Source organism: Phodopus roborovskii, unplaced genomic scaffold, assembly GCF_943737965.1.
Source record: "Phodopus roborovskii unplaced genomic scaffold, PHOROB, whole genome shotgun sequence".
Lineage (NCBI taxonomy): Eukaryota > Metazoa > Chordata > Mammalia > Rodentia > Cricetidae > Phodopus > Phodopus roborovskii.
The window spans coordinates 10,232,276-10,285,433 of NW_026126434.1; the positions used below are offsets into that span (position 1 = coordinate 10,232,276).

Genomic DNA, 53,158 nt, shown 5'->3' on the forward strand with positions numbered 1-53,158 from the left:
AAATCCATCCATCTCCTCTGCGTCTCTAAAGAATGTCTTCCTGAGGTTGGGGATGCAACTCCAACAGTAGACCACTTGCCTAGCATGCCCAAAGTCCTGGGGTTCAATCACAAGCATAGCATGAACTTGATGCACTGGCTGATTACCTAGAATCCTGGCACATGGGGGTGGGAGATAAAAGGATCAGATCCTCAACTACATGGCAAGTTTGAGGCCAGCTAAATAAGATCCTGTCCCAACAAACAAAGAGACAAGAAGCTATGTAGTGTGAAAAAAGTGTCCCCTGGAACACTGCTCTCCATCCACTGGATGCCATCTGTGGAATCTAGGACATCAGACCATCCAGCTCTTGGGGCACTTTGCTGCATGGTGAAAACATGTGACTTACAGTATGCTGTTGCAATGATCTCTGTGCACACTTCCCCCAGCCTCATACCGGAAAGAGGAAGTGAAAGCTAACAGTACAGGTCAAAAGGAGACTTGGAGGGAGACTGCAAGTCTCTGTTGGCAGGATGCCACCACAGAGCATGGCTGCTCAGTGAATACAGAATGACAGTCACAGCTTGCAATGCAATGTGCATGACTTTTTTTAGATGTTTTAAATTTAGACATTTATTTTATGTAGGTGAACATTTTACCTGCATTGCATGTATGTGCACCACCTGCAAACCTGGTGCAAAACAACAACAAATGTGAGTGTGTGTGTGTGTCCAGAACCTTGTACATCCTTGGCAAGCACTCGACCATTGAGCTGTATTCCAGACACATATTACATTTTTAAATTATTTTGTTTTGTCTTTGAGACAAGGTCTCTCTATGTAGCCCTAGTTGCTCTGGAACTTGATCTGTAGACCAGGCTGGCCTTGAGCTCAGAGGGATCACCTGACTATCTCATGGGTGCTCAGATTAAAGGTGTGTGCCACCATACCCTGAAATCTTAATAGTAAATTTCAATTGCAAGTCAATTTATATTTTAATGTATCAATGAAAATTATTAATTAGACATTTTTATTATCCTCCTTTTTTTAAAGGTAGTGTCTCATGTAGGCCAGGTTGGCCTTGAACTTGCTCACAGTGGAGGATGACCTTGAACTCCTGATGCTCTTGCCTTAACCCAAAACACCATCATATAGCCATTTTTTATGGCTCTATTTTGTTTTTGTAGAGATAAAAATCTTGCTGTGTGGCCCAGGCTGGCCCCCAACTTGTGGTAGTCCTTCGGCTTCTGTCTCCCAGTGTTGGGATGCTAGGTGTATACCTCAATCTCAACTTTTCCTTTTTCTTTAACATTGGGGTTAAACCCAGGGTCATGCATCGAGCCACTCCCCCAGTTACACTGCTTTTACCCTAAACCTTCAAAGCCACTTTGTGCTCACAGCACCTCTCAGTGTGGCATTTCAAGTAGTCAAGGGCTTCTCATAGCTACAGCTCCACACTGGGTGATTCAGAAATAGGGGCTTCCAGAAGGCCTAGCAGGGGGTTACCGAAAGCCCGAGGGCCTCCAGGGCTTCCTGACAGAGCTGTGGAAATTCCCATGAATTTCTCTGAAATCGTTGACCAAAACTAGGGACACTTGCTTTTTTGAGGCAAGGGTGGACAGTTTCATAAAATTCTCAAAGATATGTGGGGCTTCCAAAATGCCAGAGAAGGCACACAGTGGCTACAGGTTGACAGACTTTTTACTTTTGCTAGACAGGCCTTTGAGGAGAAAACCACTAACTGAGAAAACTGCCTCCATAACACTGGGTTGTAAGCAAGCCTGTAGAGCATTTTCTCAATTGGTGATTGATGGGGGAAGAGCCCAGCCTGTTGTGGGTGGTGACATCCCTAGGCTGGTGGTCCTGGTTTCCATGAGAAAGCAGGCTGAGCAAGCCAATAAGCAGGACCCTCCATGGCCTCTACATCAACTCCTGCCTCTAGGCCCCTGCCCTGTTTGAGCTCCTGCCCTGACTTCCTTCAGTGAGGGACTATGAATTTGGAAGCCAAATAAACTGCTTTCTTCCCCAAGTTGGCTAGGTCATAGTGTTTCATCAGAGCAATAGAAGCCCTAACTAGGACAGGCGCCTAGCTAGGGGAGGGACCACTGTCCCCTTGTGACACTGCACTGGAAGCCATGCTTCAGGTCCACTCTGCTCTGCTTGCTCCTGCTCCCCAGTTCCCAGGACCAGGAAGGCTGTGGTTCTCAGCATGACATCAGCAGCTGGAGGGACTGGAAGACACTGAGGTCAGCATGGTGTAGTCGTCACAACCCCCTCATTGACCAGTGATACATCCCAAACCCAACAGTTCTCACAGAAGTTTCCACAGAAAGATGGTGGCTTCCTCTTTTCTTCAGGCTGTTCACAAAGGCCTCCATTGCCTGGTGTGAGCTTGCCCCTAATACTCAGCGGGAGACAGGCTCACAGTACAAACCACCCTCCTCACCCCAGGAAGGACCTTGAGGAAAGTTCTTTCCCCCCATACCTGCCTGGTCACAGAATCAGCTCTCTTCCTGCCTCTGCTGTAGGGCCTTCCATTTGTAGTTACTATGGGGAGAGGCCCCTGGCTAAAGAAAGCGGGGCTTTGCTATCCCTTCAGCGGTGAAGCCAGTTAACTGCCGCTTTTCTAGCACTGTGACCTTGGGAGGATTTCCTTTACCCTTTTGAATCTACTTCCTTTCACAGAGACTGGATATGTGAATTAAATTATTCAAAGCTGCAAGAGGAGATAGGCGTGGTTCTCACAGATCCTAGTCACCAGGACCTCCTCCCTCTCCTTTACCCTTCGACCTCAGCCTCCCCATGTGACAGGGGAGTGTTCTAGTGGTTTGAAGGATAACCAGATGTGTCAAACAGTGTCAAACACCAGCACTTGTGGGGCTTACCTTTCACTGAGACAAAATTCACAAGAGAGAATAATGTAACACAAAAAGTGTTTTGATTGACAGTGTCAGGTTTTGGACCACAGGTGCTTGGCCAGTTTGCTTGCTTTGGGACTGTGTGTTGACAGCACATCTCTGCGGAAGTGTGGGAGCACTAGAAACTGCTTGCCTTCTGGAATAGTGGTTCTCAACCTGTGGGTTGTAACCCCTAGAGATATCTGTAAACCACAGATATTTATGATATGATTCATTAGCAAAATGATAGGAAGCAGCAATGAAAATAGCTTTATGGTTGGGGATCTCCACAACATGAGGAACTGTATTAAAGGGTTGAAGCATTAGGAAGGGTGAGAGCCCCTGCCCTAGAAGCTCAGAGATAAGGGAATGTCCCTTAAGGCCCATTCAGCTATAACCCCATAAAAGGATGAATTTACATAAAAAGTTGGATCCATATGGATCTAGTCAGCTCCCATAGGCTCACTTTAAACACTGCTATACTAGGTACCAAACCTCCAACACATAAGCTTGTGGGGGACATTTGAGAGCTAAACCATAACACACATTTCCAAGATGCCAAGGTTCAGAGAACCACAGCTGGAATTTGGAAGCCAAGTTTCATGGTCCAGTCCTACCCACAACATAGAACTGAACGCTGGCCCTTCAGGCCTCCCGCAAAGCCAGAGGCTGGGCTTCTGTGATTTCCCCTGCCCAGCAATAGGCATGTGACTCTCTGCCATCATCTCTGAGAGATGATCCTTCCTATCTCTGTTGAGATACAATCTCTCTATGTAGCCCAGGCTAACCTCAAACAGGTGACCATACTGTCTCAGCCTCCTGAGTACTGGCTGGGGCCATGAGTACATCCCTCCTTACCCAGAGATTTCCTTTCCTTTCTTTTCTTTTTTTTTTTTTTTTTTTTTTTTTTGAGACATGTAGCCTAGGCTGACCTCAAACTTACCATCTAACCTAGGATGACCCTGAATGCCTAATCTTCCTGCCTCTGCCTCCTGAGTGCTGAGATTACTGTAATATACCACCAAGTTTATCCCATCCTGGTGCTTAAAACCCAGGACTTCCAGCATGTACGGAGATGAGACCAAATGACCTACATCACCAGCTTGTTGACATGTTTTTCAAAAAGCCATGAAGTTCCCAGGACAAATGTGAACCAAGGACTGTGACAGACATGGATGGAAAAGCTGCAATAAAACCCAGTTTTATTTATGTTAATAAATTGTTTTTAAGTACATAAATTCAGCAGGTGGCCCCACCTTTGGTCCTAGAATCGGAGGAGGCAGAGGTAAATGGACCTCTGTGAGTTTGAGGCTAGCCCCTGGACTACAAGGTGAGTTCCAGGACAGTGACACACTGCTTCAGAAAGCTCTAATAGCATAACTCTTAGAGATTTCTTGAATGCAGGGTGTCAGGAATATGGCTGAAAGTCCCTGTACCAAGTATCCCTCCAAAAGATGCTGAAATCCACTCGGCGTTCTCCCTGAGGACCTCCCCTTCAAGCCGGGCAAGCACCTCCTGGTATCTGAACCCGGCTAGATCTCATTGTACTCCACCTCTCCTGCTCCGATCTCTTCCGATCCAGAAATTTCCTTCTCCCCTGAAATTTCCATTCTGCTCCAGTCCGAGAGTTGGCAAGCTTCCTCTGGATTCCCAGAGGTTGGGGGCATGAGTTCCCAGTTGGGGGCTCAGTATGGGAGCCTTGCACGACAGACACCCAGAAAAACTGTGCTGAGTGCTGGACTGGATAAACAGCAGGCATGGAGAAGCCAAAGTGGGAGTTGATGCTGCCTGAAGGCCCAGATAGAAGCTGGGACAGGCTGCATGCTGGGTCAAGAGAGGAAATTGAGCCTAAGAGGAAACAAGTGTGGCTACAAGCAGTCTAACCGCAGTGTGTCCTGTTCTGTTTATTCTCTGCCCGAGACGACATTTAGTTTCAGAAACTAAGTTTTAGTCTTGTTTCGGGATTAGGTCTCTTGTCAGAAGCCTTCTCTATTGGCTCAGCTGGAGACAGGGAGGTGCCCCTTAAGAGGACTGGCCTGCCCTCCATCAGACTCAGGAACACTTTCATTTTGCAGGAATCACACCATCGAGAAGGAAGCAAGTGTAGGGGGCACAAGGGCCTGCCCAGTTAGGTTTTTTCTGCAGCCTAGCTGTCTTTATGTCACTGACAACAGTGTAGCTGTCCAGTTTCCCTTCTCAGCAGTTATAAGAAGCTTTGAACCAGCCCTGCTACCTGAGGGTGTCCATTTCTGTACTCCTCCTTTCTCTGGGGGGGAGGGCGGCTTCAAGACAGGGTTTCTCTGTGTAGCCCTGCCCATCCTGGAACTTGCTCTGTAGACCAGGCTGGCTTCTTACTCATGGAGATCCACCTCCCTCTGCCTCCCAAGTGCTGGGATTAAAGGCAGGCACCACAGCCTGGCTAGAAGTTTTTTGTCTGTTTTGTTTTTTTAATTGATCTTCCCTCCTCTCAGATGACTTTAGCTTGTGTCAAGTTAACATAAACTAGCCAGCACAGAGGCCAAGAGAGAGCAAAAGGTCACTGTTGTTGACCGCAATGGCTGAGATACAGGCTCAGGTCTTGGTGATAAATTTGAGCTTCTAGTACCATACCCACACAGCCATGAATGGAAACAGAGAGGGAAACTATCAAAGAGTGGGTTTGAAGGCCAGAGAGTTGGGAGGCGCCTTCTTCCTTCATACCTGCTCAAAAATAACACTGGTGGTTTGTTTGTTCCTGACATGGGTCTCCCTGTGTTGGCCCAGGCTGGTCTCTGACCATCCTCCTGCCTCAGATACCCAAGGTCTGGAATCATAGGTGTGCAACATTCCAGTTTACATTAACATTTTTAACACAAATGGAGAATATTGCCAGGCTTATAATTTGTCAATTATAAATAGTTAAGACTGACAAGCACACTCTCCTATGATTCAGTTCCCCTCAAACTCAAGAGATGATTGCTTTGAACTCCCTTGAACTTCCCATCCTACCTTCACCTCCAAAGGGAGGGACTACAAGTGTATGCTACCTGCATTTCTATCTTTAACGACAGACAGCTTAATTATTTGAGGGAAATGGCCATGCCATGGTGGGGCCTGACGAGCCTGAAGCCTGCAGAGCAGCTAGAGAAGGACAGAAATTCTAGCAAAAGCTGCTAAGTCCTGAGAATTCTTCCTCTTCCAGGGAACCTTAAGGCTATCTAATTGGACAAGGGCCACCACATTTTTAGAAGGGAATCTGGGCATTTATTTATTTATTGTTATTGTTGTGCTTATTTGAAACTCAAATGTAGTTGAACTTCTGCTGGGATTACAGGCATGTACCACAAGGAATTCTGTTTTACTCAAAGTCCACTGATTAAAAATTAATCCCACCTCCCAAATGCTTCACAGAAACATAAACAATGCTTGGGTTTTGTTTTGAGGAGTCAGGGTAATTCTCAGTGCTTTGGGCATTCGAATCTAGTTGTCAATAAATTACAGACTGAGCTCAGAACAATACTTGCTTCAACAACTGGTGCCAGAGCCTAGCCAGGCTGACACATGAGCTTTGCTTGGGTCTTGACTAAGACATGTGCTTCATAGTGGTTTGAAGGGCTCACGTACAGGGTGCTCAGGAGTACTTGGTGCAATCTCGGCAGGTCTTGGGACAGCCTGATAACTGTCTCAGTGGCTCCATTCTTGCAGAGTAGCCTGGTGCCCCATCCTCTGGGTGTTCCCTGCTGCTCAGATGTGGTCACCCTTGGGCTCTATCCTGAGGATGATGATGGTACTGCATTTGCCAAAAGGCATCCATCCTACTCTATGGGCAGTTCCTCCAAGTCAGAACATAGCCCTTTTTTAGTTAGGAAATGGGTGATCTGAGATTATCTGCTCTACTTCAAACATGTCAAGTTCCTAAGAGAGTCTGGCTTGTTTGCAGTCAATAGTTAGCACCACTCCTAGGGCAATCACTTGCATTTTCCATTCCAGTCCTCAAGACTTGTGAGCTGGGGGTGGTTGTGGTGATTTGCTGTTGTTTTGTTTTTAAGATTTATTTATTATGTATATAGTGTTCTGCCTGCATGTGTGACTGCAGGTCAGAAGAGGGCACCGGATCTAATTATAGATGGCTGTGAGCCATCTATATGGCTCACATGAGAATTGAACTCAGGACCTCTGGAAGAGCTCTTAATCTCTGAGCCATCTCTCCAGCCCCTGAGCTGTTTCTACATAACTCACTTTCCCTTTTGGGGCCTCCCTTGAGGCAATCTAGGCTATTCTCCAGGAGCCTAGGGAGTGTCTACTTGTCACCTAGGAATCCTTCCCTGGGGAGCTGAGACCCAGTACTGTGACACAACCTGCAGAATCCTCTCAGGACAGCCGCAGCTGCTAGGGTACAGGAGGCTGCTGGGAATGCTTGCTCTGTCCCTCTGTCTCCAGGTTAGGGTCCCCTTGGGAACCAAAAGCACAGACGTAGTTTCTGGTCCCAGATCCCTGTCTATAAAAGCTCTAGCTAATTCCAGAACTCAGGAGGCAGAGGCAGAGGCAGGTGGATCTCTGAGGCTGCAGAGTGAGTTCCAGGAAAGCTGGGGCTACAGAGGAACCATCCCAACAAACAAAAAAGCTCCACCTTCCTTCTCAACTCCAAGAGCAGGGGCTCTGGGCTGTGACCTCTCCTGGACCCAGCCCAAGTTTCTCATCAAATTTGGAGCCTGGAAATGTTCATTTGTGTGTGTGTGTGTGTGTGTGTGTGTGCCTAGCTGCCATCACCTCAAAATCTTCCTGCCTCAGTTTCCCAAGTGTTGGGATTTAACATGTGTACCACCATGCCTGGCCAGAAATCTCATATATATATATATATATTTTTTTTCCCACATATTTTGACCATGTTTTATCCCTCCCCCAAATCTTCCCAGATCTTCCCCACTTCATGTTCTTTCCTCTTCAAGAAGCAAAATAAAATATAAAAAACAAAACAAACAAAAACAAATCAAAATGAAACAAAAGTTCACCAAAAAAAAAAATAAATAAATAAAAGCAGTCCTTTTTTGTGTTCAATTACTCCTGGGCATAGTGCCTGCCCTGGAAAGTGGCTGATATACACAGTGACATTCCAGTGAGGAAAAGTGATTTTTCCTTTTCCAGCAGGAGTCAATGCAAACAGCTTCGTGATTGTGGTGGGGCTTTATGTTCCCTTCCCCTTCTTGGTACTATCATGTTGTCTGGTTTGAATCTGAGCAGGTCTTACATGATGCCATAATCTCTGAGAGGTCAAATGTGCATCACTCCTGTTGTGTCTGGAAGATTCTATTTCCTTGGAGTCATCTACCGCCTTGGGCTCTTACAATCTTCCTGCTGCTTCTGCATAATTCACTGAGCCCTGAGGGAGGGGTTTGATGGACACATCTCATTCAGGATTGGGTACTAAAAAGTCTCCCACACGGTCCATTTTCATTCTTCCACAGGAAGCCATCCAGTTTGAACAGCACTATTTGCTGAAGATGCTTTTTATCCGTTATGTATTTTTGGTTTGTTAAAAATCAGGTGTGTGCACTCCTTTAATCCCAGCACTCAGGAGGTAGAGGTAGGTGGATCACTATGAGTTTGAGGCCAGCCTGACTCACATAGTGTGTTTCAGGACAGCCAGGTAGCCAGGTTGTTACACAGAGAAACCTTGTCTCACAATTAAAAAAAAAAAATATTTGTCTTGAAATGTTTTCACTATTTCATTAAACTGTTAGGTTGTGGGGTTTTTTGTTTTTTTTTTTTTTTGAGACAGTGTCTTGGTAGCCTTGGCTGTTCCAGAGCCTCAAACTCATAGGCTACATTGTGAGTCCCTGTGTCAAAAACAGAATAGAAAGAGCTCTGTTTTCTCTACAAGCATAAAGTAACTAATATAGCCAGTAGAGAAATGAGACAGATGAGAAGGGAGATAGCTCTGAGCTGACATGACCTTGTGGGTGGCTGCTATGGAGCATGCCAATTTTTACTTATTTATATTTATTTTATCAAGACAGATTTCCCTGGGTAGCCCTGGCCACCCTGGAACTTGCTCTGTAGGTCAGGCTGGCCTTGAACTGTCTATGAAGCTGTGGATGACCTCAAGCTTCAGCATTTCCTGTCTTCAGTTTCCAAGTGCTGGGATACAGGGGTGTACCTTCACAATGTGACATGGTAGTGCATGCTAGGCAAGTCCTCTGCCAACTGAACTATAGTCCCAGCTTCAGAAGTCTCTCACACCTTATCATCAGATGCTCTGGTGGGTATCTGCCTATAGTTAACAGGCAGGTGGGTCTCTATGAGTTCAAGGCCAGTCCTTGTCTATAGGGCTAGTTCCAAGACAACCAGAGCTACACAAAGAAATCCTGTCTCAAAAAATAAAAACAAACGAACAAAACAAAAAAAGTGACTTTTTAAAACACAAGTAAGCAAATTTCAAGTCAGAGCATCTGAACGTATCTTTAGATTTGGTAAACATACCTTGTTGAATTTACATGCCAAATCTATTGCTTTTATATATAGAGATATCATAATGAAACCCATTATGTTGTCAGCTTAAAAAATGTAAAAAAAAAAAATGTTATTTTTATATTTATTTATCAGGAAGGGGTGTGTGTAGAAGTCAGAGGCCAACTTGCAGGAGTTGTCCCAGGACTGAATTCTGGTCATCCAGTTTTACCCACTGAGCCATCATGCCAGCCTAAGACATTATGTTTTAACTAAGAAGACAAAGAGCAGGCCTTAGAATTATTTAATTTTTTACAACTTGGGGCTCTGATATATCTTCAATGAGTAAAATTTAGGCTATTTTCTGACAAGCTGGGAGTTATTTCTCCTTATGTGTAAGTGGGGAGGGAGTTAGATTTTATGAGCACCATATTAAAAAAATGAATAATAAATTGCATAGATGCAAGCTTGACACCTCTTTAGTTACCATATAGAAGGATGGCAGGCAGGTCCTTAAACATAAAGCCACCCCTGCGTCACACACAGCAGCAGGCATAGCACATTATTTATTTTTCCCTATTAAAACTTCCCACTGTTGTGCCAGCCTCTCCCCAGCCCCCAATCTCTCTCTGGTTTTTCAATAAAGGGTGTTTCTGTGTAGCTCTGGCTGTCCTGGAACTAGCTCTGTAGACCAGGCTGGCCTCGAACTCTGCCTCTGCCTCCTGAGTGCTGGGATTAAAGGCGTGCCATTTTCTGAGTCTGTTGGGTGACTAGATCAGAGATGACTGATAGTGACAAATCTGTTGATAACAGGAAAGACAAAGACACCAGGAACCCCAAGTGCGACACTGAGAAGGAAGCCAGCCAGAACTCTTGCCTGAGGGCTAGAAGCGCAGCTGCAGCTCACCACGCCCAGCAGGCACCTCAGGTTCCTTAACTGCACTTTCCAGCCCCATTTTTTACATATAACATTATATAACCTTGTTATTTCCTGTAGATAAAAATGTAACATTGGGTCATGACCATCCTGAGAAAGGGAAGGGCCTGAAGAGTCTGGCTGGATTAAACAGTTACAAGGACGCTCACAGTGCAGCCAAATGCAACCTTGAACTCCTGTTCTTCCTGCCTCCATCTAAAAGTGCTGAGATGTAGGCGTGTGCACCGGGTCAGTGCAGTGCTGGGAATGGAACCAAGACCTTGTGCACAGTAGGTTTCATGTTACTTTCTTGAAACTGTTTTCCCATCCTAGATTTCAAAAACTACTAAAAGAGGCCAAAGGTACAGTGCAATGGTGGGACACACTGCTTAATGCACAGGGAGCTGGCTGTGGTGGTGCACACCTTTAATCCCAGCACTCAGGAGGCAGGTACATCTCTGTGAGTTTGAGGCCAACATGGTCTACATAGTGAATTTTTTGGGACAGCCTGAGCTACAAAACAAATAGAGAAAAGGATAATTTTAAAAACAAAACAAGTGAATATAGTAGGGATCTTTTTTTTTCACTTCTTCAGAGCTTCTCTCTGGCTGGTAGGAAGACTAAAAGGCTCATTTGTGCACCAATGTTTACAGTGCAAACATTACAGAGTGCCCATGGCATGTGTATAATTTAGCACTTGGGAAGATGACACAGGAAGATTGGCATGCATTCAAAGCCACAGCATCCATTGTGAGGCCAAGTGAACTTCCTCCTGCTGATGACAACAGCAAAAGAAAAGCAGCATTCCCAAAACTTGGGAGGCAGAGGCAGGTGGATCTTTGTGAGCTTAAGAACAGCGTGGTCTACATAGTGACAGACTGATCTTCATAGTAGGTTCTAAGACAGCCAGGACTATAGAGAGATTCTGCCTCAAACAACCAAAACAAATAACAAAAAAACCTATCATCAACAACAAAAAAGAAAACAACCAAAAAACAAGGGTTGGAATGATGACTCAGCCATTAAAAGCTAAAAATGAGCAAAAAAAAAAAAAAAAAAAAAAAAGACAAACAAATGCATCCGTATGTACTGGGTCATTTAAAAATATTAATGTTGTCCAAACAATTGAGGGTTCTGTTTTTACAGCTCATGATTAAAATGGGCACACCTTTAATCCCAGCACTCGGGATGCAGAGGCAGAAGGATCTCTGTGAGGCCAGCCTGGTCTACAGAGTGAGTTCCAGGAAAGGCTCCAAAGCAATATAGAGAAACCCTGTCTCAAAAAACCAACCAAACAAAAAAAGGGCACACTCTCAAAGTGGCTACAGAAAGACTGCCAACTCTGGAACAGCTACTTGTAAACAAAAGTGGTAACTGAAAACCTCTTTATATAGTTATAGTTACGGTTTGGATAAGGTGGAGTTTTAGGCCAATTTTCCTTCTCATTTCTACCTGACTTGGTAGCTTGTGAAGAATTTTACTTGAGGTGCTTACAGTCCATTCTCACTGAATTTCTAGCTGAGTTTTGTAAGAGACACAGGGTTCAAATAGGCCTGTCTCTCAATGACTGTTCAACTTTTATAGCAAATAAATGTACACGTTTTAAAGCCCATAAACCCACAGTCTCTGATCTGCTCTGTAATGCCAAACAAAGGGGCTTTGTGAGCAGGACATCTGAAACAGCACTCTCCAGGGAAGCAGGCAGCGCCTCGGCGTATGTCAGGAGTAAGTAACACAGCGCTGAGATTTCTGCTGATAACTAAAGACAAAGTCTTAAAGCCTGAAAAGCCACAGAGAGCAAGTGACAAAGAGCAGAGTATGTTGTTTTACAGTCACTGCCTGTTCTACTTAGTGTTTTTACCCTCTGAAATCTAGTTAACAATGCCCGAAAGAAGAAAGGCAAAAGCCAATGAATTTGAGCATATTCTCCAAGTGTAGCTCCCAAAGCTCAACAGGTACTTTTTAAATATATAAACACTGAAATGAGGTCACTAAAATGGCCATATCAAGAAAGGCCTGGGGAGGGGGGTGCACTGGAGAGATGGCTCAGCAGTTAAGAGCACTTACTGCTCTTGCAGAGGACCCTTTGGTACCTACAGCCACAACCACATGTAATACCAATTCCAGGGTGTCTGACATCCTCTTTTGACTTCCGAGGACAACGCACACAAGTGCATACACATACATGAAAATCACTCATACACATCACCATCTGTGAAAGAAAGGCTTGGGACAGAGAGGGGTGACATTCCCTGTCACATCTGTCCTCAAGAAGCTGCCTGCCCTCTTTGGCTCCTTCGAGCCTCCTCAGTTCCCTTTTAAGGATGGTCTTGTGAAAAGCAGTTATTTCATCTCAGGCTTAACATCCTAAACAGAACTCTTGCTTCTAACCCCACAGGCCCCACATAAAACACACTTCCTCGACTTACGTGGCTCCTGATTCCTCTTCCTCAGAACCCTGTGGCCATGGTTTCTGCTTCTACCCCATCAGCCTGGCTCAAGCCACCAAGTCTCTGACTTGGATCAGCTGTACCAATCCATCCCCCTCTGAAGCTTGTTTCCTTGCTCCCTTCCTTCCTTGATCCTTCTCTTTCTCTTTCAGATGGGCTCTCAGCCCAGGCTGGTCCCAAACTCAGTGGGTAGCTAAAAAAGACCTCACACTTATGATCCTCCTGCCTCCACCTCCTCTCAATACTAAGACTACAGGTGTAGAGCACCATGTCTAGTTTATGTGGTGCTGGTATTGGATTCAGGATTCTGAGGATTCTGGGCAAACACTCTATTAACTTGTCCCCAGACCATAAGAGCTGGATCCTTTTTTTTTTTGGTTTTTCTAGACAGGGTTTCTCTATTGTTTTGGAGCCTGTCTTGGAACTAGCTCTGTAGACCAGGATGGACTCAAACTCACAGAGATTCACCTGCCTCTGCCTCCCAAGTGCTGGGATTAAAGGCATGCGCCACCACCGCCCAGCAAGAGCTGGATTTTTTAAAGTTCTAATCAGATTGGCCAGTCCTTTTGCTAGAATTCCAGGAACCATTGCACCTAGAATAAAATGTAAACTGTCCCAACCTACAGAGCTCCCTCCACCTGACTTCTGGTGTCTGCCCTCTTAACCCACTCATGGTTCGGGTCCCTTCCTGTCACAGCTATAAAGTGCCAGGCTCCTTTGCAAGCTTGTTCAGCCTAGCATCCCTGGAATGCTCTAATAAAGACCATATGGGTTCTTCTTCATTCACTTTTCCACTCTGGGTCTCTACCTTATCCAGGCCTTTCAAACCAGCACAGCTAAACAGCACTTGTTCCCACAAACACTTGCATCAGCAATGGATTCTCCTCACTCCGCTCCAAGGTACCTTGTTCTCTGGGAGCACAGGGCCCTGTTCTGCTCACCCTGGCATCTCATGCTAAGAAAATGAGGACAGAGCCTGATCCACATGCACTTTAATGAAAACTGCTGAAATTCTAACTTAATCCTACACACAAACTGCTATTCATAGATTTGTTCCCCCAGCAAACCCATCTCAACGGAAAAGCACCATGGTTATGTAACATGTAACACACACCTGTAGTGAGGTATTCACTTTGTCCACATCTGTGGCACTGACCACGCCCACTGGGGGTGGAGACAAGCAGAAGTGACCTGGGGAACTAGGTCTGAGGAGGAGCCCAGGGGAGTGCTCTCTCTTGCTGGTGGGATGTGGACAGGAGAACATTTGGAGGCACCTGCTGGTGTTCATCTATCTAGGTTGTAAGTTATTTCTCCCTGAATGAACATCTATTCAGCCTACTTGTTTATTCTGATCCTTATTAAACCATGATACATGCCCACAAGAATAATCATGAAGTCCATCAATGGGTGGCACACGCCTTTAATCCCAACACTTGGGAGTCAGAGGCAGGCGGTTCTCTTTGAGTTTGAGGCCAGAATGGTCTATAGAACACCTTCCAGGATAGCCAGGTATACACAAAGAAACTTTGTCATTAAAAAATAAAAAAACAAAATAAAACAAAAAAAGAATCATGGAATTTTAGGAGCTTTAGGATGCAAATTAACAGGCAAGCAAACGCACACACAGGGCTATAGTCTACAGCAATTCTTACAATTGATCTGGACTTTGAGCCGACATCCCTCTCCCCACCCTCATGGATGCTTGACAGTGCAAGTTAGGTACTTGCTAGACCAGCATGCCAACCACTAAGCCACATCCTTAGCCCTGCATTCTGCATTTCTTTAAATGACCAACACATATAAACATTATTAATTTTATGACAATTATAATGTGGTTTTTATCTACAGCAGGACTCTTTGATGATAAACTATGATCAGTAAGGTTTTCTATTTTAATGTTTTTTCACTGTGCAACGTTATTAAAGAAATATTTGGAGGAAGGGGACTGAGAAAATGGGAGGGGGACAAGAGAAGGTAACAGGAATATGATTGAAATACATTATATATGTATACAAAAATGTCAAAGCAAAATACATTACTGTAAATAATATATACTAATAAAAAATTAAAATATTATTTTCTGGCTCTGAATAAGTTAATTCCTTCAAGTTGACAAAAATAGGACCAATTTTTATAAGAAAATGAGTTGGAGAGATAGCTCAATGGCTAAGAGCACTGGTTGCTCTTCCAGAGGCCCAGGGCTTGGTTCCCAGTACCCAAATAGCAGTAACAACTGCCTATAATTCCAGTTCCAGGGAAATCTGATGCCTTCTGCTGGGCTGGCCTCCACAGACACTGCATATACATGATCCACAGACATATACTTGGCATATACACACAAAACACTCTTACAATAAAAAGGGGGTAATAGAAGTGTTTACTAGTTGAACCAAGTAAATTTATTATGCTTTTTGTCCTATAATTAAGCCATTTTACAACTTTTTTTTTTTTTGAGACAGGGTTTCTCTGTATAACAGTTCTGGCTGTCCTGGAACTAGCTCTGTAGACCAGGCTGGCCTTGAACTTACAGAGATTCACCTGCCTCTGCCTCCCGAGTGCTGGGATTAAAGGCATGCGTCACTACTGCCCAGCCTTTTACAACATTTTTAATTAAGTTTTTAGTATTTTCAAAAAGGAAAGATTTATTTAGGAGTTTGAGAAAGTATTTTACAAAGAATGACTATGGGAAGTAACTTTCTCACAGTAACAGGCTCTTCTACCAGGCACTCTACCTAGTGTTGTTCCTAGTGTGAAATCCAACAAGTACTGGTCAGCAGAGGACTTAACAGTTAGAATTCAAGGCAGGAAATGTTCATATTTAAACAGGAAAACAAGCGATCGAAAATGCAAAACATCTGTCACTTAGCAAGGCAATTTACATAATTAGGTATAAATTATGAATTAACTTTATGTTGCTTAAGGTCCTAGCATTGACTCAGGTACCTGACTGCATCTGAAGTTCAAGTGCCTTCCTCTAGCTCTGGTGCTGAAGGCAACCATGGAGCCAGGCCTGGCTCACTACAGTGGAGGGGGAATCACTTCAGGTTGTGTTTCCTTAAGTCAGGGCTTAAGTCAGAGCCATCTTCGTTCTGAACCTCTCCATTTTTGTTGGGAGAAGACTGACCATCTCTTTACTAAGTTCTAACTCAACTTCTATTTCCTGGGCAGCCTCGGGGTGAGTTTCACAGTAATCAACAATAAATTTGTAATGTTCCAAAGATGTGGCCAAATTTTCTAGCTCTTTCTTGGGGTCTGCAGTGATGATTCTGCCATAAAGACGAGCTACTCGGAACTTAGCCAACATGGCGGGGCGGAGAACATCCTCCCCGATGTGCTCAGGAAATACTTTATTTGGGTCCCTCAGGGAATCTAGGAAGAGCTGGTAGTACTTGAGTGCAGACTTATTCAGGCTATTTATTTTTTTCACAATGTGTGAATCAGGATCCCTGAGCTTATCAGCAATAGCGACCTTCAAATCCATCATGTCATAGTAAGTGTGTGCAATTTCAAACTGAATTTGCCTGTTGACCAACAGGTAATACTGTGGATTCAAGTCCACAATCAGGGGCTCTAGCATGGCTATTCTGCGCTTGTGCATCTTGCATCGCCTCTCCATGTCAGTCTCAAAGAATGCAAGCACCTTGAACAGAGCACTGTGGTCTTGGACAACTTCAATATGGTCAGTAACATACCCATCAATCTGGAAAAACTCTTTTGCCTCAAACACATAGTGTTGACCCAGTAGGAAAAGTTCCCTGGCTTCTTCAAAATCCAACGGTCTCAAGTATCTCACTTTTTCCTCCACTGCAGAGATGGCATCACACAACTCGCCGGTTCCAAACTGTACAGCCCTTTTCCTGATGCTCTCCTCCTCATCGAGCTCTTTCTTCCTTAATGCTCTGAGTTCAGCCTGTTTGTCAAGATCAAGCTCTCCAATGTTGTCCTAAAAGGAGAAATCAGAGTCAAACAGTATTCATCTGCTATCATATAAAACTATACAGTATCTCTCAGCTAGCTATGTGATGGAGCATACCTGTCATCCAGCATTCAGGAGGCAGAGGCAGAAGGATTGCTGAATGGAGACCAGCCTGGGCTAAACAGCATATTCCAAGCTGACTGAGGATACTTAGCAAGGCCCAGTCTCAACAAAGAATTGGGGCTGGAGAAATGGCTCTTTTGCAGAAGACCTAGGTTTAGTTCCCAGCACTCACATGCTGTCTCACAACCATCTGTACCTCCAATTCCAGAAGATCCGATGCCCTCTTTTAACCTTCATGGGTACCAGGTACACATGTAGTACACAAACATACAAAAATACTCATATATGTAAGATAAGTAAATCTTAAACAACCACAAAAACCTCATTCGGGAGGTAGAGGAAGGCAGACCTCTGTGAGTTCAAGGCCAGCCTGGTCTAAACAGAAGGTTCAAAACATTCAATTTAAAAGTAAAATCTGATATTGGACAGATGGCTCACATCTGTAATTATAGTACTCTACAGCTAAGGTGAGAGATGGCTGCAAGTCTGAGGCCAGAGGGGCTCCATAGTGAAACCCAGGCCAGCATATACTATATGGTGGTATCTGCCATAGACTGACATCTGGGACCTACAAGGAATGAACAAAGTCCTTCAAGTTGTTCTCTGAACCTCCCTCCCCATGCAGGAATGTATGTACACACACACACACACACACACACACACACACACACACACACACACACACACAATTAATTCACTAATTACCTGAATTAAGTAAAAAAATGAAAAACTAAGTTAAACAAATAATGAAAATGCAACAAGGCTGAAGTAGGTTTTGTCACTTTTTCTGAACATCCTGGGTGAGTGTTCATCCCATAGACGATTTTTTCCCCCTAAGATTTATCTATTTTTACGTGTGTGTGTGTGTGTGTGTGTGTGTGTGTGTGTGAGAGAGAGAGAGAGAGAGAGAGAGAGAGAGAGAGAGAGAGAGAGAGAGAACACATTGCCATGTGTTCAGGTACCTATGGAGCCCCAAGGTGGCTTTACCTCAAAACCTCTGAGTACCAGGATTACACACATGTACCACCCATCTGGCACCAGACATCTTTCGATGCTTTTTCTCTTTTCTTTCCAGAACTGCACCCACACACTCCTCCCATGTCTCTTGAGGCAAGGTCTCCTATAAGATGATCTGGTCTTGAACTTGTCCTGAACTCCCTCCAAGGACTATAGGCCTACATCAGCAGACTTCGCTTGTGCAGTGCTGGCGATGGAACCAGGGCTTTGTGCATACTAGGTAGGCATATTATCAACTGAGATACATCTTCAGCCCACAGAATGTCATCTTTACTTTCAGTTTCCAAAATACCCTTTTCTCAAAACTTATGCTTCTAGATTTATTTTTACAGCTTTATAAGCTCTATATTATTTACAATTATAATTATATTTCAGTTTACACAAAGAGAAAAACAAAAGTACAGTAACAGGAAAGTTTATGTGTCTACAGGTAATTTATTTTATATTCCTTCTTTGTATCTAGAAACAAGGGTCCCATGTAGATGAGTAAGAATGATGAAGATATAGTGAGAACTTAGTATATATTTCACATACTCTTCTCTCAAATTAGACTTATTTAGATATGTGTGTGTGTGCACCCACATGAGGAGGTCAAACTCTGACTTGGTTGTAAACACCTTTACCTGCCGAGCCAGCTCACCAGCCTTAGACACTCAGACACTTTCTGAGGCCTTTTTTTTTTTGACAGGGATTCTCTGTATTGCTTTGTAGCCTGTCCCGGAACTAGCTCTGTACCTGAGGCCTTTAAATATGTTAACTCTCTCAACAATAGTACTAAGCAGGCACTATCATCTATTTTGCTTATGAGGAAACAGAGGCAAAGAGACATAAAGAAAAAACTACCATAACAGCCAGGCAGTGATAGCTGTTTTAATCCTAGCACTTGGGAAGCAGAGGCAGGCAGATCTCTAAGTTCAAGGCCAGGCAGGTCTACAGAGTTCCAGGACAGTCAGGGGCTATACAAGAAAGAAATTCTGTCTCAAAAAAAAAAAAAAAAAAAAAAAGAGGAAGGAGGGAGGGAGGGAGGAAGGGATGAAGGAAGGAAAGGAAGGAAGGAAGGAAGGAAGGAAAAGACAACTACCAGAAATACAGAGCTACAAAGTGACAGAGCTGGGCTCACATCAGAGCTCTAGAGCTAAGCTCCTTATTGTGGCTTGTCCTCTATCTAAACTTAATTGCTGATGGCTGTGTCTCGAACCTATAAGCTTTTGTCAGTCTGTAAGGTAATACTGCAAAGGCATTCTGGAGGCTGAGGGAGGAGATGGCTTAAACTACTGAGTGAGACTGTTAAACATAAAAAATACAAATAAGGGCTGGAGAGGTAGTTTAGTCAGGGGACTGCTAGTCATAAAAGCATGAGGACCCAGATTGGATCCCTAGGACCCATACAAAAAAGCTGAGCATGGTGGCAAGTACTTGTAATCCAGATGCTGGTGAGGCAGACACAGGAGCATCCTGTGGGCTTACTGGCCCAGTAGGCAGCCTAACATAATCACTTAGTTCCATGTTCAGTGAGAGACTATCTCAAAAAACCCAAGGTTATCCTCTGCTTTTCATAGACATCCATACCTGTATACACACAGGCACCTAAATACACACACATACACATGAATTAAAAAACAACAAAACCCACTCACAGTGTGCCCGAGGAGCCCCCCTGAAAGATGAAGGCGACCTCCATGTGCATACCTGCATGGAGAGCTGGGCGTTCTGCATCAGAGTCAAGCAGTACTTGATCCAACATCTTGCTATTTCCCCTTTCCTTTGATGGTAAAGCTCCGGCACATCTCCTTCAGCTTCAGGAGCTAAAAGCACAGGCAGGCTGTAAGCACTGTCAGCGCTGTCTGCACTGTGCACTGTCCCATCTTTCACCTTCTCCTGACTACACAGTGGCAGATCCTCACTAAGCTGTGGCACTCAGTGCCACCAGGCTGCAGATCCTCCCTAGTTTTCTTACGTCTTAATCTGCAGGTAAAAACTAAGGTCCCAATGTATTTTCACTTTTAAATAGTTTTTTCTTCATATAGTATGCCACTAAAATTCTGACCCTACCATTACCAACTCCTGAGCTTTATTTTTAATACAATATTACACACAAACAGAATATTTCCTATTCCAGCCATTCTTCTGGTAGAGGGAATATAGTTTCCAGTTCTGCCCATTATGAACAATTCTAGACTACAGATCTCTACACATATATCTATCTAGAGTCTGGACTGGTTTCTAGAAATGGAATTTACTAGGTCAAACATTTTGCACAATTTAAAATATTTTAAATAAAACTGCCAAATTATTTTTGGCAAATGCCATATCCAATAATAATTTTGTATGCTGACAGAAAGCTGGTGGAAAACAATGGACACTGTCATTTCTTCCCCTTCTCCACGATCCCTTCCAGCCTCTGTGGTAGGATCAGCTTGCCTAGCACACACAGGGCCCTTACATCAGTGGCTAGCACCACTAACACACAAAGAAACAACCAAACAAACCCTCTGTAATTAAGAAAGACAGTATGAGGAGATAGCCCTTATGTAAGTAGTATACTGACCAAGACGTCAATCATGGCAAAAGGAAAAAAATCTCATGAACCCCAAGCTGTGGACTTGGAAACATCACGTGATGAAAGGGTGGAGAGGCAGAGGAACTGCCCCAGGTGACAAGAAAACTAGAGACTCGACAGCTGAAGGCAATGTGTAGTCTTGAGCTGTATCGCATAGTACTGGGTTAACTGGAAGGACTGTCTTGGTGTTGCATTTCCTGAAGCTGCTAACTGACCTATGAGAGAGTGGTTTGTTTTGTTTCTGTTTTTGTTTGTGATACAGTCTTAGGTTATTATCTGAGCAGACCTGAAATTTGTTACGTAGCCCAGGCTGGCCTAAAATTTGTAGCACTTCTCCTGCCTCAGTCTCTGGAGTGCTGGGATTCTAAACATGAGCCATTATGCCTGGCTGAAGATATTCTCATTCTTAGGAAAACATGTATTGAAGTATTACAGATGTAAAGAAGCCTATTAAATCTCTTCTCAAATGGGTCACAATTCACTATTATTGACAATGATGAATTTAGGGGAAGGCATATGATAATTCTGTTCTTACACTTTTCTAAAGCTTAAAACAGTTTCAAATTTGAGGGCTTCATGGTTACGAGCTCTTGCTATTTTTGCAGAGCACCCTGGTTACATTCCCAGAACCCACACTGTGGCTCACAACCATCTAACTCAGTTCTACGGAATGAGATACTTTCTTCTGATCTCTGCAGGCACCACACACACAGGTGGCACACATACACACCCACAGACAGAACACTAATACATATAAAATAAATCAATCTAAAAAAGAAAACTAAATTTCAGAATTTCACACAGATCTGTAATTATACAGCCAGGTATGGTACACACTCATCACTGCAGTCCTTAGAAAGCTAAAGCTAGCATGGGCAAGATTGTTATAGTAGTGAGAAACTGTATCATGAAATGCACACACAAACTTACTGTCTTCGGTTGCTGGGATTTTTCCAGTTTGACCAAAAATAACATTAGCAGCAGACAGACAATGCCTGGCCTCCATAAAGCAGAGCTGTTGGGAAAATAAGCAAACATAACTATGACAAAGCCTTGTTTACAACTAACAGTATCTACCAACATGGGGAATGTTATATATACTATCAGGAAAAGTACCTCACTAACAGGGTCCTATAGTGTTGCTATCGAAAACAGTATTATCTGGTTAAAAAAAAAAGCTACTCTAGAGCATAAGCTAACAATATCCCATACTTCTGGTAAGAATCCAAGCTGATGGAAAGATGACTGGAGACTGACAGTCCATTCTCCTCCAGCAACCAGGAACACGGACCATCCTATACTCCAATCGCCTCACTCAGGTTCATCATAAATAGCCAAAGACTCACACACAGTTCACTCTTAGACAGTTTATATTCGGTCAGAGTACTAAGGACTCATTCCTGTCTTCTAAAACCTCTGGAGGGAGGCGACAAGACAATGATGCTCCTTATCAAGTTTCCAGGTCAACAGATTTCTACAGATGAACTTTATGGAACTATTTTGAAAATACTCATGAAGAACTCAAGATGCAAATCCAGGCACAGAAAACTTCTCAAACACTCCAAGAATATCTCTGTGTTAAACATCAAATGCTTGTCATCTGTCATACAAAATGCAGGATCACTCAGCAGAATGAAGTTAAAAATCTACCTTCTGAATGGAAGTTGCCCTCAGAGAGAATATCTGCCTCATATCAGTAAGTTTGAAAGACTGATTTGGTTGTTATTGTAAAGAATAGCTGGGTCCCAGGGTATCAAAAGGTCACCAGCATCCATACCTTCATAAGACAGTTGCAGCTCACATTAAGAAACATTACTCTACAGTGTCTCAACCATCATTACCACTCTGGCTCTATCCAAACTGTCTTCCTGGGAGCGGCTAAAGACAGAGACCGCTTGTGCCCTGTGAGTAGCTGGTTAATGTGGGACTTGAAGAGCAGCAGCAAAACCAAAACAGATGGAGATGATAATACAAATAACATCACTTCCAAAAACAGTTCAAATCTATCTTTTTGTGACAGAACTCAACTGGTTGTGATGTGCAAAAACAACAGGTGTGGCGTGCAGGAGAGACTCACAAAAAATTACCACATGCTCCACAGAAGTAATGTTTAACAACTTCAAAGTCACATATTCACTATCCAGACATTTCTGTACTATGAATATCCATGGAGTTTTAGGTGTTAACTAAAACAATACTGAACAAGGAAATTTAAAGTTGCTAAAGGAAACAAACAAGGGGGCCCCAACAGCTGGAGGGAAGTAGCCAGCAGAGGTGCCTCTTGATGACCACAATGAAATGGAGTCACAGGAGTTGTTTGACTGAATGTAAAAACCTTACTTACATGCTTGATCTTAGACCAAACTCCTAGAAGCAATGATGCTCTTTCTCTCCTACTAGCTTTTCTGAGTGACACTCTGTGGGATAATAGTTTAAACACAGGGCACGTTTACAGAACCAGCTAACAGGATTAGTAAGGAAAAGGCTGAGAGGCCACCAGAGGTGAAAGAGGAATGCTGACAGGCTGAGAATTAACAAACATCAGAGCTCTGGGAATGAGAACTACAAATAAGTCTGCTGCTGGGTGGTGGCACAAGCCTTTAGTCACAGTACTTGGGAGGCAGAGGCAGGCAGACATCTTTGAATTCCAGACAATCCTGGTCTATACAGCAAGATTGGTGGTGGTGTGTGTGTGGGCAGGGGGGTGGGTGGTCAGTATTAGAAACTAAAGGACTGGAAAAGAAATGGTGTACTCAAAATACAACACAATGCTAAGTGATTTGGACAAGCAGCTATGAAGTTCAAATTTGTTTCTTTGGGACAATTCAAAAGTATGTCAGAAACCTGGAACTCTAGGACTCCACACAGATTCAACATCAAAGATAATTATTAAAGAGCAGCTAATTCTGAAAAGCAACTGAAACATATCACATGCTTTTATCAAAGCCCACATTTAACCGTCAACTTCCTCAGACAAATTCTCATTGTTTTAAGATTAGCATTACATGAAGATAAAGTTTTATCTGTAATAAGATAAAAGTCTGCAATTTAAGGTAACGCATAGCAAAAGTGAAATGAAAAGTGTGCTAACAGCTGGACAGAACTGCTATCAGGTGACCAGTCATTCGAGGGGCTAGCAACATGAGGGGCGTGACAAAATCAGCACTTAAAAAATTTAAAAGTAGGGGGAGGGGAAAGAACATGATTAAAATGTTTTGCATGGAATTCTTAAACAATAAATAAAAAATATTATTTTTAAAAAAAGTTTCAAAAGTATTCATGCAACAAAGCACTCCAGCACTGTTTCTGCAAAAGCAGCTAGGTGCATTCTACACCAAGTTTTAAGCAATTAAAGACCAGCTACCTGCTCTGACAGCACTATTGGCCCTGTCTTCATGCACTCCTGAGGCTGCTGGAGAGCTACTTTGGGACACTGACCTTATTAATATAAAACTGTGACAGCGTCGCGGCGTTGATGGCCCACTCCATGGGATGGTAGGCATTGTGTTCAAGTTGGCGTTTTAGTGTGCTGTGGCAATAATGAGCTGCTTTCTCGAACATTTCCATGTGCTGGTAGACTTGAGCCAGGTAATACAGGTTATGAGTGTAAACCTTTTCAAATCTGTGAATGGAAAAAACTGACTTACACAATGATTTACAATTTATAAGGAAATTTCATAGAGATTTGAGTTGAGCTTGGCCCTTGGATCTATCAGAGTTGAAAAAAGGCATGTAACGTGAAGGGACATATGGAGGTTTTATGCAATAAGAATCTGCATTGAACCCTGGCAGAGTACCGTGGTGCAGCAAACACCATGTGTGCATCCCTGAGCAACCACCCAGTGAGACAGGGTACCCTGAGTCTCTATGGAGACTAACCTTTTTGATCTCTCTTGTTCGGTAAGTTGCTCTTCTTCAGGAAGAAAATGCTCAGTCGGGTCAAGAGGCGGGCTCCCAATCTGTCGTTAAAGAACAGAGAGCTCTTTCAACTTTAAATATAAACCCCAAGCACTCTCTAGTGGAGGGACTGGAGAAACCACCTCTGTCTGATAAAGCCTCACCATGGAGCTCTGCAATTCAGACTAGCCTCAAACTCAGGGTCCTTTAACCTGGGGCTATAGGCTAGCAGATGCATAATTTAAACTAAAAACAAAACAAAAACAAAAAAACCAAAACAGGGTCTTGGGGCTGGAGAGATGGCTCAGTGGTTAAGAGCATGTTCTTCCAGAGGATCAAAATTCAATTCCCAGCAACCACATGGCAGTTCACAATGGTCTGTAACTCCAGTTTCTCAGAATCTGTCTCTCTCACAGACAGGCAAAACACCAATATACGTGAAAGAAAGGAAGGGAGAAAGGAAGAAAGAAAGATAAAAAGAAAGAAAGAAAGAGAGAAAGGAAGGAAGGGAGAAAGAAAGAAAGAAAGAGAGAGAAAGGGAGAAAGAGAAAAAGGACAGGTCTCACTTTGCAGCTAGCCTAGAACTCACCATGTAGCCCAGGGTAGCCTCAGAATCCTATCAGTGCTACTGTCTCCATATTCTGAATGCCAGAATTACAAATGTAAGCCATCATACCTCACTTTAGTTGAATATTAATATTTTGAATATTGTTTTGTTTACTAAAAAGGCTCTTTTTAAAACCTGCATAAGTTTGGGGGGGGGAAGAAAAGGGAGAAGTGATGTACTTATAATCTCAAAAAACAAACTAACAAAAAGCCCCCAAAATAAAGAAACAAAAACACTTTACCACCAAGCCTGAGCACCTGAGTTTGATCCCAGAGTCCACATGGTAGAAAGACAAAACCAACTACACGTGCGCAATGTGGCATGTATATGCACACATACACACAAACCACACAAATAAGTATATGTAATAAAACAGAAAATATATATAGGTTTAAAAATAGTGATTTATATCTTCTTGGGTAACAGTTCAAACTGTTATTACTAATGAAAATCAATTCAGGGAAATAAGCAAAGTGGATTTTTTTGTTTTTTATTTTTCAAGACAGGGTTTTTGTGTGTATGTATCCCTGGCTGTCCTAGAACTCAATCTCTAGATCAGGCTGGCCTCAAACTCAGAGCTACCTTAAGTGTTAACATTACTTTTTCCACAACTAAATAGTGATCGCACTGTTTATTGTCTTAGGAAGGCCATGCTCTTAAGTGGTCTCCTTGTGGATGAAAAGCAGGCAGTCACAGCACCTAACCTCATAAGGCAGTCAGGATGACTGAGTCACTCTCTACAAATCCATACAACACAAAGGCTTCTGTCTGGGAGTAAATGCTGACCCTTTATGTCCCAACTACAAGTCTGTCCTTGCTTCTGCTATATCGTTTTTGTGGTGCTTGGGAATGAACTCAGAGTCTAGTACATGCTAAGTACACATCTATCCCTTGAGATTGCCTCAGAACTCCATCCTTGCTTTCAACTGAACTCATCAAGTTTCCAAGGACATCAACACTTCCATAGAAAATGTGACCTTATAATCTGTGGCTAGGGAGCTGTGGTCTGCAACTTAACACAGCATAGTCGCTTGAGAGAGGAACTGGATGGATCAGATTGATCTATGAGTAAATATGTTGATTATTAATTGAAAACAGGAGAGTCCAATCTACTATGAGACAAACCATTTCCCAGTCAAATGGTCCTGAACTCTATAAGAAGCTAGCTGAACAAGCTAGCAAACAGCATTTTCCCATGGCTTCACATTTCTGCTTGAGTCCCTGCCCTGAATTCTCTCAGTGATGGACCCTGTAAATTTAAGACCACTAAACCCTTTCCTTCCCTCAGTTTCTTTTAGTCAGAGTTTTTTTTTTTTAATCGAAGCAACATGACATAAACACCACTGCTTTACAACTGCAAAGAGTAAAAACTTAAGTTGGGAAGCAAAGTCAAGGCAAACAGCAGACAGGCCCTCTTCAGAGACTCATCAACCCTGAAGCTTTCCCTTTCTAGCTAATGGGAATCAAGTCATGTACTATTCATGTATATAATTCAACTATTCTGCTTTTTTTTCCCCCAGACAGGGTTTGTCTCTGTAGCTCTGTACACCAGGCTGGTCTCAAACACTCAGAGATCCACTTGCTTCTGCCTCCCAAATGATGGGATTAAATGCATGCGCCACCACTGCCCAACTCTATTCTGCTTTTTTAAAAATTTATTTTATTTTATGCATATGAGTGTTTGATGTCAGTGCCCCAAATTTGTGCCTAGTGCCCAGTGAGGCCAGAAGAGGGTGTCAGATCCCATAGATCTTGAGCTGAGACTGATGCTGACCTGATCCTACTGATTCTGTACATAATGCACTGCTAAGGGCTGTCCCACCTCTGTCTCAAATAAATAAAGTCTCTAAGTTGGAGATATTCCCAAGGGGGGGGGAAAAGTTTTTTGGGGGTGTGGGTGTGGTAAAGGCCTATAAAACATATCATAAATACACATCCTAAAAGTCTGGGCAGATGGGATTCTGTCTGTTCCAAACTTTATCTGGAGCTGTTATGGGTAGTGATTTTTTTTTTTCTTCACAGTCCACTCAGCATTTTGCACAAGCCTGGTGCACAGCCTAAACTATATCTAGCAAATTAGACTGGCAAAGCAAACAGGAATGTATAGTGTCTGTGTTCCACCTATAGCTCATTCTTTTTTATTCATTACTATCATTCTGATGTAGCTCTACAGGAACACTCTGCTTTTGCATTCTAGTCTAAGTTTGCTTCTTATGAAGCAGCAGAACGTGTCCCTTAAAATATGGGTTCTAGTAAGGGAGGGTGGGACAGGCCTATAAGAGCATTTGGGAGGCAGAGCTCCCAAAATCAGGAGTTTAATATCATTCTCATTCTCAGCTACACAGTGAGTTCAAGACCAATTTGGGTTACATTAAAAACTGTCTAAAACCTACAACAACAACAACAAAAAAGGGGTATGGCATAGGTTGAATCCCATCATCACTATTCACTCTGGCTAAGTTATATCATTTATGGTTCTCCATTTCCTTCTCTATAAAATTAGTACAGCAATGGCACCTACCTTATCAAGTTATGACTCAGTGAGTTATTATTTACAAATCACTGGTAACCATGTCTGTAGGTACTCACTCACACCTGCAAGATCACCACTTTTGAGGTGGAGACAGGAGGATCATGCTTAAAAGACTAATTCTGGCTACACAGTGAGACCTGTCTCAAATCAAAACAGTTAGCATTTTATTCATGGATTTTAAAGCTGGTAACTGCAACTGTGATAATTCATGGAAAAAATACTGTGCTTGCTAATATCCTTCACGGAGAAAAAGGGGAAGGCAGATGGTAGCAGGGGTGGTTTGTTGTCTTCCAGGGCAATGACCACTAAAGTGAGAATTTCCAAGCTCTGCAGAGCCCCTGAAACTGGACAGCACTTTCTCAGCATCACCCATGGGGAGGCAGGAAGTGACAGTAGATCCAGCCAGCACACTCTGAGCTTCTTATATAGCAACGCTCAACTATATAAGCTGCATTTCAGCCGTGGGGGAAAAGCATCAGGAAAAACATGGCCCTGAAGCAGGGCTGTCAGAACATGGTCATCACAGCAGCAGCCTAAATGTCACCTTGTTTCAAGTCACACTCAAGCCACAGCCCAGAACTGCTGCAGAGGGGCCTAGGAGCCAGGTCTGCTGAGACCTGGTTATGGTTTCGACAGAGTCATGCTCTCCCTCAACCTTCCAAGTTTCTGGGGACACAGGAGCCTACAGACCTACTGAGGCTTAACAAGTCCTTTGGGTGATGCTGGAGTGCACACCACAGCCACAAAGCACTTCAGATGTACTACTCAGGTAGCTGTCTTCCCTCAAAGCACTGTGTCTTTAGTGAGAACGCAATACAATCTGTAGTCTAAATACAAAAATGAGCTAGAGATGGCTCAGTGGTTAAGAGCATTGGTTGCTCTTGCAGAGGACATGGCTGGGTTCAGTTCCCAGCACCCCCATAGTGGTTCCAAAACTATCTGTAACTCCAGTTCCAAGGAATCTGATGCCCTCTTCTGACTTTCAAGGGCACCAGCCATGCACATAGTACACAGACATACATGCAGCAAATACTCAAGCACACAAAAATGAAATAAATCTAAAGTAAATACAAAAATATTCAAATGGTATGTTTGGATGACATTAGTGTTTCCTTTATGATTACATTAAGACTATCTTTGCCATTATGCTCTACCCAAGGATTATTATTATTTTGTTTTGTTTTTTGAGACAGGGTTTCTCTGTGTAGTCCTGGCTGTCCTGGAACTTGCTCTGTAGACCAGGCTGGCCTTGAACTCACAGAGATCTTCTGGCCTCTGCCTCCTGAGTGCTGGCTAGTCTGAGAACTATTTTTAAGAACCTCAGTAATATGCAGTAATTCCAGACTGCTCTAATGAGAAACTCCGGGGTATACTGAAAAATCACATCAATATCATGGGATGGAAAAATTCTTGTGTGTATGTGCATGCATATGAACACATGCTTGTGAAGGACAAAGGTCAAATTCAAGTGTTCCTGAGAAGTCAACACCTTGTTTTTTGTTTGTACCAGGGTCTCTCTGTGGCTTGAGAGTTGCTGAGTTGGCTAGGCTGCCTGGTCCCCGAGCTCCAGAGAATCACCTGTCCTTGAGTCCTCAGCATCGGCACCACAAACACCCAGCTTTTTACATGGGTTATGGGGTCAAAGTCAGGTCTTCATGCTTGCATGGCAAGCACTTTATAAAGAGAGCCATCTCCACAGCCTAGGAATAAGGAATTCTTGTATCAATTCTTGATTGGTTCCAGCCCTGATTTAACTTTTGTCTGTCATGTAATATACCTCTTTCATGTACTGATTGTACAGTGCTTCTGACGACTCCAGGTAGGACCGTGCGGTTTCAATCTCTTCTCTTTCAGACCACAGGATGCCCAGGTTATTCTGGAAAGCAAGGAAAGGGAAAACGGTAACTGAATACATCCAATTAAAGTGACTCATAGTTTCAAAGTGATAAAATAGCAGTGGGTTTTTATTACTATAGCCCTCTTTGTTTCCAACACTTTGCTTCCTGCTCATGAGCTGAAGTCCTTGTTGTGCTGCAATAGTCATGTGGTCAAGCAAACATGGACTAAATCTAAAACAAACCATTCCCCCCTTTGAGTGTTTATGCTGGGTGGTTCCATCTGACTCCATCTTCCCTCTATCCCCCACCCCCAGCATCCTCAGTTTGATCTCCCCACCTAAATCTTTTTGCCTGGCTATTAGCCAATCAGTGTTTTATTAACAATAAGCATAATCCACAGCACAGTTTTATAAAACACTGAAAGTTGGAAAGTGAGATCAGTTTGGACCAATGAAAATTACTACACGAGTCAGTCATGGTGGGCCACTTCTGTAATCTCAGCAAGTAGGCTGAGGTGGGAGGTTCATGGGTAGCCAGTCTGGGCTACAAAACAAGACCCTGTCTGAAAGAAAAAAGGGAGGGAGGATTCCAGCACTCTAAGAGATAAGATGAGCATTGGACACATTAGTATGTAAACACTAACAAAAAAGAAAGTTATTAGAAGGAGGTCTTGAGACACATTATGGGGAATAGGTGGGAATTCCTTGCTGAGCAAACAAAACAATGTAGAAAGAATGAGGCTGAAGGTTTTGGACATTTTGTTTTGAACCAATAACGGATTATTCTTGCTATTCCTTGTCATTTTCATTCCGTTTGAATCACATTGGATTTTTAATAGAATGAAACTGGGCCGCTAATGTTCTGCCCAGGACTAGGGAAGGTAGCAAGTGAGGCTGCAGCAGACGATGAGAGATCAGAGGGAGTTCGCAGGCAGATGGTGGGTAGGTGTTAAATTAAAAGGGGCTAAGCTCCACTCTGTAGCCCAGGCTAGCCAGGAACTCGTAGCAATCCTGCCACAGCCTTGCGAGTGCTGAGATTACAGGCCCGGTATTCCGCGATGCTGGGGACTGCACCAACTGAGACACATCCCTAGCGTATGGGGGGGGGGGGTTTGGCCGCCTCAGCATCTCACCTGCGCCTGGATGTAGAGAGACACGCAGCCGAGCGACAGGCGGAAGGGGCGCAGCAGCGACAGGCACCTGACCAGATGCTCCTCTCCAGCAGACAGTTCCTCCGTGTCGATGTGGTTCACGCCAAGGTGGAACTCGATCACTGCAAGCCGCAGCGCCCGCTGCTCCCCCGGGCCCTCGGCGTCCCGCGGCTCGGCCGCGCCCAGGGCCTGGTCCCCCGGCCCGTCATCCGCAGCCCGCTCGTCGTCGTCCTCGGGAGCCGGGCCCAGCAGCGCGCGCACCTCCTCCAGCAGCGCGCGCGCGCCGTATTTAGACTTGTACGGCTCCTTCTCCGGGTTCTTGTGCAGCTCCACCCGCGACAGGGCCAGCGCCGCCTGGAACTTCTCCCGGATCTCCCGCCCCGGGGTGCCCGCCATCACAGCCTGAGCAGAAGGCCGCCTCCTCGCCCGAGGACTAGACACCGGAGGCCTCGGCGTTGCGACACTTCACTTACGACATGTCGTGACTGTGAAGCACCGACCAATGAAGTCGGTTGAGGGAAGCGCGTGACGCTCGGCAGCAGCCAATGGGAGGGCGTGCTGGTCGCCACAACAGTCGTCGTCAAGGAAACGAAGCTGTCAGGGAGGACAGAGCCTTCCGCTGCACCTGGTGTGGTAGGGGCCCTCGCGCTTCATTCCGAGGGATGGATGTAGTTTACATAAAAAATGTTCAGAATTAGAAGGGTGGGATGCAGCTTAAGGGTAGGGCATTTGCCTACCCGGCATGAGACCACGTGTTCGATCCCTAGCTTAGGTGAAATTCAGGATAGGATACTGTTAACAGCTAACTTTGCTAGTTGGTATGCAGGGATCGTTCAGTATTAGTATATTAGGCTATCATTGCCTTAACAATTACATTTGGAGGGAACATGTACCATGAAGTGCATTTAGAGGTCATAGGACAACTTTCAGAAGTCAGTCTTTTTCCACCAGGTGGATCTCAGGGATCAAACAGGTCCTCAGGCTTAACCTCAACAGCATCAACCCACTGAGCCATCTCACACCCCTCAACCCCCCTAAAAATGTTTATAAAGGGTCTGAGCCAGGGATGGTGGTAATTTTCTGTAAGTTTACACATACTTACACCAGACCTTGCTTAAACTTAGCAAATAATAAATTCCTGCTACTTAACTACTTTTTTGAGATGGCTTGCTATTATGTGGCTGAGGCTAATTCAACAGCTCCCTGTTCACCTTCATCACACCCTGCTTCTAAAGTGTTGGCATTTATGGGTGTGCCACCAGTTGGCTCATCTGGGGTTCATTTATCATTATTAATATTTTAAAAAATAGAGTCTATGTAGTTCTGGCTGTCCTGAACTCTCCAGGTAGACCAGAGTCTGCCTCCAGAGTGCTGAGATTAGGAAAAGTCTTGTTCTATAGCTTTCACTGGTCTGGTACTTCCAATGAAATGCAGGCCCTTGAGCTCATGGTATTCTTCCTGTCTTTGCCTCCCACCAAGTGCTGGGATTAGTGTGCCACCAAACCCAGTTTAAGATATAACCTTTTACATCTTTTAAAAAGTTTATTGGCCAGGAAGTGGGACCCCATGCCTTTAATCTCAGCACTCAGGAGGCAGAGGCAGGTGGATCTCTGTGAGTTGGAGGCCAGCCTGGTCTACAGAGCGAGTTCCAGGACAGCCAGGTCTGTTACACAAAGTTGAGAGTGCTTCTTAGACTATGTGAAGCTGAGCTGCAAAGACTGAGAAGAGAAATGCTGCAGAGAAGATGGACCAGCCAAGCCACCTGGAAGAGGATTACAACTGAGGCCCCTGGGAAGGACACTGTTGTTGAGCTATCTACAGGCTGTTGTGTGCTCCAAATACTGAGCTTTGTGAATTGTCATCCATGCTGCAGTGGGCCTATCTTTCAGTCACCTCTGTTCCTGTAAAAGCCCCTAATAAAACTCACTCACCAAGTTGGACTTTGGTGGTATCTGAACCTTCTTGGTTCGTCTTGGGTTCCCCAAACTTCATCTCCCTAGGAAAAGTTTTGTCATACAAAAGTGATAGATGAATAAGAAAAATATGAAACTACATCTTCCATTTCCAATAATGACAATCCTAGCTTTATTAAATTGTATAGACTCTGGGTGTGGTTAATTTTGGTGTGTGCTGATCTTGTTTGCCCAGGTTTTAGTAGTATAAATTCATTGAACCACAAGCCTTCAATCCTGGCACTTGGGAAGCAAAGGCAGATGGATGTCTGTGAGTTCAAGGCCAAATCTGGTCTACAGAGTTTCCAGGACAGCCAGAGCTTTTATTTTTATAATTTGGCTAAGGCTAACCTCTCCCTGATCTATGCACTTCTACCCGCCCCCCCCCATACAGTATGGAAGGGAGGCAAGCCTCTACCAACTGAGCTCCCTTAGCCCCAAGTTTTACTAGATTTTTATACCTAGTAGTCATTGTTACAATATGTCAAGCTATTTTCAGTTTAAAAAACAAAAGCCAACAAAACTGACTATAAAGCATTATCTTTATTATGGCATAATGCTATACAGTAACTCATTTTAACGTAAAAACATTTTATGTACAATGGCAGGAGAAACAATACAGATAGACAGCTTGAACATAGAAATGGGTTACAATTTAAAAGCCCAGAGTTATTTGAAACTGGAAAATATTTACTCTGTAGAAAATAGTAAAAATGATAACATTTCCCAATAACCCTATTTAAGCCAACAGCTGAATTATACATATAAATAGTTTAGATAGCTATGTTTTACTTATGATGTGTAAATGATATTCCTATTCATCTTCTCTCTGTTTGACTATGTTAGATCATTTTCTACAGGCTAATCCATCATCCAAAAAGGTTTCAGCTCCTCCTTCTGAAAACACAGCCAGCATGTCCTTTCATCAGCTTGATATGGCATAAACTCTTAGCCTAATAGTGAAATGTTTCACTAAAGCATGCCCAGTGGTTGGGCAAAAGCAAAACTTAAAAAATAAGATAGTCAACAACAACAAAGAAAAATCCAAAAGAACTCCAACCACAGAGGACAAGATCCATCTAGTCAGAGTTGAAGGGCAAAGCTGGATCTGAAGTGGACTTGGTAGTCAGAGACCTTTGGTGCCTGGTGTTCCGTAAGACCTGTTAGGTGGGAGTGTAAGCACTAACAGGGTGAGCCTGAGGGTCTGTCTCAGTTCATCTACACAACTGGAGAAAATGGCAACGTGTGATTCTGGTTGTCCTTCCAAGCCTGTTCTAAGATTCCCCACACAGAATCTCTAGAAAGGCAAGAGGACCCCACCACTTGGGCTTCTGTGATAGGTAGGATGGTTTCCCAGAGGAAGGACATCAGAGAACTCCGGCAGTTATTACTGGGCCGGGTACCACAGATTCTTCAGTTCCCACAAAGTACCAACTTCAAATGGTATAGCTTGTCTTAGAATTCTCTATTTGGTGTTAACTTTTCGATGGAAAAGTAACCCAACAGAAACAGATCTTATGCTGTGGCTTAAGATCTAGACCACTGAGAAGATTGTCCCATTTTGCCCCTTAAAAGCCCCAGAGCACTCACTAGTACATATATTCCCTCAAAGAGTAATGACTCATGGTCCACCATTCAAAGCAAGGTTCTTCCTCTTGCCTGCCCCCTCTCTTGTGAAGATGAAGAGCATCCTTGTGGCTTCTCTGAAACACTCTCTGGCAATACCGGCTGAGCTCCCTCTTCCCTGAGTCACATCTTGGTAAATCACTCTTCCAAAAGAAGGGCACAAGCAAATACCATGTATCTAGTTTTATCTCTGCCGAAAAAAAACCTAGAGACTCCAGACACTCGGGACTTAACTTTAAAGACACTGGCTCCCATAAGGATGTTCTATATACACCGTCTCAAATGGCTTTTGGAAAGCATTGTTCAGCATCAAACCTCAGCAGACACATACAGACACCAGCAGTTGTTTGTCAGGAGGTCAAGTATCAGGAGGGAGGAAAAAAATCCCTAACTCATGTAGTCCTCCAAAGACTGAGGCATCCCTTAGGGACTTTCTCTGGAGAACACGAGTTCAGGGACTAGAGATGGAGTTTAGTTGTAGGGCATGTGAATGATCCGCATGTGTGAGGTCCTGAGTTTAGGCCACAGTACACGCACACACACAGAGATGAACTTGCAAAGTCAACAAACAAGGACAGGCAGATCTGTGGTTAGCTTTACTTTACTACGTTGGAAAATGCTGCAATGAATTCCTACCCCTTTTCAAAATGAAAAGCTGATGATGGTTAGATCCAAAGCCTGTCTTCCTGTAAGGAATGAGGACTGGACAGATAATCAAAATGGAGGGAAGCACTGGGGGTCTGACAGAGGGAAGGGCATTGGGTTCCAGTGTCTCCATTCCTTCTAGTCTCTACTCACTGACCAAATGCTTTACTAAAACTCCGCTTCTGGCCTTTGTTGCCACCTCTGAAGTTTCTGTTTCCTCCTCGCTGCCCCTGTCCCCTGAAGTTCCTGCTTCCACCCCGCTGTCCTCTGAAGGCACCGCGGCTGCCATCCCGCTGACCCCTGCCGCCTCGATAGCCTTCTAGGGGTCCTTCCAGCTCCGGCTGCTCCGTGGCTACAGAGAGCTGCCAGCGTCTTGAATCATGCCACTTTTCCTGTGGGTAGAAGGTTTATTCCATGGTTTTATTAAATTGGGTAAAGCCACAAGAAAAACTTTTTTGTCATGTCTCCAAGGAACAAGTTGGAAACAGGTGCTTAAAAAGCTGCTAGTGGCTCTTTCCCGACATCTCCCTGAGGAGGCAGACCTCTGTTTTCTGTCTCTCTCCCCCCACTCTCTTCCCAATAAAACTTCCTTCCCATGTGGGGGAAAAAAGCTGCTAGTGCCAAATATAAGGCCCCAAGGTGGTTGGGCCAGTGTGTGGACAGGTCTTCTGGAAAGGTGGCTCTCACTCTGCAGTCACTGCAGCTGTCTGAGGGACACATAGCAACAACAAGTGCACAGAAAGGCATTCAGCAGAGCAGCGGGCCAGACACTGGTACAAGTACAGGGAGGAGCAAGGCAGGCCAGCAGCAAGGCCACAACAAAACAGCAAGACTGTTCTCTGTGGCTCACACTGCTGTCACTCTGCTTTTAGAATGAATACTGTATGATTTGGGTCTACCAACACTAAAACAAACAAACAAAAAAATACCTGTATTTCTGTGACTGCTTCAGTTCGGACATCAAAACACACTCCCTAGAAATCAAAGCAGGAAGAATTAATCCAACTAATACCAGATACTGCTAAATACAAAGAAATCCACAAAGAAAACAGCAGGCACTGAAGCTGTATGAAGCAGGGCTAACTTATTTTCCTGAGGACAGCAGCAGGAGGTGAAGAAATGCTCCAAAATGGACCAGCGCCTGAGCAGGTACCCTTGGCTATTATACTGTGCTAACCCATATTCAGGAAGACACAATGAAAAGCAGAAAATTATATTGCTGATTTCTAGTTTTTCACTTTTCTGTGAGAAATGGTATATAATTTAAGCTGTAAGGTCTTTGATGAGCACTTTCCATATCAGCTGGAGAAGCCACCAACAGCACAGTACCAAACTATTCCTGTAATGCAGTTTGAGCTGCAGTCCTCCCCACCCCAAATTACCCAGCCACAGTACAGGTATCAGGCAGGCGCTTAAAGGCCTAGAAATTCCTTCGTGGGCTTCTCCACACATGGGGAACTCCAGGAACACTGGGACACTCAGGTATCTAGAGAGGTTTTACCCTTGAGTAGGACACAGGGACTGAAGCCTTCATTGTAAGCAATCAGAGGAACGGAAAATTCCCCAGGGTGAACATTAAGAACTCTCATCATTCAGGTCAGGACTCATGTAATTATGTGCAGAACCTGGGAAGCTACACACAAGAGTCAAAGCTAAGTTTAAATGAGCACTGTGGAGGTGAAGGCAGAGTCAGCAACCATGGTCAGCCCCCATGGGGAATAAGGCACAGGGCGTGTGGTATCCTTACAGTAAAGGGTGTGAGCGGTGGCGACATGGAGCTGGTAAGTAGAACAAGTTTACCAACAGCTTAGGCTCATGGCTTCTCTGATCATGCAAATCCTACCTCATAAGCATCCTCACCTAACACTGGGGGCTCTGGGTTTCCACGTAAGGGATCCCACAGTCAAAACTATTTCTCCAATAATACTTATCTACCCCTTTATTCTCACTTTCCCATAAAAGTAAAGTGATATCTGCTCAGCAGTTTAGGTAGAAGACAGCGCCATGGGAGGGGACAAACATCCCGGTTTAACATGCTAACCACCAAACTAAGCTCAGGTCACGGAGGCCACGCACTCACCAATTTTCCTTTGAGGAAGACCATTCCCCTCACTTTCGCATCAATGCCTTCGCCCAGCTGCTCCTTAAGTTCTTTCCAAGCATAACTAATGTTGTGCATTTCAATCGAGCACCGCAGAATCATGGTCACAAAGCCCTTAGGGGAGAAAGGAACATAAAAGTTAATTCTTCAAAACCAGTTAGCAGCATAAACGTTTGTTCTGAGGAGGGAAGTATTCCTAGGATAGTTCTGCTGACAGCATACCACCCAGCTACACAGAGGCCATCTTAGGAAGTCAGTGGGGAGCACTGATTCAGCACCTCGTCGTTAGTTTCCTAGAATGTCTTCACTGGAGGAGACTAGCTAAAGCACTCTACACTTCAACGTGTTGAGACCAGGGACCAGGTGCAGAAATCTGTTCTCTCCTTCTATTATGTTAATGTTGTGGTTGCTGAGACTTGGTGGCAGGTCATTTGCCTGCTGTGTATCACTGGCCCTTCAAGCCATGAGCACTCAGTGCAGTTCCTCCTCTCGATCCACCCCTGGGAAACACTAATATTTTTGTCCCTACTGAGTATGTTTTTAATAAGGACACAGATAGTGCCTTCCTACCTCCCAGAGAAGACAATTACAGAGTTCAAATAAATTCTTTCAGTTTTGCTTATGCCATTTTATAAAGTACCAATACTTTACCGCTTGTGAGTTGATCAAGGAGCGCTGGTCGACTGATGTGGCCCCCGAAATGTGGGCGAGTGCGGCTGCCAGTGCCTCTACAGCTCCCTTCTCCTCAATTAGCTTCTCAGCAGATTGCTTGAAATGACCAATGGCAGTAGGAGGCACAGTATCCAAAAGCCTGTGGTTTGAGAATGAACCCATTAAGAGAATAATTAAGACAAGGAACACTACAGTAACTGAAAATAAATGAGCTTTAAAATGGGCATCAGGGCCAGATGTTGGTGGCGCACGCCTTTAATTCTAGCACTCGGGAGGCAGAGGCAGGCAGATCTCTTTGTGTTCGAGGGCAACCTGGTCTACAAAGCGAGTTCCAGGACAGGCTCCAAAACTATAGAGAAACCCTGTCTCAAAAAACAAAAACAACAACAAAAAAAAGAAAAACACACACACACACAAAAAACCCAAACAAACAAAAAAAGGCATCAGCACAACTAGGGGTGTAGTTATTGGACTGGCACGAAGACAAGTCCCAGGTTTAATTCCACTTCCACTTTATGTGGGTGCTGCCACTTAGCATGTAGAGATAAGGGGATCTGAAGTTCTAGGTCACCTCCTTTGAACAAGTCCCAGGCTTTCTTGGAACAGAAGACTCTGTCTCGGTATGAAAGATATAATGAAGTTCCACAGCACATTTGTTTGTTTGCTTTTATTGTGCTCTTTGGGACAGGGTGTTTCTGCATGTGCCTGGAACTTGCTTTTCAGAGCAGGAAGCCTTGAATTCCAGGTGTGTATCACCATGCCCAGGCCCCACGCGGACAGCAAACAGTGATCAACTTCTGTGCTACTTTTAGAACTAAATGATAGCCACTTATATTCTGAAATTTTAATAAACGCTCTCTGTCAGGTTTAAAGCAGTTTTCTGAGACATTATTTGCTGGAGGATGGCTGTGGTGTTGACAGTAACAAAGCAGCGTATCTGCATGCTATGCAGAGTGAGCTGGACTGGCAGCCACCACTAAAGAACATGTCTCATGAACTTCTAGGACCCGTCTTTTCTTCCTGGTCACCAACCTGTATTTCCCGAACTAGTTAGCATCCCATGATACCCCATCTTAGGCACGTAAAGGAAAACATGCTCTGAAAAAACTCAGCTTGAAAATGTGGTTTGGGGAAGGCTCCCAAGCTCTCATCACACCACCTGCCAGAACTGTCATTGCTCATGGACTCCCTGAATACTCACTACTCATTCAAGCTGTGTGTTCAGTAGAAGCCAACACCCTAAAGTCTCAGGTCAACTGCAGGGACGACTGACTATAGAACCACTCTGCTATGGTTCCCAGATAACCCTATCAGATATGCTCAAGGAACACTTCATCTTCTTCACTCCTGGCCATCACTCTTCAGGCAAGACCTAGCCCGTTAAGGGAAAGTCTCAAGTCACCAAAGGCTCCTGGAAGGTGCTTTTAGGCTCCTCTCCACCTACACACTAATCATTTCCTGAGCTCTGAGTCATCCAGACCTAGCTTGGGGCTGCACTAAGACAACTGCTCATCATTCCAACTTAAGTGCAAATTGTTCACTCTGGTGCCCTGTCCCTTTTCTGTCTGTTATAACACAATCACGTCACACACCCACAGCAGTACCATGTTGCACTCTGAGCTCAGCACAAGTATGTATAAAATAGATTTCAGCTCACACGATGTTATCCCAACTCACCCCCAGATTATAATGTAAAGGGACCACAGCAAGGAATTCTAATCAACTGAAAGCCCCTCTGTCTACAGGATAATTCTACATAGCAATGCCACTACCAATAAAACCATCATGAGATACATTTGATCAATCAATCCTTGCTTCTATCAGTTTTCATTCTACCACATGGGAGTAGTAAATGAAGACTTGAAACGTCATCTGTGATCCCATTCAACCAGGCACAAAGTGGGAAACATCCTTAAAATGTCCCAACACATACCTAACTATTGATAGTTGGCTTCCCTTGAGAAACAGGGCAGGGATGACAAGAAACATGGATATTCTTTCTATCAAGTTGGCTGTTTGGTGAAAATCCAATGGTTGCATTAACTCTTTATAAGGAATACAGAAAAGCAGCAGCATGGAAACAGACCTTGGTGATGGCAGAGAACGTACCTGATGGCGTCTTTGCTGGAGGCTTTTATAATTTCTGTTGCAGATGGAACACCTATCCGTTTAAATTTAATTCCCTATAAGAAAACAAACCACAAACTCATGCACAAAGGTTATTACTTCTGAGATTAACATTTCTTTTTAAAATAGTTTTCCTTTTTCTCAGATTTATTTATTAATTATATATACAGTGTTTTGCTTCAATGTGAGAAGAGGGCACCAGATCCTATTATAGATGGTTGTGAGCCACTATGTAGTTGCTGGTAGTTGAACTCAGGATCTCTGGTAAGCACACCCAGTGTGCTTACCTCTGAGCCATCTGTTTAACTCAAGTAACTTATTTCTTAAATCTGGTAATAAACCACTTTACTCTGTGCCTATCTGTTTCCCAGGACCTTAACAATTATGTTATAGGCTGGCCCTCAATGTGAGACTGATGCTTTTACCATCCTTAGCCTCAGGTTATGGGTTTGAGGATGGAATTGATTCCACAGCTATCTCCCCATCTCTCATCATGGATACCACTTCCCCAATGTAGGCAATGGACTCTCGCTCCTCTCTTTTGTGTAGCAGGCAGTTAAGTGAAATCCACTCAACGCAAGGGGAGCAGCTATGCTTTTCTCAGGAGGAATCATCTATAAATATAACCAATTCTGTAAGGCAATTTAAACTCTCCTCATCCTTTAAAGACAAGGTCTCAAACTCATGGTGATCCCCCTGCTTCAGCACCTCCAGTGTTGTAGGTCCATTTACCACAGCCCAGTTCCCTCTATCCTTTTAATGGTCTCTCCCAACATCCCTTCTCCACACTCTAACCTCAAGTATTTCTGGTCATTTTCACACTACTATCTATGTATTTCAAGTATAATATTATGTATCATTATTTTTCAAACGCAAGTTATATAACAGCCTTCTACCATGGAATTCCAAAGAAAACCCGTATCTAAGACGCCTTCAAGGTCCTAAAGACTAGCCTTGCCTTCAGAACGTAATGTGTGTGAACGCAAGTTAGAAATCACATTACCGCTTTCTGCTCCACTTGCGCTAACTGGTATTCTTCCTTGTGCTGATAAAAGCAGATGCAAACCCCTGTCCTTCCAGCTCTGCCGGTCCGCCCCGAACGGTGAATGTAGGACTCCACATCCTATGGAAATCAAGTGCAGGACAATGAATGAAACTACAAGCTTCAACCTCTCAAACAGTGCTCCCTAGCCTGTGTACAAAATTTCCAAGGATATGTGTATTTCTAAGCTTCAAGTGGCTGCAATTGAAGTATTAAAATTTAATATTACAGTTTATTTAACTCCGTACACGCAAATATTTTTAAAAATTTGCTAATAAGTTAGACTTTTACTATTTACAACAGACTAATGGATAAGGGAAATGTGTATAGGCACAATGAGTTTTACTACATCACAAAAAAAAAAAAAAAAAAAAAAAAAAAACCCAATGATAAAATTTTCAGGAAAATGGAAAGAACCAACTTGGAAGACAAACCTGAATATTCTTTCTGATATGCAGAGACCAACTTCTTTACTGAAAGGAGTGGGGAGGCTATGGAGGTGGGGGGAATATTGAGGTGGAAGGTGGAAAATAGAAATGGGAAGGAGAGATAGGGCAGACATCTAAACAAATTCCCTAAGTCATATCACTATAAGACACTATATAAAAATAAGTTACCAACAGGTTATCATATTCTTCTGGAAGCCTTGAAGATCTAAAGTATATAACAAAAAACTACAAAATTAAATAAAGTCAAGCAAGGTAGCAAATTCTCTATATAGAACTCAAACTATCAAACAGAATGCTGGAATAAAAGTTGTATGTCACCAAGACTGGCAATCTACTGAAAACCACATAAAAGTCAAGGCAATGAAAGAAACAAAAGGAGTAATGTTTAATTCTTGCTTAGGGAAACAAACAAACAAACAAACAAAAAAAAAAAACCTTACCTTTGGTGGACAGCTTTGAACAACCAAGTCAACCTCAGGGATATCTAACCCACGCGCAGCAACATTGGTTGCAACCAAAACTCCGAAACTGCCATTTCGGAAACCTTTCAGGGTGATTTCCCTTTGCTTCTGCGGAATGTCGCCATGTAACGACTGGGCATCCTGTCAAAGAAATAAACTGACCTAAGAATACAAACCCAACACAGCACCCTCCAAGAGGCCAAAGGCCTAAGTCTGGAGATTCTCCTTCTGGAAGCATTACAAAATTAAAAACCAATGATTGATGCCTTCTTACATGAAAAAATCTGCAAATTGTCTGCAGCCCTCAGTCTGATGTCAACTGTTTATAACTATACTCTCCAAGGCTGAGAGACCACCCAAGAGTAACTAACTATAAGTGATGTATGTAAGTGTAGATTTACATGTGAACCAGGACTGACTGACTTCATACACCACGACCATTAGGGTGACTGAAAAACAGAATGAAAGCAAGTCCAAGGTGAAGACTTACTGATGACTCAGCCTTTGGGGCATGAGAAGAACCAACCTGTTTTATGCATGTATTCTGTGACAGTTCCTGGGCTTCTCTCTTGGTTTCACAAAAGATGATAGTGCGCCCTTGATGGCCACTGTACACTCTGATTACATCCCCAATCACCGCTGCCCTCTCACTCCAGTGACACTTAATCGCCAAGTGCTTTGAAGAGAAGAAACAGCATTTAGTAAAGCCTGGCTGGGACCTCACAGGTCCCTTCTCAATGCTTAAGTCTAATGCCGTGGAACGGAAGTAAATGCAGGCCTTACGGGGCTGTCTGCTGCCACCACTGCTTAGAGGGAAAGAAGGAAGCTAAATAAACCAAAGTAAAGATCAACATGGTCTATCCCCAGGCCTCTCGCCTTTTTTCCAAAGAGCATCTGGATTTTTTATGCTCTAATGTAATCTGCAGGAAACCAAGTAACTGACAAGAAGGGCCTGTGTGCACTATGCCCCTTCACTTTAAACACCCATACAGGTCTGCTCTTGGATGAAATGAATTCATCTAGGTACCGGAGCCTAAAATGGAACAGATTAAAGATGCAGCAATTGCTCTGCTGCCCTCTAGAAGCTAAATTATAAATGTAATCATTTTTATCTAATTCAAACACAAGGTTCCAAGTTAACTCTGAAATCAGTACTAGATGGTGAAATCCAGAAAGCAGACACCATACATAAAAGAGAAAAATGTATTTTACTTGGCTCTTCATAAAGACTCAGTATTTATCTAGAAAAAGAGCTTGTATTTGCTAGTCTTATAAATATCAGACAGGAAACAAAAGGCTTTAATACTAATTCCGGCAACTAAATGAATCATTTACCTCCACAGTTATGGCTGCTTTCTGAGTCTTTTTACCAATCAGGTCCACCTGTTCGTATGTAGATTTCATGTATTTCTTAGCAACATTAAACACCCAATGAGGGCAAGTTGCAGAGAAAAGCAATGTTTGGGGGTTGTCTTCAGAATCTTGGGGGGGAAAAAGAAGTCAGTGTGAATAATCCAAACAAGCCTGCATAGTTCTCCACTTTACCTGGCATCTCCAGAGTACACCTTGATTACCACTGACCACTGGTGGCCAGCCATGCATCAAAGATACAAAAATAAAGACAAAGACTGAAATAATTTGTCATTGTAAAGAACACCTAAATGTTCAAAGTATGTGAAATCAATCTATTCCGTTTTTTATCCTTTGCCTTCCCTCCCTTACACTCCCTGTTTCATGAAGGAGGCCCACCGACTGGACAAGCAATCCTTGGAGTCCAGTTACCCAGCAGCATGGACCTCTAATTAAATAACCTGGGACAAAACCCACAACAGCTTAGTATTTTAAGAATCCAGAATCAGAGGCTGGAGACATGACTCAGAGGTTAACCCACTGGCTGCTCTTCCAAAGTTCCTGAGTTGAATTCCCAGCAACCACATGGTGGCTCACAACCATCTGTAATGAGATCTGGTACCCACTTGTAACATGCAGGCAGAACAATATATACATAAGTAAATCTTAAAAAGAATCCAGAATCCAAGACTGGGGCACAATGCATTGACAAAGCCTTCAGCTCAATCCTCAGCAACCCCAATGGACAAAGGCAATGTATCAGTGTATCTGGTCATAGGAACACTATGGTATTGTTCTCAGGAGCCCCAAAGGGTACAAGCTGGTAGAAGCAGTTCAGTGCCCTTTACAACTGGATCAGTAGATCTACTTATGGACAGAGACCTATGTCACAGAACCAATTCCAAGTATTGCAGAACCCCAGCTGCTTAAAGCCTCTGTAAGCAGAATCCTCTATATGAATAAAGGTGAAAAGTGGAAGATGGAAAAATAAATCATGCCCAGTTGCTTGACAAGGTTCGAATATCTAACAGCTGATTTATAATTAGTACACACACACACACACACACACACATCAGGAATACACTGAAAGCATTGAAGCAGAGTATTGAGCTGGCAGAAAAGGAAAAAATTTCTCCTCCATGCTTTCACCAATTATAGAACAAACGATCGCTTAAAAAATGTCAAGTCTTTGCCAAAAGATGGTTTCAGCACTCAGGAGGCAGAGGCACGAAAATCTCAGTGAGTTCAATACCAGTCTGGTCCACAAATCAAGTTCCAAAATGAGGGCTACACACACAAACCCTTGAAAAACAAAATTAAGTAGTAATAATGTTTTTAAAAATCTAAATTTCCTTGAGCAAGTACTCTTATCTCCTGGAAGACAATTTCACCACAATCCTACCTTAGGTCCTTTAAATTGGGGCTTACCTTTCTTGTATGCCACACATAAAATTTCTTCCACTTGATCAGCAAAACCCATATCCAACATCTGGTCAACTTCATCCAGGACAACATGTTTAAGTTTGGTGAGATCTAGCTTGCCATTCTGCAGGTGGTCTTTAATACGACCTGGGGTCCCAACCAGGATATCAATCCCACTCCGTATGCGCTCAACTATATATATATATATATAAAAAAAAAAAAATCCAGTAAAAAGAACTGCCTTGTTTTAAAATTCCTTTTATCAACACCAAGTATCCATTTAAATACATTTTCATTCTAAACTCTTTACCAGACAGCTATTAAAGTAACATGCTGTAAGTAATGACAGTATCAATCCTGAAGGTGAGTTCACTCCAGTAGGATGTGAGGTCAGCAGCATACTAACAATAGAAAAATGATTCACTAGGAAACAGTAGCACAATAAACGACTTTCTGTTTGAGTGGCAGAAAATGTCAAAATTTTCCAAATAGCAAGTGACAATCTTAGACAAATACAAACTTTGGGGAGTTGGGAGGTTATTAATATGTAGTTCAGAATGCTCTTGAACTCAGTCTTCTCCCTTAACTTCTCAAGTGTGTCACTCACTATGTGAGGCTAAGAAATAAGAACCTTCTGTAGAGTAACTAGGTGTAAGACATTGAGACAACAGAGAAAGGCAAACACTTTACTAAGGTATAGAAACACTGGGAAGACGGGGCTCCACTCACTGGGCACCTTACATTATCTAATGCAACCTTCAAAAATAGAAAAATTAAGCAACTTGGACACCAAATTACTATGGGATCAGTCAAGATTCAATCAAAGTCAGGCCTTCCAAAGCCACTGAGGATGGAAACCATACTCGCTGTGTGCCAATGCTTGGCCCTCCTTTCAAAGAGAGCAAGGTCCTGAGTAGAAAGCAATGGGACAGGAAAAGGGGACTGCAGGAACATCATGATGCCTGTAAAAAAATCCACTTGCACCGGGCGTTGGTGGCGCATGCCTTTAGTCCCAGCACTCAGAAAGCAGAGGCAGGCGGATCTCTGTGAGTTGGAGGCCAGCCTGGTCTAGAGAGAGTTCCAGGACAGGTTCCAAAGCTATACAGAGTAACCCTGTCCCCAATTAGAAGAAGAAAGAAAAACAAACAAACAAAAAACAAAAAAACCAAAAAACAAACACTCCACCTGCAGCAGCAGGAAACATACATGTAAAAGAGGCAACGCTGGCACATTGGGTTCTGTCCTGTTGCAGTCTTTGGGAAATACTCAACACCCTGAGAGTGACTTACCTTGAAATCACCCAGGACCCTGCTCTTGGCCACCTTTCAACAACAGCCAAGAAAGACACACCCCAAATGAGATAAAAACAGACTTAGAGCTGAAGAGGCATTCAGGACAATGGCTGACACACTGCTTGACTTTTGAATGTACTTACTTTGACCACCATAGGGTGTTCCACCATAAAAACAAGCCACTGACAGCTTTTTTGTGATGTCACTAAAGTCTTTGCTCACTTGATTTGCTAATTCTCTTGTAGGTGCAAGAACTAGTACCTGAAAGAGAAGAAACAAAGAATTTCAAGTGTTGTGCAATTTGTTCCTCAGCCACTCCAGAATCCACCACACTGATCAACTCATCCCACTTATCTTTTTTTAAAGGTTTTCTTATTTTTATTTTCTGTGCACCACATATATGCAGTGCCCACAAAAGCCAGGAGAGGACAGTTGTTCCCCTGGAACTGGAGTTTAAAGGATGTGAGTCACCAGGTGGGAGCAGAGAACTGAACCTACCTGGGGCCTGTGGAAAAGCAGCCAGAGCTTTTATCTGTTGGGCAATCTCTCCAGACCCCCATTCTACTCATTTTGATACATACTCAAAATATTTATCATGTGCTTTGCAATAAATACCACATGCTACATGGACAGGACAAGACAGTTGCCAGGCAATATTCTAAGAGACCGTGACCAAGCCAATTAGAAGCAGGTGTCCAAAAGTGTGCTGTTCCAGAGGAGAGCTGCAGTTTCAGGAAAATAGCGTGGCGGAGCTATACTAACATTAGCTGATGTCCCAGTTTTCCCAGGTGCCTTATGCACTGAAAAATACTTTCTATTCATTAGTCTGATTTAATTCTCAGCAACTTTTGAGGCAGATATTGAAGATGGAGGCCAAGCCCAGACTTAAACTACAACCTGTCAACCGGCAAGGCCAACACTTGTAGATGGGTTCTTCTATCACTCACTGATTTCATTATTGATAATAGAAAAACAATAACCCAGAAACCAGTCATGGTATTACATGCCTTTATAACCCCAGCAACCAAGAGGCAGAGGCAGGTGGATGTCCATGAGCTGGAGGCCAGCCCAGTCTACATAGAGACCATGTCTTGAATAAATAACTAAAACCCAGGATCAAGTCTTTGAGTCCCAAGCTCATCCAACATTTAAAGGGAATGTGCATGTACAGTAAGTATGAATGGACACAAACACAGGACCGATTACACATACAGAGTTGATGGCCAGAATCCAAAAGAATCACCCCAACCTATGTTCAGATGAATTCGGTGATCACAAGGACCTTGAAGGAACCCAATACTAAGTAACATATGCAAATCCCCACTTGTGCTTCTGGGAGCTGACCTGTGACCTGGGATGAACTAAAGATTGTTACCTGGGGGGCACGGCCTCTCTTCCTGTCTTGTAGCCCAGCCTGAAGCTTCTCAATCAGAGGGATGGCAAAGGAGAATGTTTTCCCAGTTCCTGTCCGTGCCTGGGCAATTAAGTCTTTCCCACTGTACACATGGTGGAATGTCTTGGCTTGTATAGGAAACAGGAAGTTTACTCCACGAGCTGTGAATGAATCAATCATGTTACTGGCCATTGATTTTTTTTGTTTTATTTTCAGTGTTAGTAAGCAAACTTTGAGGTTTTGTTGAAATACTAATACCAACTTAAACGCATCCATACGTCTGGTCCTACAGAAAGAAGTAGGGAACTCCACTTTTCCCCAGCTTCTACAAGTTAGGTACAAATACATTCTGAGAAGAACCCAGGTACTGAAAAGTATTAATGATCTTTTACTTGTGATCAAATCTCATCCACCAGCTCATCTGAACCTGAAAGATTGAGGTTCTACATTCTATACCGAGCTGTGAGAGTGAAGCATCTCCAACGTCTCAGCTGGTTCAGAGACAGACCCAAGGCCTCAAGACACCCTGGTAACATTAACCTCAGGTGGGAAAAGACAGATGACAGAAACTTGTTGTCAGCCATCGAATTTCTGGATGTTGATTATATCTTAATAACCGAACCAAAACAGCACAGTCCTATTGGTAATGCCTAAGTCTACTCCACTGTGGCACAGTAAGAACTGATTCCCCCCCCCCAATTCACGACAAAGGAGAGAGTGAATTCAAATTCTGACAAAAGGGAACCTCACCTCTGAGAAGCTTGACAGTCTCTTCAGATATGGGAAAGTTAGAGAAAGCTCCTTCTTTCTGTTCCACCGGTATTTCCTATCAAAGAGAAAGACCACAGAAATCATTAAGTCCCATGCACATGAATGCAGGATGCCATCTGTCAAGAGACAGCCCATTCTTATCCAACTATGTGGGAAAGGCTGCCAAAGCCCAAGGAAGAGAGTTTTATCAGCAGAACCCACAGGGTAGACAGAGAACCAACTCCATAAGTTGTCCAAATTCCACACACACACCATGGTAAGTGCTCCAGTCCACCACAAAAACCCAGTGCCCTTTAAAAAAGACAAACAAGCTCTTCCAAACACACCAGTCTAAAAAACCAATCAAAGAAGGGCTAGTAAGATGACTTGGAAGGGGGCAGTGCTTGCTGTCTTAGCCTAGAATGACAACGGAGTTGAATCCTTAAACACTATGGTGGTGAAACAATTCCTGGAAGTTTCCCTCACCTCCAGAGAAACACTTTTTTTGTGTTTTCTCTGTGCGCTATACAATGAGTTCAAGGCCAGGATTGGACTATATACAGCAAGACCCTGTCTCAACCTGCCTCAACGTCTAATAAAGATAAAGAGGATGGGTGTGTGCCTTTATTCTTAGAATTTGAGAGGCAGAAGCAGGCAGATCTCTGTGAATTCTATAAGTCCTCATCATTAAAAAAAACAAAACAAAACAAAAACAATTGGTGGTGGCACACACCTTTAAACCTAGCACTCAGAAGACAGATCTCAGTGTTTAAAGCCAGCCTGTCTACAGAGTGAGTTCCAGGAAAGCCAGGGCTACACAGAGAAACAGTGTCAGAGGAGGCGGGAATTATCTCTCTGGTGCAAAGTTCCACCCCACAGCTTTATACAACTCAATGAGGTGCTGACAAATCAAATTTCCATCTACTATTAAAATAACATGTGTGCTCAATGCCCTGGGTTCAACCTCTACCCAAACAATTTTAAAATGTTTCCAATTATGTGTAGCAATAACCTATTCTCCTGAAGCAATGGAATACCATCTACCTACTCTAGTACAACTTTGCCAGCTGGTGAGACAGCAGTGGCTAAGATGCTCATTCATCACCAAGTCGCCAAGTTCAATCCCCAGGACCCACATAGTGGAGGGAGAGAATGAGCTCCTACACAGACACACACCCACACACCCCAAAAGGGAAGCTTAGCCTTACCTTCTCTGCCTCACTACTACTTTCTTCACCAGTAGCTTCTTTGGCAGTGGAATTCGACTCAGAATGAGAGAATCCATTCTTGAGCTTGGGGCTTTTCTCTCCAACATCTCCATTTGCTTCCTTCTCTTTCTTCGTCTTCTTGGACTTAGGAACATCTGCATCTTCCTCAGAAAGCTCCTCAATTTTTATTTCTTTGGTTTTAGCAGGGGCCACTTTCTTCTCAAGGGGCTCCTTTTTCTTCTTGGAGGTTTTGCTTTTAGAAGCAATGTCTTCTTGAGGTGCCTCCTCTTGCTTTTTGGTCTTCTTAGACTTGGGGGGACCCACATCATCTTCAAAATGCCCTTTCTTTTTAACCGATTTAGCTTTGGAGGAAACAGTTTCTTCCATTCCTTTTGCTGCTTCTTCAGTCTTAGATTTTGTCCTCTCTTTTCTAGTTTTCTAAAATATTAATAAAGACACAGCACTGAACAAACCCACTATACCTGTGTAAAATTAACCAATTCTGGGTTATTTCAGGACTATTTATAAAGAACACAGCTTTAGGCATTTTAACATTGTATGAGTTAAAAAAAAAAATCTGCTCTGAAATTATACACATACAAGTAACATGTGAACTCAGCAGGATGTATTTAGGAATGTGTATGTGTGGGATCATGTGTGTGCAAGCAATTTGGAGTGTGAACAATTCAAAAGGATATCATGAATTTTAAAGAGAGCAAGGTTGGGGTTACATGGGTAGGGGTTAGGGAAAGGCAAATTATGTAATAATAATTTTTAGAGACAAGGTCTTACTATATAAAACTGGCCGTCCTGGACTCACTCTAAACCAGGCGCCTTGAACTCACAGAGATCTGCTTGTTTCTGCTTCCCAAATGCTAGCATTAAACGTGGGCACCACTATGCTTGGCTTAATAATATTATAATTTTAAAAAGTCAAAAAAGAAAAATAGTTAAAAACCCACACAGCATGTTTTAAAATAATTTCTTAGCTCAGTGGAGAGATGTATTTATATAATAGTCATATTAACATGGGGGGGGGTAAAATAACTCCTCAGTGATTCTTCAGTTCATTCTGGCCAATCATTATAAAACTTGAGTTTTCCCAAGAGATTTTTAAGGTATCCCCAAGACTCATTGCAAAAAGTGACCCAGAACCTGGGAAATGGTTCAGGGGCAAAATGCCTACAGTGCAAGAATGAGAACTTGAACTGGAAACAAGGTGGGTGTAGGGGCCTGTCACCCCAGCTGGTGGGGCTGGAGTTGGGAGCTAGCCAGCCTAGGTGAATTGGAGGAGTCCAGGTTCAGAGAGAAACTTGGTCCCCGGTAGTAAAGTGGGAACTGTTAAAGACACCCACCCAGCGTTGACCACTGGTTTCCACACACGCAGGAGCAAGCAAACCCAGTCAGTAATACAGCACCTGCCAACATGTGAATGGCCTGATACCACAAAAAAAAAATCTTAAAAATAATAATTATGGATAATCATCCCGCACCTTAAACACCTGTTACCTATGTGAAAAACAGCCAGGAAGTTGAGTTTGGAACCTAAACGAGTAGTCAGGCCCCTCCCTCTTGACTTAAGCATCTCACAGCTGAACACGCGGGTGCAAACCGGGAAAGCTTTGCCCCATGCGGTTTACACCTTATCCAATTATATTACTGTTTCTTTAAAAGACTCATACCTAAAAACCACCCGAGACTGCAAAACGTGATTTAAGTCGTACAACACAGGTGTTCTGGAACAACCGTCGTTCCCTTCCACTTTGATCATTAGAGACTGTCTGTCACCTTTAATCTTCTCATTCAAGGAATTTAATAGGAGCGAAGGCGATTTAACCTTGCTCACAGATTCCCTCTGTAAGAGGTCTTCAATTGCCCAACTCCAATTCCACGCAGATCTGAGCGATAAATACTAAAAACCGCATCACCTCATTATCTGAGCTTTTTTTTCCTTCTTAAAGAGGGTACCGTGTGTGTGCGTGTCACTGCAGATGACGCGCGTGTGCCCAAGCTTCAGGCCATGCTGTCTGCGACTCCAGTCCTCACTGTGACGCGATCTGGAATCCCTTCCGCACTCTCAAGCCCGGCCAGGAACGCGTGGCCTTGAACGCGCCAGCCGGCCCGGCGTGTCAAAGCGGCCCGCGGAGCAAGGGGCCACGCGCTCCCGGCCCGGCCGCAGTCCCGAATCTCACCTTCTCGCTTGGCAACGTCTCCATGCCTTCCTCGGCCACGACTGATCCCAACCTAGACTCACTACGGAGTTTTCCCGGCATTATTCAGCACCAGCAGCACAGGCCTACCGGTTTCCTCCACCGCGTGCAAAGGAGAGAGAGGGGGAAAGCGCACGCCTCTCAACCCGCCCTAGGTCGTCACTTCCGTAAACGGGCGCATCCGGCGGAAGCAGCGAACACCCGGAAAGCTCCGGTTCGCTCGGCCGTGGATGGCATTGGTAAAAGCAACGTGTGGCTCTCTTGATGTTCTTATTTAACTATATATAGCCGGATTCCCACCCGGCCCTGTGAGATAAACACGTCTAGCCAGCTAGAACTAACCTGCTGCCTCCATTTATCAAGTCTGGGATTATCGGCAGGCAACTTTTTCTCGCGAACAAAAGTCTTGCGATATGTATCTTTAATCCCTTGTGGATGAAGGAGACAGCTAAACCCAGATGCTTTGGTGAGCACCAGAATTCAGGGGCCAGCGAGACAGCTCAGGTCTTGTAACCTGAAATTGCGATCCCTGGAATACACAACCGACTGCACAGTTGTCTTTCACGCGCGCGTGCCGTGGCACCATGGACAACCCATATGCAGGCCGCACAATATGAGCAACCTAAAAGAACCAGAATTGGCAAGGTTTAGGGTGCACGCCCTTAATCCCAGCACTTAGAGGTGGGTAGATCTCTAAATATGAGTTCATCCTGGTGCACACTTCAAGGTTTGTGCTGGCTTGGTTTGGTTTTCATGGGACAAGGTTTTTCTGTGTAACAGACCTGGCTGTCCGGAAGCTTTGTAAACCAGGTTGGCCTCAAACTCAGCGTTCTGCCTGCCTGTGCCCCGAGTGCTAGTGTTAAAGGTTGGGTGTGTGCCATCACACCTGGCTACATTTTTTTTAAGGTAGAAGCTATTACTTAATTTTGTTAAAACCCCTGCTGATAAAAGTATTCTTTAGTAGGTAGATCTTTCAAATCCACCTTGCTACTAGCATTTACCTACATGCTTCTACCTCAGTCTGTTACATAAACCCCTTCAGTGGCGGTTCAAAATAACCTAGAAAGCCCTCCAGTGTTGGCTCACCACTGCCTTGCTCAGGGAAGGCCACAGCCATCATAAGAGCTACTCATAGTTGACAATACTTAGACAATGTTAGTGTCTTTAGCTCTTTTGTTGGTTTTCTATGTATGTGGTCTGTGTGGTTGTGCACATGCCTTCTGTTGCCCTTGGAGACCAGAAGAGGACACTGGATGCCTTGAAGCTGGAGGTAAAGGCAGTTGTAAACCACTTGTGCAGGGAACATAACTCGGTTTTTCTGCAGCATTCCTTTTAAGATGAGCCATCTCTCTTCAGTCCCTGGCCCTAAACCACCACCACCCTTTTTAACACCTGCCAGCTAAAACTGAATTATATCTCAGAATTTCTGGGCTGAGGGTATCCTTGGTCTTTGAATTTTATTGGCCTTCAGTCTAGCCCTCCTCCAACATGCTCGGTCTCTATGAAGCCAGTAATCTTTCTGAAATACAAACCTAACCATGTTACTCCTCAGGACTGGAGAAATGGCTCAGCAGTTAAGTGCACGGACTGCTTTTTTTGTTTGTTTGTTTTAAAGAGAACATAGGTTCAATTCCTAGCAACTATATGAGAGCACACAAATGTCTGTAAGTCTGGTTCCAGGAGATCCAACACCCTCTTCTGGCCTCCAACGGTATACATACCGGCAACACACAATATTAATAATAAAAGAAACTAATCCTTTCTGACCTTACAACCTTTGTAATGTTCTTCACATTGTACTCAGTCAAAATGTCTTTTAACATTGGATAATTTTAAATATTCAATCTTCTTTCTTCCTCTTGCCCTTAGCCTACAATATGCAAACCACACTGAACTGTTTCTTTAGACTTATCCCTGGACTCCTGTATACATTGTTCTCTCTGCCTGCAAGTCTTAGCCTTCTAAAGTCATCTGTCTGGTGATAGTGACTGCAAGCAACTCTAGGCTACAAAAAAGCTTAAAAAACAAAACTTACTAAAAAACAAGACACAAAAGTAACTAAACACACTCTCTCATATATATGAACAGAGGATGGGATAACAGGTAAGATTTTCTTCTAAAGTCTTCCTGAATCTTAAAACTAAGTAGGT

At 43.6% G+C, this 53,158-nt stretch overlaps 2 protein-coding genes across 2 annotated transcripts; both read right to left on the minus strand.

Moving 5' to 3' along the window:
• Positions 1 to 14,480: 14,480 nt before the first annotated feature.
• Positions 14,481 to 30,767, minus strand: Kifbp (kinesin family binding protein). Its single transcript, XM_051186804.1, has 7 exons — positions 30,291 to 30,767; positions 29,098 to 29,196; positions 24,163 to 24,242; positions 23,722 to 23,905; positions 21,214 to 21,298; positions 19,413 to 19,528; positions 14,481 to 16,610 (listed from the first exon to the last, which is right to left on the minus strand). Exons 1-7 carry the CDS (start codon positions 30,702 to 30,704, stop codon positions 15,735 to 15,737), a joined length of 1,854 nt encoding a protein of 617 aa, XP_051042761.1. The 5' UTR covers positions 30,705 to 30,767; the 3' UTR covers positions 14,481 to 15,734.
• A 3,702-nt stretch (positions 30,768 to 34,469) lies between these two features.
• On the minus strand, positions 34,470 to 51,090 carry Ddx21 (DExD-box helicase 21). The gene is made up of 15 exons (XM_051186797.1): positions 50,991 to 51,090; positions 48,799 to 49,236; positions 47,591 to 47,666; positions 46,823 to 47,001; positions 45,591 to 45,708; positions 44,162 to 44,347; positions 42,719 to 42,864; positions 41,910 to 42,059; positions 41,363 to 41,524; positions 40,435 to 40,554; positions 39,414 to 39,487; positions 37,284 to 37,443; positions 36,612 to 36,746; positions 35,461 to 35,505; positions 34,470 to 34,923 (listed from the first exon to the last, which is right to left on the minus strand). The coding sequence occupies exons 1-15, from the start codon at positions 51,069 to 51,071 to the stop codon at positions 34,681 to 34,683; spliced, it is 2,313 nt and encodes a 770-aa protein (XP_051042754.1). The 5' UTR covers positions 51,072 to 51,090; the 3' UTR covers positions 34,470 to 34,680.
• Positions 51,091 to 53,158: the final 2,068 nt, after the last annotated feature.

Bases quoted from the DNA above. Each gene is read 5' to 3' on its own strand.
- Kifbp (XM_051186804.1), bottom strand. From the start codon at position 30,704: ATGGCGGGCACCCCGGGGCGGGAGATCCGGGAGAAGTTCCAGGCGGCG. The intron at 23,906-24,162 runs GTTAGTCTCCAT...TTCCATTCACAG, and splicing joins GAACAAGAGAGATCAAAAAG to ATTTGAAAAGGTTTACACTC. The intron at 21,299-23,721 runs GTCAGTGTCCCA...TTTTCCCAACAG, and splicing joins CACAGTTTTATATTAATAAG to CTCTGCTTTATGGAGGCCAG.
- Ddx21 (XM_051186797.1), bottom strand. From the start codon at position 51,071: ATGCCGGGAAAACTCCGTAGTGAGTCTAGGTTGGGATCAGTCGTGGCC. The intron at 49,237-50,990 runs GTGAGATTCGGG...TTAATATTTTAG, and splicing joins AGACGTTGCCAAGCGAGAAG to AAAACTAGAAAAGAGAGGAC. The intron at 44,348-45,590 runs GTAAGTACATTC...ATATATATATAG, and splicing joins AACACCCTATGGTGGTCAAA to TTGAGCGCATACGGAGTGGG.